The 72089-nt window shown below is 31.5% G+C and overlaps 7 protein-coding genes across 8 annotated transcripts; 5 read left to right on the forward strand and 2 right to left on the reverse strand.

Moving 5' to 3' along the window:
* The first annotated feature begins 2750 nt into the window (after positions 1-2750).
* LOC131605617 (uncharacterized) lies at positions 2751-3224 on the forward strand. Its single transcript, XM_058877953.1, has 2 exons — positions 2751-2894; positions 2979-3224. Exons 1-2 carry the CDS (start codon positions 2751-2753, stop codon positions 3222-3224), a joined length of 390 nt encoding a protein of 129 aa, XP_058733936.1.
* An 11212-nt stretch (positions 3225-14436) lies between these two features.
* LOC131607576 (ras-related protein Rab7-like) lies at positions 14437-16406 on the forward strand. Of its 2 annotated transcripts, none has more exons than XM_058879559.1 (7): positions 14437-14657; positions 14782-14808; positions 15199-15298; positions 15485-15631; positions 15714-15794; positions 15874-16019; positions 16129-16406. In XM_058879559.1, the coding sequence occupies exons 1-7, from the start codon at positions 14593-14595 to the stop codon at positions 16196-16198; spliced, it is 636 nt and encodes a 211-aa protein (XP_058735542.1). In that variant the 5' UTR covers positions 14437-14592; the 3' UTR covers positions 16199-16406. The 2 variants fall into 2 exon arrangements, with proteins under 2 accessions (XP_058735542.1, XP_058735543.1); XM_058879560.1 differs by having other exon boundaries at positions 14444-14657; positions 16132-16406.
* Positions 16407-20453: 4047 nt separating this feature from the next.
* On the forward strand, positions 20454-23645 carry LOC131602798 (iron-sulfur assembly protein IscA, chloroplastic-like). The gene is made up of 3 exons (XM_058874990.1): positions 20454-20731; positions 21949-22167; positions 23197-23645. Exons 1-3 carry the CDS (start codon positions 20563-20565, stop codon positions 23337-23339), a joined length of 531 nt encoding a protein of 176 aa, XP_058730973.1. The 5' UTR covers positions 20454-20562; the 3' UTR covers positions 23340-23645.
* A 4088-nt stretch (positions 23646-27733) lies between these two features.
* On the forward strand, positions 27734-30997 carry LOC131607577 (probable ATP synthase 24 kDa subunit, mitochondrial). The gene is made up of 7 exons (XM_058879561.1): positions 27734-27916; positions 28334-28427; positions 28698-28842; positions 28946-29056; positions 29471-29617; positions 30308-30430; positions 30723-30997. Exons 1-7 carry the CDS (start codon positions 27878-27880, stop codon positions 30787-30789), a joined length of 726 nt encoding a protein of 241 aa, XP_058735544.1. The 5' UTR covers positions 27734-27877; the 3' UTR covers positions 30790-30997.
* A 6573-nt stretch (positions 30998-37570) lies between these two features.
* Positions 37571-39624, forward strand: LOC131607579 (violaxanthin de-epoxidase, chloroplastic-like). Its single transcript, XM_058879562.1, has 2 exons — positions 37571-37968; positions 38257-39624. The coding sequence occupies exons 1-2, from the start codon at positions 37645-37647 to the stop codon at positions 39565-39567; spliced, it is 1635 nt and encodes a 544-aa protein (XP_058735545.1). The 5' UTR covers positions 37571-37644; the 3' UTR covers positions 39568-39624.
* Positions 39625-41293: 1669 nt separating this feature from the next.
* On the reverse strand, positions 41294-58984 carry LOC131602799 (RNA cytidine acetyltransferase 1-like). Its single transcript, XM_058874991.1, has 27 exons — positions 58826-58984; positions 58529-58637; positions 58330-58421; positions 58025-58196; positions 57804-57926; positions 55775-55948; positions 54665-54775; positions 54430-54563; positions 54248-54341; positions 53285-53383; positions 53004-53140; positions 52716-52807; positions 52158-52281; positions 51988-52075; positions 51796-51895; positions 51650-51702; positions 51279-51455; positions 51113-51150; positions 47588-47681; positions 45347-45526; positions 45143-45251; positions 44989-45058; positions 43554-43701; positions 42714-42842; positions 42197-42322; positions 41961-42026; positions 41294-41835 (listed from the first exon to the last, which is right to left on the reverse strand). The coding sequence occupies exons 2-27, from the start codon at positions 58631-58633 to the stop codon at positions 41572-41574; spliced, it is 3099 nt and encodes a 1032-aa protein (XP_058730974.1). The 5' UTR covers positions 58634-58637; positions 58826-58984; the 3' UTR covers positions 41294-41571.
* Positions 58985-64204: 5220 nt separating this feature from the next.
* Positions 64205-65104, reverse strand: LOC131605618 (actin-related protein 2/3 complex subunit 3-like). The gene is made up of 2 exons (XM_058877954.1): positions 64918-65104; positions 64205-64491 (listed from the first exon to the last, which is right to left on the reverse strand). The coding sequence occupies exons 1-2, from the start codon at positions 65102-65104 to the stop codon at positions 64205-64207; spliced, it is 474 nt and encodes a 157-aa protein (XP_058733937.1).
* Between the last annotated feature and the right edge of the window lie 6985 nt (positions 65105-72089).

Raw genomic sequence — 72089 nt, forward strand, 5'->3', positions numbered from 1 at the left:
TCTTTCTCTTTCATTTTCTCCAATTTTTCTTCCCTTAATATCTATTTTTATGTTTTATCTTCCCAAAGCTTTTGTATAAGCACACCATTTGTTTGATAAAATATTGTAAAGGATTCTCACCAACATTATCATGACTTATGAGGTTTGTCTTATGAAACCTTAGATTGACACGCATACTTTGAGACCTTAGAACCAGTTTATCTAATAAAAGAATCAGTTTATCTAATAAAAGAATCAGTTTTTTCGATTCCAAATGTATTTTCCTAATTCAATTTCCACATAGCCGTCATACTGATATAATTGTTAAGAGGCGTTAACCTCATTAACCACTTTTATGAATATCTCTATATTCAAGAATCTCCCAAAAACTTATCGATGTTGTTGTAGTTGTTGAATGGATTTTTGCTTATGTTGGAAATAAGTAGCATTTCATCCTATGTTGTTAATGTATATTTATTTTGGATTTTTACTTTTAACTTTTTAATTCTCTGCTTTTGAAAAACATATTTTTCAGAAAGAAAGTATCTTCGAATTTGGTTGCCTGCTTTAAATGTCAATTCTCTAATTTATCCCCGAACATAAATTTTACGACCATTATTTTTGTGTGAATGCAGTGTCATCTTGATGTTAGCAAGGATTCACATTCTTCTGAATTGTTCAAGGGTATATGCCATGCTTATGATGTAAGAAACTATTATTAAAGGATTCTCACCAACATTATCATGACTTATGAGGTTTGTCTTATGAAACCTTAGATTGACATGCATACTTTGAGACCTTAGAATCAGTTTATCTAATAAAAGAATCAGTTTTCTCGATTCCAAATGTATTTTCCTAATTCAATTTCCACATAGCCATCATACTGATATAATTGTTAAGAGGCGTTAACCTCATTAACCACTTTCATGAATATCTCTATATTCAAGAATCGCCCAAAAACTTATCGCTGTTGTTGTAGTTGTTGAATGGATTTTTGCTTATGTTGGAAATAAGTAGCATTTCATCCTATGTTGTTAATGTATATTTATTTTGGATTTTTACTTTTAACTTTTTAATTCTCTGCTTTTGAAAAACATATTTTTCAGAAAGAAAGTATCTTCGAATTTGGTTGTCTGCTTTAAATGTCAATTCTCTAATTTATCCCCGAACATAAATTTTACGACCATTATTTTTCTGTGAATGCGGTGTCATCTTGATGTTAGCAAGGATTCACATTCTTCTGAATTGTTCAAGGGTATATGCCATGCTTATGATGTAAGAAACTATTATTAAACTTTCCTTGCCTTATAGAAGTAATTGTCTCATAATAGTGATTGAATTTCGTCTATGTGGAGTAAGAGAAACGTTTTACATCCTTTTATATCTAGACATTACTTTTATACAATGAGGAGGTTTTCACCATGATGGTGCATACATAACATAGCCGGTATTGTTCTCTCAATTATAAATTTAACATGTAAATGTCTTGTTTGGGTGCAAGTTGTATATATAAAATTGGATGCTAAAGTGGGATGCTCAAGTGCATAAATGAAAAAAGAAGTTGGTGTTTTCATTGCATCAACAAATGATATTTTGAAGCCCTTAGGATGAGGGATTTTAAAACGTTTGTGGCATTGATAGAGACGATGACAGTGTTATACTATGCAATACCTGTGATGCTGAGTATCATAAATATTGGTATTGTCCATCTTGCATTGGTGGTATATAGTTTAGTATAATTTTTTATAGGTATTCTTTTAACTTTGTGAAGGAAAGTTTTGATTAGGATATGCTTCTATAGAATTTCTATAAATGTCATATTTGTGTTGTATTAGCAGTTAAAAACATATAACAGTATAGCAAAATTGCTTCGGCTACATATATATATATATATATATATATATATAGAGAGAGAGAGAGAGAGAGAGAGAGAGAGAGAGAGAGAGAGAGGGAGGGAGAGGGCATATCATATAAGAATGCCTTCTTTATATGAGAATTTGAGAATGAATCTGAACCATTAGATTTTAAAATAAATGGTGGAGATTATGTGTAAATCTTTTTTATCTTATTTTAATGATGGAGGAGAGAGAACAAAATATTCACACATAATCTCCACCATTTATTTTAAAATCCAATGGTTCAGATTCATTCTCACATTCTCATATAAACAAGGCATTCTCATATGATATGCCCTATATATATATATATATATATATATATATATATATATATATATATATATATATATATATATATATATATATATACTCCAAGAGTAAGTGTTGAACACTTACTCCAAATCTTAACCATTGATTTTTATTAATTTAACGATTTTAATTGATCATTTAATCTAATGGCTTAATTACACTTTTGGTCCCCCTATTTTCAACTTTCTGAAGTATTAGTCCCTCCATTTTAAAAGTCAGGTTTCTAGTCCCCAAATTTGCTCCACTTGGGATTTTCAAGGTCCCCCTCCACTTGGCTGCCTCATTTATGATGTGGCACATACCAAATGCAGCCAGGTCACCATTTTACTTTTTTTTTCCAGAATTCTATTTTTATTAAGTTTTAATTTTCTTATTTATTTACAATTCAATCAATTACATTATTAGTTGATTTGTTATTAATTAAAAAGCTATGGCACATGTTCATCCCCAATTCACCCAGTCTTCTTCAAATCTCTGAAGCTTCGTCCCAACTTCGTCTCACTTCACTCTCATTCTACTCATTCTTCTTCCAATGTCTCTGCAGCCTCATCTCCGCCTCTCAAAATGTCTCAAAATTCGGTGTCTCATGGAAGCTACAAGATCCGATCTTTGAGGGATAAGTGCCATTGTGGGCTCGATGCGCCGTTGATGACGTCGTGGACTGATACCAACCCGGGTCGTCGTTTCTATGGTTGTGGTATGTACAAGGTATGGAATTTATCAATTTTTAATCTCTGTAGTGCTCAATCTTGAATATTAGCAGTGAAGCTTATGTATTCTCCATTGATTCAGCTTCAAGGATTCAAAAAGTGCAGCAATTTTGTCTGGTTGGATGAAGAAATGAACACAGGAGCAAAGGAAGTGATTTCGTCATTAATTCACAATTTGGAGGAAGAGAAGCAGAGGGCCAAAAATGCAAGCATGAAGGAAGAAGAAATGAGGACGAAGATGAAATTAATGAAGAAACAATTGAAGTTCAATTGGTCAATAACCATTTTAGTTTTAGTTGCTTTAGTAATTGCAATAATAATGAAGTGATGTACTGTAACTTTATCTTCATGTTGTTGGTCTATGTTATGTTGTTGCTTCAGTTGTTGTTTAGAGTAAAAATGTAACTTTATCTTCATGTTGTTGATGTTATAATGTAATTGTAGTTGTTGTTGGAATGAAGTTGGTTTGAAATTATTCTCAATTTGAATCTTTGTAATTGGTTTGAAATTATTCTCAACAGCTGAATCTTTGTAATTGAACCAAAAGCATTTTAGAACTAAACATAATAGAAACCATAATATAACTGTATCACAGAATTTGTTACATAACTTGATCACAAAATTTGTTACAAAACCATAATATAACTGTTGGTGGTATTCTAGAGGTGGTATGTGATAAATTATGGTGTTGCAGGATTCTGCAGAGGAAAACTGGATTTAGTCACTTTTTGCACTACACTTCCACTGGTGGAAGATATGCTTTAAAACTGCACAGGACACTTTTCTCACTATACTTCCACTGGTGGAAGATATGTTTTAAAACTGCTATTTTATTGAATTCACCACCAACTGCTATATCTTTCTTAGCATTACAAAGCATTAATATAGGCTTGAATCAAAACTGACATAGAATGCAATAAGATGATAATTAAGACGAGGACTCTTGGTTCTCTCAATCTTAATGTTACAACTCTAACATAACTCTAAATAAAGACAATAATTAGAATTTGATGGTTGCAATTCTCTCATAATTCTTACTAAAGCCAGTGGTGGTTACAACACATTAATTTTAACAATAACTAGTTCACAGAATTTGTTACATAACTTGGTCATGACAGAAATTGTTCATAACTTGTTCATAATAGATCTAAACATACCAAACAGAACTTGTTCATAACCAGAAGCATTTTACACAATAGAACTTGATCATCACAGTACTTGTTCATAACCAGAAGCATTTTACATAATAGAACTTGTTCATAATGGTTCATAAGTTGACCAAACAAAATTAAACATACCAAAATAGTTATATGGTTCAAAAGTTGACCAAACATATCTAAACAGACCCAAATATCTAAACAGACCAAAATATAATGGTTCAAAAGATGACCATATTATAAAAAGTCATTCCAAAGTTAGTCTAATCTTGTGTTGCTTGTGGTGCCTGAGACCCCTGCCCAATTTCAACTGGAGTTTCCTTTGCCTTCTTGGTATTTTTTGCTTTCTTTGTAGTTTTTTTATTGCTTGGTAGTCTTTGCTTTCTTAGCCTTGTTACCTCCTTTTGGTATTGTCCTATCAGCTGCTCTTTTTCCCTTACATGTCCTCTTGTTGTGTCCAATTTGACCACATTTCTTACAAGTGATAGTTGCAAACTTCCTTGATAGGACACGGGGATTCTTTTGTTCATCAACTGCCTTGTTCCTCATCTTCTTAGGTCTCCCAATTGCTCTTCTCATCACAGGAGGGCATATGGGCACATGATCAACAATTGGCCATAGCTGTGGACCATTGGTGGGCAGCTCAATATTAGCATATATCTTCTCAAAAGTTGATTTACTGCACAAACAGAATAAAGCAAAAAATATATCAATATATATATGGCAGCATAAAATGACATCAATATATGAATTGTGGTCCTCAAATAGACAAAAATAAACCTTGTGGACCACACACAACACTCACAAACATGGTAAAATCATAAACAAACACATAAAAACATGGTGGACCATACACAACACTCATAATCATGGTAAAACCATAAACAAACACATAAAAACATGGTGGACCTGGACCATACACAACACTCGTAAACATGGTAAAACCCTAAACAGACAAATAGAAACATGATTGGAATGCATTAGCGTATTACAGAATAGGTTACGAACCTCAAACAATACTTGACTGTTCATCATCTTCAAACTCGTGTGAGGCGATTTCTTCAGTACAGCTTCGTCTTCGTCTTTGTGCCCTAGCAGTGGAGAAGAGAATGAACAAATTTGTGAAGAATGATTAGGGCTCGTAACCTATTCCCAATTTCTATTTTAATTAATAACAAATCAACCAATAATGTAATTAAATGAATTGTAAATAAATAAGAAAATTAAAACTTAATAAAAAATAGATTTCTGGAAAGAAAAAAAAAAGTAAAAAGGTGACCTGGCTGCATTTGGTATGTGCCACATCATTAATGAGGCAGCCAGGTGGAGGGGGACCTTTAAAATCCCAAGTGGAGCAAAGTTTGGGGACCAGAAACCTGGCTTTTAAAATGGAGGGACTAATACTTCAGAAAGTTGAAAATAGGGGACCAAAAGTGTAATTAAGCCTAATCTAATTATTTTTGGAAATATTTTTTATATAAAATTTTAAGGCTTAATTGCAATTTTGGTCCCCCTGTTATCATTTTTTTTTAGTTTTGGTCCCCCTATTTTAAAATCCGGAATTTTAGTCATTTTATTTTAGTTTTTTGAGGACTTTGGTCCCCTTGCAATGTCAAAGATAATTTTAAATGAAATGACGTTCATATTGATGATGTGTTAGTGTCAGTTCATCAGTGAAATATTAAAAAAAACTAATTTTATTTAAGATTTATGTTGAACATGTCATCAATGTGAGTTACATTTCATTAAACATTGCCTTCAGATTTGCAAGGGGACCAAAATCCTTAAAAAATTAAAATAAAAGGACTAAAATTCAGGATTTTAAAATAGGGGGATCAAAACTAAAAAAAATTGATAATAGAGGGACCAAAATTGCAATTAAGTCTAATTTTAATTAAAGTCGTTGGATTAATGATAATCAATGACTATGATTTGGAATATCTTTTATGAGAAATGAGAACTACTGATATCAGCCGTCAAATTTAATTAACGTTTAAGATTTATTGATTCCATATTAAGAACACCTTACTCAATTTTTATCAATTATGATCGATATTTAAAAATTCCATAAATAAAATATCCTTTTAAAAGAATATTTTTTTATTTTTTAATTATTAAAATATTATCAAAATATGAGAATCTTTTTTAGAATTATTATGCTTAATATTTAAATGTTGTCACAATTTTTTTTAATAATACTATTATTATTTGTGTGAAATTAATAAATCTTATGAATGATAAATAAGATTAAAATTTATGTGCTTTTTTTGATCAAATAAGATTAAAATATTGGTGATAAATAGATTTTAATCTTATGAATGAATAAACAATATTTTAATCATATTTATCACTCATAATATTTATTAGTATTGATTTTTATCTATTATGCTAAGAATTTAAATTTTTCATAAGAAAGATATTATTTCCGGAATTTTTTTCTTGCTTTAATTATTAAAATTTTAACACAATAATATAATTTATTTTAAATGATGATGATCGTTAAAATTTAAAAAAAATTTTACCGAGCTTGCAAACTAATAATTCAACCAAATCTATATATATCTAATAATTTTAGATTCTTAATACTTTTAATCAAATTAAAATATATTTGATTAATCAATAATGTGTTTTAATTTAAAATAATTGCAATAATAAATTACAAAAACAAAATATTCCAAACTTTCAAATAAAAAAATCAACCAAATTAAAATATAAGTAATAATTTCGTTTTCTTCAATGTTTTTTATCAAATAAAAATATTAAAAATAAATTTAAAATATAAGTAATAAATTTCATTTTCTCCCGTATAGAATTCAAAAAAAAAAAAAAAATTAAATCATCCGAATCAAAATATTAAGTAATAAATTTACTTTTTTAATTTTTTTTAATTAAAGGAAAATATAAGTGCCTAATTAATAATAAGTTATATTTATAATTTTGTAAGAATAAAATTAAATGAATTCTAAAGTATAAATTAAATTCTATATTCATAGAATTATTCAAAATGAAATAGTTAACAAATCAATATCAATTATGAAGAATAAGTTTTTTTAATTATAAATAAAATAATTTATTTCATTCAAAATAAATTATAGAATGGAGTTAGAATAATAGTGAAAATAAAAAATTATTGTGATAACATTTGAATATTAAGCATAATAATTCTTATAATGATCATCTCATTTTGAGAATATTATAATAATTAGAAAAATAAAAATATTTTTGAAAAGATTCTTTATTTATAGAATTTTTAAATATTGATCATAATGGATAAAAATTCAATAAGATATTCTTAATATGGAATCAATAAATCTTGAACGTTAATTAAATTTGACGGCTGATATTAACAGTTCTCATTTTTCATAATAGTATTAGTCCTCACTGGATATGCTCCATATATATATATATATATATATATATATATATATATATATATATATATATATATATATATATATATATATATATATATATATATATATATATATATATATATATATATATTTTGACATCTGAACTTTAGTTTTGCTAGTTAGAGAGATTTGGTTCAGGAGATATTTTTGGTTGGGCAATGATTGCTAAGGAAAGCATTTAGATTTCATTGCTAATATTTATCAAAAGTTTCAAAGCGACTTATTTTTTAGAATAAATTTGTTTATATTTGATAACAAACACATAGTCGATACAATTATTTTTATAAATGGGTATAAATTATAAATAATTTATAAACCAGTATAAGTTATAAATATAAGTATATTATTCATACAATTATTTTTATAAATGATAATAAGTTACTAATATATTTATAAATGGTAAAAACTTTATTGTTGATACAATTATTTTTTATAAACGGGAATAAATTACAAATACTTTTGTAAACAACAAAAACTCTACTATTGACATAATTATTTTTATAAACGAGAATAGATCTACGGGTAGAAGTGGACATATCTATGAGATACTTGCTGTAAACTAATCATTTTAATAATGTAAATTTTTTAAATCTTCCTTTTGTTGATGTTTTATATAATTGATGTTAGGGTTAAATATACAAATTCCCAAAAACCCCATCGTAATTTCCAGATTCCGTCATTATAGATCCTGTTTGAGTCCAGATTCCTTTTTTAAATGAGTTGGCAGTCAAGTGGATTTTTATTTTATATTTTATTTAATTTATAAGAGCCACGTGGAATTTATTTTATTTTCTATTTGATTTTTTTATATAGTATTTTTTTATTTTTACTTTATTAATTATTTTACTTTTTTTATTGATATTTTTTTTTATATTTTCTTAAAAAAAATTTATGAAATTATATTTATAAATTAATTATTAAAATTTAATTTATGATTTCTAGCCCAACATCTTTTCAAGAAGCCCATTATTTATTATTATATAACTTAGTGTGAAAAAAAGGTTTATAAACTCTCTTCTCTATGGATGAAAATTATCAATATGGGACTTTAAAAAATATAACCATTGCATGCCCCATATTTCTCAATGCTGGTTATTAACTACTGTTACTGGTCATTCTTTTTCATGCAACAATGTTGGTTCTTCCCCATTTTACGTGCATCCCATTCATATCAGCCACTGAAGTACAGTTGGGATTTATCTTAGTTGGGATTTATCTTGGCTGCAGTCCATCACATCCCCCCTCTTGTATCATAGACTCCAACTGACAGAACCATGCTCATTTTCTTCGGCTATAATCGAAACCTCGTAATGAGTTGGTTAATTACAATTAGAAATTCTCTTGTATTCTCTTAAACCTTACTCATCATTCTTAACAAAAGGTCAAAAGTTTTAAAAACAAAAAATAAATAAAAACTTTTAGTGAGAACCCACCATCATTCTAAACTAAGTTAAAATACTCCAACTTTTGTAGTGAGAACCCACCAACAGTTTACACGTAGGAGCACCTGCTTTAGTACAAAAATTTCTAGTTAGAAGAGCAAGAGTACCTGCGAGTAATCATTATCACAAGAATATTACCATGAGATGAAACCCAATGCATGCATGTAACAAGCATCACTAATATATACCTTCTAAGTTTTTAAATTTTTGGCGTTGGTATGGTATTGTTGTAATCAGGTGTTGTTATATTTGTCTACTTTTGTTTATCATGTATAGTTTTTGTTTCCATACAAATATTTACAGGGCACGGCAGTGGGAGGCACTGTGGAGAGAGTAAAAGAGAGGAACTGCATGTATACAACAACAAGTGGGTGTGGGAAAATGAAGAACCCAATAGTGCTATCCCCTTGCTTCTGGTATATGTTAAATAGAGAAAGAGAATAAGTGGGTGGGAGAATATACAACAACAATGCAAATCATTAAACTGGTTACAATAGAAACCATATGGAAAAAGTAGAGAAAGATTTGGTGACTCCAATAGAAAAAATAGAGTGCCAAATCGGATATATTAGAGAACTTTTTTTTTGTTTATATACCACAAAGTAATATAAATCTTTAAATTGATTACAAGCCCTTAATGGACCAAAAGTCCAATATAATTTTAATTAGATTTTAGTTTAAATAATTCTGGAAAAAAATTGAAAATTAAATTAATTTTAGTTTAAATAATTTTACCGGGACTTAAATACCTCATACACGTATCATTCAAAAGATGATAAAACTATAAACACATATAAAGATTTATCTTCATCTTCAGCCTCACATATATGCATACGCATAAACAAACTACACATAATCATTTTTTGTTTGGGTCTCATCTAGATTAAATTGATAACGTCCAATTTAGGTTTGTGTACTGATAAAGTGGGTTGAGAATCTTTGGGGGTTTCATTAGAAATACCGTGAGGGTTTATCCTTAAAGATCATGGTGTTGATTTGAGGGTTTTGACAAGATTTTTGTAATTCGGATTCGATCGAGTGAAAGCTTTGAAGGACGGGAGGTTCTTGCAAAGGAGTAGCGTGAGACAGTGAATTATTTGGAAATCTTGGGTGACAATAATTTGCAATTTAGATTCGACCGAGTGAAAGCCTTAAAGAATAGAGGTTTCTTGCAAAGGAAGCGCGAGACAGTGAATCATATTGGTATTGTTGGGTGACTTGATCAAACTCAGATCAACGGAAGAGAAAGTGGTATGATCGACATCAAACATAAGGTTTGTAGGGTTAGATTGCTACATTTATCTTGTAAACTGATTTTGCAAATTAAAATTGATTATCTCTGTTCCTTTGGAATTGAGGGCATGTGTAGCCATATCGAGGACGATTGGTGAACTGCCTAAACAAATTCACATGTCTCTATCTCTTTGTCATTTACTTTCAATAGCAAACTATCGAATTCTAAAATTATGCAAATGATATGATTAGGTTGGTCTGTTATTGTTTTATAAATTCTTTATTGTGTTGATTATAATATTTGTGATTGTAATTGAAATTCATATCAACAAAATCTTAAGAAAATTCTGGTCAAAATCAATAGCACAATATGTGTTCAATTAATTGCTTCACTTAGTTTTGTTTTAAATCATTTCATTGGAAATTGATTACTTGCGTGTTTTAATTCAAACGCACTATAGGGATCACTGAAATATATTGATTCAAATATCTTGTCATAATCAAAGCACGTTTAAGAGGTTTGTAACGCATATACGAGTTTTTCGATAACAGTTCAGATTAGACTATTTGATCAGGGCGTGTTCTGCTGTACATAGTTAAACACATTTTAAAACAATATTTTCACCAAAACTTTTAATTAGGGATGTATTCACCCCCTCTATATAAGTCTCCTTTGTCTAACAAGTGGTATCACAATTTCTGGTTCATTCCGTGCTTCAAAAACGCTTATTAAATTATGGCTTCCGAACCTAAAGGGGTGTACGATAGAGCGCCTATTTTCACTGGTGAAAACTATGGTTATTAGAAAACTCATATGTATATCCATATCAGCTCGATTGATAAGGGAGTATGAACGTTATTATCAATGGTCCTAGTGAAATTACAATGACCAATGATAATGGTGTTGTCATATCTAAACTGGAAGCACAATGGGATGATAATGATAAGAAAAAGTTGTCTTACGATTGGAAAGCACAAAATATCCTCATATCCGCACTTGGTGTTGATGAATATTACCGTGTTTCTCATTGTAAAACCGCAAAAGTTATGTGGTACGCATTACAAGTTGCCCATGAGGGAACTAATGAAGTCAAACAAGCTAAAGTCAATGCATAAAACCCAGAGTTTAAACAATTTCGCATGAAGCACGGCGAAACGATTACCGAAATGCAAAAGAGATTCACTCATCTCATAAACCATTTGAATGAACTTGGTAAGCCGGTTTCTAATGAAATTGCTACAAAGAAAGTTTTGAGATGTCTTAATAGGGAAGGGCAACCAAAGGTCACCGCAATCAAGAAAACTAATGATCTTAAGACATTTAACCTGACTACATTGTTTAGTAAGCTTGAAGAACATGAGCAAGAACTCACTTGCTTAAAGAAACATGAGAAAAAGCTTGAGAAGAAGCTAAAGAAGGAGAGGGGCAAGGATAAGGAGGTAGAAAAGAAGTATATTGCTCTAAAGGCTTCTAGTTCAAGGTCCTCAACAATTGAGCAAAGTGATGATAGTGATACTAGTGACGACGAGAATTCAAATGATGAAGAAATGAGGTTGTTTGTGAAGAGGTACAATATGCACATAAAAAAGAATGGTGTAAGGCACTCTGTCAAAAACCTCATCAAATTCAGAAGACAATCAATATCTTCAAAGGAATATGATCATAAAAAAGGAAAATCGAAAAGTTCATGTTACAATTGTGGCAAAACCGGCATTTATAAGTCTGGGAAAATGGTCAACACAAGAAATCTAGAAAGTCTAGAAGAGATTATATTGCTTGGAAAAGTGATAGTGACTCCTTAAGTGATGAAAACTCAAGTGTCAGTGAAGTAGCGAATGTATGTCTCTCAGCCCGTCAGTGTCAAAAGAAGAAAAATAATGTAAGTAACTCTAAATATGAACTTGTTGATAAACTGTCTTATTCCAAATTGCAAATAGCTTTTAAAAATCTACATAGAGAAGTCATAGACGCTTTTAAAAAGTTAGCTTCAAGCAAAATAATCTTTTCAATTTTAGAAGCTAAGGTCTTTGTGGACATTGTGGTAAATATTTGATCCACATGTAATGAGTGTCATAATAAAAATTAAAAAACAAAAACTATGTCAACAACGTTAGCTACATAGAATTTTTTTTTTTAACAAAATTTTGACGTCAGGGACCAACATCAACAAGAAAGTGTATAAACTTGGACAAAGAAAATGTAGGGACTAAAATAAAGAATTAGTCAAATTATAAGGATTAAAAGACTAGTTAAACATTTTTAATATTTAAAATTCCATGAACATTTTTATATCAGGACTAATATTGTTATATAAATAACATGTCACTTAAAAAGGATGCATAGTCAGATTTAAGTAAAAAAAAGAAAAGAGAAAATCAAAATTATTTGAATTTAGAAAAGAGGATTAATTGTATGAATCTGCTAAAATAGATATACTAAAATTATAGGTAAGTAAAAAAAAAATAAAGAGTATAAAAGTAATTTATTCAAAAGTCAACCAAAATAACTAAATTAATAAATTACAAATATTATTTTATAAATAAGTCATTTTTATAAATAAATAATAAATTTAGAAATATATTTATATATGTACATATTATGAATAAACAATTAATACTCTATTTTTTCACAGTAAAATGTTTTTTAAATGAAGAATAACATTTACAAAATTACATATTCACTACTACTTTTTATTTTTTATTCTTTTCTAAGGATTAATGTTTTCAAGCATGATATTAAATAGGTGAAAAGTGAGGAGATTTTTTTTTTAATAAGATTGAAATAAAATCAAAAGAAGTTGTTACAAAGAAGAGGGGAAAACCAAAATCCTCTCAATGAGAAATGAACCTAAAAAAACAAACAAAATTTATTTTTTATAAAATCTGTCCGCAAAACAACTCTTTTTTTTTAAGAGTTAAAAATTATTTTAATATTTTTCTTAAACTTAATTGGATCTCACCATTTTTTAAGTTAAAAATATTTATTCTAAAAAGTAATCATTTTAAGTTGGAAATAAAACATAAAACTACATAAAAAACAATAAAAAAGATAATAATAACTTATATTTAATAATTAATATTAGTCATATAATATTTAATTAGTATATTTCATCTTATTTTTATACATTAAGTTTTTATTCATAGTATGTAAATTTTTCTAAAAAAAGTTATATATTTTACTTCTTTCTTTTTCTCTTAGTAAAAATATTATAATTTATTAAAATAATTTCTAATTGATTAATTGTCAGAAATATAATTTTATTTTATTTTTCATATATATATTTTTATAATTTTTTTGATCAAGTAGCTAAAATTCGCATTTTAAAGATGAATAAAAGAGTGTTGCAGTTTCGAGCCTCCACCAATACATTTGATGTCCTTATATAACTATTAACTGAACTAACTTAACAAGATGTATTTTCATAATTTTTATTGATGATAATAAAATATTAATTTTTTGTTAAAATATTAATAAAATATTTTATTAATATTTTCATAATAAAATATTAATTTTTAGACTAAATTACAATTTTAGTTCCTCTATTTTAAATTTAAATAGTTTTAATCCTCCTCTCATATTTTTTCAAAGAAAAATGAGATTTTAAAATATTAATAAAATATTTTATTAATATTTTCATAATAAAATATTAATTTTTAGGCTAAATTACAGTTTTAGTCTCTCTATTTTAAATTTAAACAGTTTTAGTCCTCCTCTCATATTTTTTCAAAGAAAAATGAGATTTTTTACCACCAGTCAAGCGTTGTTTCTGCCAGAAATCGAACTTGGTATTCCCTAAATATCGTCCTATGCAGAGACTCATTTGTCACTCGAGCCCAAGTACTTGGTTACATATATTTATTTCTTTTGTAACATCGTATTTCTTTCATTTTTCTCTTAATAGTGATAACTTTACATTAATGGTAGGCATGCATCAAGCAACAATCATCCTAATTTCTTCCAAAAGTATATCAAAATAAATAACATCACATTTCACAGCTAAAACAGAAAGACATTTCTCAACTGTCACAAAAAAAACACCTAAACTTTTTTCTTTTTTTATTTAGATCGAACAAATAAGGCAAGCACGTATATTATATAATTCAAATTTATTTATTCAAAACATTAATATTAAACTTGTAAAGTCAGCAAAAAAAAAACTTTATAAAATATTTTTCCAACATTAAAAATAACAACGCTTTGCTGTCACTAGAACGTTGAGTTTGGTTGTCAAAATTCACATGATTCTCATCACCACCATCATTCAAAATCAGAAAAAGAAGAATCACACGGGTTTCCCTTTTCTCTTTGCAACCATTTTATTATTTTACCTTCTTCTTTTCAACTACTACTTCACTACTATTCATTGCAAGAAAATTGAAACTGAAATAAGTTGTTCTTTCTGCTTCTTATAAGTGATTCTGATAAGTGCTTCTGAGTTTGAATCTTCAACATGGATCTTTCCATTTCACACAAAAAGAGAACTTTGCTTAAGGTCATCGTCCTTGGAGATAGCGGGTACGTAAATATTTTATAAAATTTTATTTATTTATTTATTTTCGAATTTTCTGAGATTATTATTATTACTTAATGGAAATGTTATTATTGATAAATGTGAGTTGAATTTTATTTTTCTTTGCAGAGTTGGGAAGACATCTCTGATGAACCAGTATCCATTTGTCATTTTCAATAAAAGCAAAAAACAAAAAAAGAAGTGAAAACTTGTTATTTTTCTGATACTATTGTTGATTCATTATAGATGCATTAATCATTAATTTTTTTTTAGCTTTTCACTATTTCATTTTTTGTTGTGTTATGTTTTTTTAACTGTCAAAACTGATGCATGAGTTGGCATTTTTTGAATGTGGGGAAGATAGTTCAGTCCAGCTGGCAAATAATAATGGGTGCCTAATATATTTCTGTCGAATTTAATGTTCATCTAAGATGCATTAAAATAGGTGATGTGAACAATGAAATTTTAACATAAAATTATATAGTATGGTTTCAATTATTTAATTAATATTACTCCTATATTGTGGAACATTAACTTTCAATTTAGATATGTTTATAAAAAATTCAGCCAACAGTATAAAGCTACAATTGGAGCTGATTTTGTTACAAAGGAGCTACTGGTTGATGACAAACTAGTAACATTGCAGGCGAGTGATTCAAATTTTCCTAATTTTTTTTTGTCTAATAGCCTAATTGTTAGATAAGTGGGATGTCACAAGTTTAAACTTGCGACCCTGCAATTAGATGTTTATGAATAGCTATTAACTGAGTTAATTTAATTGGATATTTTTGAATAAAATTTTAATGCTATAAATGATAAAATGTTGTGGCAGATTTGGGATACTGCAGGACAAGAGAGGTTCCATAGTCTTGGAGCTGCATTTTATAGAGGTGCAGATTGTTGTGTTTTGGTATATGATGTAAATATACACAAAACATTTGATACATTAAGCAATTGGCATGCTGATTTTCTTAAACAGGTGTGTAGTTTAATTAAATTATGTGATTATTGTTGCTACTTTCTCACTTAAGTTTAATTATGTGATGTGAAATTGATTTTAGGCTGATACAGAAAATCCTGATGCATTTCCCTTTGTATTACTTGGGAACAAGATTGATGTAGATGGTGGAAACAGTAGAAGGGTATGTAGATAATTAAACTTTATGATTAGTATACTATTTTTTTTTAATGATTGAACCTTTTTCATGTTAATTGTTTAAGGTTACTGAGAAAAAAGCTAGAGACTGGTGCGCTTCTAGGGGTAACATACCATATTTTGAGACCTCTGCGAAAGAGAGTTACAATGTTGATGATGCATTTTTATGTGTTGCTAAAGTTGCATCAGAAAATGAACATGAATTGGATATGTAAGAATCTAACTTCTGTTTTTCTTCAACATTTTTAGAAGATTTTTAAAAAATATTATGAATAAGGTATACATTTTTAATGAAACAACAAAACATTGTTATTTCGTAGCAGTTATTTTCGAGGAATTTCTGAAGCTCCTTCAGAAGCAGTAGAACAAGGAAGTCGTTGTGCATGTTGAAGTTGTTGTTAAGGATAAATAAATTTTTAAGGAACGTGGTTTTGTTCTTTACTATGATATATATAGTTGATCAAATTATGTTTGGTTCAGGTTGTATGGCATGGGTTACTATTATTCTTAAGCTTGGAAATTTCTTCTCTGTATTTTCTTTAGGTGAACTTATATTTTTTAACTTTCATGGTTTAATCAAATATTTTTTGTCGGAACATATTTTTGTATATTATATTTCTACATTTTTTTTGCATTATATTTCTATATTATAAAAGAAAAGATAAAATAAAAGTGAAGGCGGAAGAAAAAAATTTCAAAAAAATCAACATGATAAAATCTAAAAGCGTATAAACTTTATATAAGTTGGAATGAGACCTGTTCCTATCCCATATTTCTGATTCTTTCACTATCACATCTCTATTGATGGCGACCCTGTTGGTGACTGGGCAATAGATTTTATAGGCACCTGTACAGTGATAACCTATAAGCAACATAACATTGCTTCTGTCGTCCAATTTCCTTCTAGCATCTTGAACATGTTTGTAACATACAGAACCAAACACATTGAAATGACTCACACTTTTCTTTCTTCTAATCCATTTTTCAGTAGGAACTACTTCCTTTAACTTCTTTGTTGGACATATGTTGAGCATATATGTTGCAATGGCAACAACTTCACCCCAAAATGAGTGAGACAAATTATTTTCTTTCAACATGCTTTTTGTCATGTCAAGCAGAGTGTTGCTCCTTCTCTCAGCAAGACCATTGTGTTGTGGAGTGCATGGAGTAGTCACCTCATGCTTAATACCATTCTCCTCACATAACTTCTTGAACTCTCCAGAGTTGAACTCACCTCTACCATCGGTTATGAGGATCTTCAACCTTTGTCCACTCTGATTTTCAGCCCTTCACTTTGAAGAACTTGAACTTCGCAATCGCCCAATGTTTGAACTTTATGCATGCTACCCATGTCATTCTTGTGAACTCATCCACAAATGACATGAAGTACTTGTTCCCTCCAAGTGAAGGTACTAAAAATGGCCCACACACATAATAAATCACCATATCCAAAGCATGAGGTGCTCTTGGAGGCATTTTATGAGAATGACAATCTTGGTTGATTTCATCTCATGTATATATCTCATGATTTCTCTGGTGTCGCAATCTTTGGAATTCCATGTACCAAATTCTTTGAACCCAAATGCCCCAAGCTTATGCAGTTCAAATGTCTCAATCTCTTGTGCCACAACTTACTTTCTCTTTCAACACTTGTTGCACTAAGGCATTGAGTGTTTGTTGTTTCAACATTCAGCTTGAATATCCTATTTATTCTCAATTCAGACTGCATAATCAACTTCTGATCACAATCATACAACCTTAAGAGTGTGTTTGGATGAAGCATTTTAATGAGGTAATGTAATGTTTTGAGGGAATTCAAAATGGTTTGCACAAAATTTATTGTTTGGATACAAAAATGAAGAATTGTTAAAATGATGGAAATTTATGGAGTATTTTATCTAAGTTAAATTTAATCATTTTGAAATGACACCAAAAACCAAAGAATTTGAAATTCCTTCTTACTCCATAAAATGTATTTGTTACTATTATTTCTTCAAATTTTGCAAATTGGTCCTCATATTTTCCTAAATTACAAAATTGACCCTAAAATTTTCCTAAAAATTGTAAATTGGTCCTTAATAACTTTTAAAATTTACAATTTGGTCCTTCAAATTTTAAAAAATTACAATTTGGTCCCTACTTTTCAATTTTTTTAATTTGGTCCAAAAAATTTATATTTTATAAAAAATGACCAAAAAAATTTAACAATGAATTACCTTAATACTCCATCCAAACAAAATAATTTAAAATGAATGGATTTCAATTGAATCATTTGAATTGCTTTGAATTTTAAATTTCTTTAAAATTTCCAATTACCTCATCCAAACACACTCTAAAAGATTGTCCTTCATGGTTAGTGAAAAACCTTTTTCAAGCAGCTGACCTACATTCATCAGATTGCTATCCATGTCAGAAACATATCATACATCCTTAATCAATATAGTTTTGCCATTTTTCAATTTTACTTTGACATTTCTCATTCCTTTAACATTTATATACTTATCATCAACACATCTGATCTTGGTCTTTCTACTAGAGTCAAAATTAACCAGCCATTGCTTGTTTCCAATTAGGTGGTTTGAGCAACCAATGTCCATATACCACCAATCTACCATTTTTCCACCTTCATTCTCATATGCCATAAATTACACAGGTTCATCTTCAAAATCTGCTATAGCTATATTGGCTTATTCATCCTTTTTTTCTTTGTTTGACTAGTAATCAGCATCAAAATGGCCAAACCTACAATTGCAGCACTGAACATTTCTCTTATCAAACTTCTCCTTTTCCTTTTGAACATTCTTATGTTTCTTCTCATCTGGATTGAAGACTTCTGACTTATAAGCACCACCCCAATTCTTTTTCTTGTTCTCTGACCATGCTTGCTTCTTGTTCATCTTAACAAAAGTAGCTTTCAAAGCATGTTATGTTTCCCTTTCAGAGTTCCTTTCAGTCAAACACAATTCTGATGGCTTTAAACTACTCTAAAGTTATTCAATTCTCATAGTGAATGTTCTATGACTACAACTATATAATCAAAATAAGGAGTAAGAGATTTTAGTACCTTTTCAATGGTTACTTGTTCAGAGAGATTTTCTCCACAAGCTTTCATCTCATTCGTGATCGCATTCACTCTAGAAATATAATCAAGCACCTTCTCATTGTTCTTCATGCTGAGATTCTTGTATTGCTTGCATAGGGACTGAAACTTTACTTTCTTCACAGATGCGTCACCACCATAGCACCGCGCAAGTGTATCCCACACAACTTTCACCATCGCCATGTCAGCAATCTTCTCAAACACTTCCGTGTCCACACACTGACAAATATAGAACAATGCTTCTGATCCTTCTTCCTCGTATCACGTTATGCATTTCTTAGTGCTTATATTGCATTTTCTGCAACCAACGTGTAACTGTTATTGACGATATCAATAGCATCTTAAGCTTCAAATAACACACGCATTTGAATCAACCACCGATTCCAATTCTTTCTATCAAATACTAGAAGCTTTGTGTTCAAGCTACTGTTTTCGTCATTCATCTTCTTCTTGTGCAAATCACTCAATTCTCGCCCACGCTCGTGTTTCACAAACCCTGAGAATCAAGAAATGTGAATCTCTTCGATTTTGATCTTCAATTCAGTGTGAATTTCAGGAACGATATCAATCACACACCTCACTATACTCGTGTTTTCTTGTTAATCGAACCGAACCTCCGGATACCAATTTGTTGGAGTTAGCAGCGAAATTCCATTGAAACACAAAAATATAAAGAAGGTAAAGTTGAAAGAATTGTAGAGAGAGAGAGAGAGAAAAGTAACTCATTTGTAACTAAATTTTCTCTAATCTCAAATTATAAAATATGTTCCAAATAAAATTCACTTTGAATTTATATACTAACATCCAAATAAAATGACACTCAAATACAAAACCAAATTAAAATTAAATACAAAATACTTGAATAGAATTATATTTCACCCGTATACTCTACTTTCTACAAAATTTGCACCCAACAACAAATTAGACTCTCTATTTCATCAAAATATCTATAATTTTTTTAAAAAATTTCAAATGTATCACTCATATTAGAAGATACTTTCCTTCAAGTGATACTTTTAAATATATAAAAGAGAAACAATAAAAACAACTTCTAAACAATTTTCCCTTCTATAAGAAAAACAGAAAAAAATTTAAATAACAATGTTTTAAAAAAAAATTACCAAAAAAACAAGTTTTTTAAAAAATTTATCAAAGTGTCTAGGTTTTGCAGACCCTTTGGAGTATGCGCCAAACCATTTGACGCATTGATATAACATTTTCTTGAATTAGCCACTTCATTTGGCTTATTAGTGTAAAAAGTCAAAAAAAAAAGAAAAAAAACACCCACATAGGCGCCAAACCATTTGACTTACCTAATGTGGGTGACACATTGGCGCCAAACCATTTGACGTATACACCTAATTTTTGTACCAATGCGCCAATTCATTTGGCGCATATTCTAAGGTCCTGCGAAACTTAGACACTTTGATAAATTTTCTGAAAAACTTGTTTTTTTGGTAATTTTTTTTTTAAACAAAAACCTATTACTCACCTATTTTAGTTTGGTGTTTTCTTTTTTTCTTTTTTCTCGATAACAGTTGACTGAAAAACCAAGGCCCCTAATAATTGCATCAAATTGAGACAAAACAAAACCACCTAAAAGACGTAGCTAATCGGTGTTTGGCGTTGTTCTCCTTCTCTTCTCTACCCAAAAATGGCTTTCTCTGCAATCACTATGCCCTACTCTCCTCAATTTGTTCGCGTTCCCATCTCTGTTCCTCAAACTCACGCATCTCTCTCTTTCCGATTTTCATCACCAATTCTCAATCGCCGTCATAGTCCCAAACCTCTCTCAATCCGAGCCGTTTCCGTTCCTGCCACCGGTACGCCTTTTTCCCCTTCCGATTATATTCTGTGCCTCTGTTAATTATCAGCGCAAACAACATCATAATTATTAGGTTTTACAGATATTTATTCATTTTTAATAGGAAAGAGCGATGCGCTTTCTTCTAATTGATGAAATTGTGGATGCTGTTGCAATTAAATTCATTTCCATGTAATTAGAAAGCTGATTACTTGATTTGATCTTAGAATTATCCCTAATTAGGTGCTACTTAGGTGATTTCTTATCACTCTTTGTTAACAATAGTTTCTTTCTTAACAATTAACTATAGCCAATCATAACTACATATTAAGATTTATATGGTGGATAATGGAAACTTAGTTTTCATAATATTTTTACTATCACTCCAAGTTCTTTGGAATGGCTCAAGAAAATTTAGGAAAAAGTGGAATGTTTTGTTATTGTTGTTCACTTTTGTTTTAATATTATCAAGGTATGTTTGGTTCTGCGTTGGAAAAAAATTGATTCTTAAAAGTGAGTTGAATGTAAAGTGATTTATGTTTGGATAATTTTATATAAAATTGAGTTGAACAGTAAATTTCAAGGTAAAAAACACGTTTAAATTCAAAAGTTAAAAATTATAGCTTCAAGTAGAATCAATTTTGAAGGCATAATCAATTCTACCTTAGAAGAACCAAACACCTTAAAATCGTTTCAAATTCAATATTATACTTCTAGAATTGCTTTTGTCTCTTCCAAAAGCTAAACCAAACATATATTTAATATGTGTTTGGATTCATGTTAGAAACCACACCATGGTGGGAAATCGCATCCCACTGCAACAAAACATATAAATAATGAAGTAGCTATTTGGAGCTTTTGGATTGATGTGGTTTTTTTGACGTGATTTTGATCAAATTGATGGGCATTCAAACTCAATTTTAATAGCCTTGTTGGTCTTACCGGTGATGCGTTACATGTTTTCCCTTAAGTAAGGTTTCAAACTTGAGTTTTGCGGATGAGAAACATAGATGCTAGGATAGGAGAGTTTTGCCCACTTGTATGAGCTTATTCGGCTTGACACTTCGCCGGAATTTACTGTGACTTTTGGATGCCGAGAGTCGAAAACAAAAAATAACCGGAGTGTAACAAAAGACTCTGGTTTTTGTTATATATACTAGTGTGCACATACTGTGATATTTTCCCCTGCCTTCACGGTGTACTAATTCGGTCTTTGCTTGAATTTCCATGTTTCAGCTGCGCCTGCATCTGAGGCCGTGGCGCCTGCAATTTCGCTTTCAGATAATGCACTGAATCACTTGAATAAGATGAGGTCTGAACGAAATCAAGATTTGTGCTTAAGAATAGGTGTCAAACAGGGTGGATGCTCTGGTATGTCATATGCAATGGAGTTTGAGGACAGGGCTAATACAAGGCCAGATGACTCCATCATTGAATACAAAGGTTTTGTAATTGGTATGACTTCTTATTCTATTTCTTATAGCATTTTTTATTCATAGGGCTTTTTCTCTCTCTTTTATTTCTCATGCTTTAGCTACATCTAATATCTTCAAATACAATACGGGTTCTAGTTTTGATGAAAATCTTAATTATAGATTTATGCAGTGCGGGGGTTTTGTTTTAATACGGGCATATATATCTGGTTTAAGGCTTTTAGTATGCATTGACGTAACTTTGTACAACAAATACGTGTGTGTATATATATATATATATATATATATATATATATATATATATATATATATATATATATATATATATATATATATATATATATATATATATATACAACTGTTATCAAACTAGTACTTCAATGGTAATAGAAACATTAGAAAGTGAGTGGTTCTATTTAGGCCTTGTTTGGATAAACAACTTATTTGCAGCTTATAATACAGACGCTTATCATGATAAGTGCTCTATGTATAAACTATTTTTATAGCAAAAGATAAAATAAAAGTTGGAGTATTTCTATTTTCATTAGTTATCTTCGAAAACTTATGAAAATAAGCCGAAAACAGCTGGCGAACAATGTTATAAGTTCTCTAAAATAGTCTCACAAAATTTATCAGTAAATAAGCTCAAATAAGCCAAATCCAAATAGGTTCATAGGATTTAACATTTTCTCTAATATGAATTAACTACTCTTTCAAGAGATAGATTTATGTATCAACTAAGTGTAATCTGTGATAGTATTGTTTTAAAGAAATGCAAGCTAGCTGCTAGCTCTTTATATGTTCAGCAGTAAAAAGTTCAACTCTTAAGACTTGGTTGAAAGCATGGTCCTTTTCACATTGCAAAATGTATCACACATTGTGCTGAAACAAAACTTATGCATATACATAGTCACTTTTATAGAGGAAATTTTTTCTGTGTATTTCTACTATTAATGTGCCAGCTGCAGCACTCCATGTTTCAATTCTTGACAAGTCATAAACTTTTTAGGTCAATGCATCAGATATTTGACTTCTCCATTTGTTTTTGCAGTTTGTGATCCTAAGAGCCTACTCTTCGTATTTGGGATGCAATTAGACTACAGCGACGCTCTGATTGGGGGAGGCTTCAATTTCAAAAATCCTAATGCAACACAGACCTGTGGATGTGGTAAATCCTTTAATGCAGAAATGTAAAATCATGTTTATAGACATTAGTAATAGTAACAATATTACGATGACTGTTTCAAGCAATACTTTGGAATATTTATAGGACTCTATACTAACAAATACATTATAGGAATTGTCTGGATAAAAATCTACTGCATTTGTTTGTTATTCCTATTTCTGTTTGCTTTGCTGTATCAGTTTCTTGTTAAGGTCTGTATAAACAAACACTCATAGGATCTGTTGTATTTGTCGTCCGAAATCTGTTTGTTCTAATATGAATACTATCAGAAACAATTACTAACTACTGAATCTTGAACCTCTGTTCTCTGTTGATGCTTCGGTTAAGGTATTAGCGATGCACTGAAAAATCAAAACTAGAAAGTATCTGCTGAAATTTGAGAGATTTTAAGTATTAATATTTCAAAACAGGTCTTTTATCCATCTCATTTGATGTCTAAATGCTAAAGGTAAGACATTTTATTGCATCATTGGGGGCTTTTGGACTTTTTTTTTTTTTTTTGGCTTTATAGCACCGGTTTAGTCCGGTTCGGGGGCGAGTTCTGGCATCAAGTGGTTCCATCCCCCTCCCGATCGCAGTTGCGGGGGATCGAACCGTGGTTCTCCCTACCAAGTCCAGCGCCAATCACCACTGGACCAACTAACGATTGGTGGGGCTTTTGGACTTTGAACTTCTGATTTTGTGCACTTGGGAATGAACTTTTTTTTTTTTTTTTTTTAAACCACTTAAGAATTGAAAAGTGTTTATTTGTAAAGTCTTTTACATTTATTAGATCAAAAGGGAAGCATGAACATTATGATTGATCAAACACTTCGAAGTTAGTATATGCGAAGAAAATTAAGAGAGTGGTAATTACTTTATTTATTGATTTAAAATTATATTCAATCATTTTTCAAGTATTGTAAATATAATATTGACATAAGTTGGTTTTTAAAGTTTTTCTTATTGTTACCTGCCAATAAGTTTCTAACATTTCATAACTTTAAAATTTAATATTTAAATTGGTTAAGTGATTAAAATACAACATTTATTCAAAAAAATAAAATTGTGAGAACATCTATAAATCTACTGGAAAACTGAAAATTCTTTTATTGAATACTAAAAGCTCAAAATTATAATTATGGAGGATTGCTATCAAAACTTTTAAATAAAAATATTGAATTTGATTTTTTTCAAAAAAATTGCTTTATAATTCTTTTTTACTTGAAAATAAAAATATTTGTCCGGAATGATCGATCTTTGGAATTAAATATCAATTGTATTTCTTACAAATTCTTGAATTGTATTATTAGGAAATTGTCCCAATGTACTTTTGTTAGAAAATATTGTTTTCTGTATTTTCTTTTCTTCTTCTTAGTGATTTGGTTTCTTCTTGAATATAAGTACTATTATTTATGTTCTTTTATCAATACATTATTTATTATTTTAAAAATATATTTAATTACTCTCGAGTTTACTAAACCACAAAGTTTATAATCAAATTTCAAAAGTTATTAATAAGTTTTTTTATTAGATCTTCAAACTAAAAGATTTTTAATCAAGCCTTCAAACTTTTAAATAATTTATAATATACCTTTCTTAAAATTTCAAATAATTAATATTTTTTTAATTATGTGAATTTAGAGTCTGCAAATTTTATCTCAACTGATAAAAATCGATATTAATCGGTTAGACACCAACATCAATGCTCAAACCTTGGACCTAATGGTTGTGTAAATTTTTAATAATTATTACAACCAATAAAAACAATAAAAACAAGTATGTAAATTGGTGGACAGTATGGTGGCAATGAATGAGAGTATTAGGTTGGATAAGAAGTTTAAAAAATTTATTCAATCAAATCAAATATAACTTAAGTTAGATGAATTTGTTATTGATCAAAATTATTATAAAAAATATACTAACACAAATATTATAACATTACAATAAAGTAACATGTTTCAAATTAAAAAAAAACATGTTTGATGCAAAATATCACATATAATGAAAAAATTGACATAATGATTTATTATCTTTTAAACAAATCAAATAGTAAAAAAAAAAACTTTTGTGTGTGTTTTCTTTAACAAACTTTTGTTGTTATCATGATACACATACCAAGTTTTTATCATACTAAATTATAATCCTATAACTTCTTCCCACCAAAATTTTCCCTCCAAAACTCCCTCCAAAATTAATTCACTTATTAATTAATTAATAATTAAAATAAAATTTATAGTAATCTTAAATTAATATTAATAATAATAGAATTTATTTACCCACTAACTATTAATCAAAATAACCCACTACCCACTTCCTAATTTTAAAATTTCCTAAATTTATTGAAAAAATTAATAATAATAATAATAATAATAATAATAATAATAATAATAATAATAATAATAAAGATGTTAAATTAAAATTAATAATAATAATAATAATCTTAAATTAATGTTAATAATAATAAAATTCATTTACCCACTAACTATTAACCAAAATAACCCACTAACCACTTTCTAATTTTAAATTTTCCTAAATTTATTAAAAAATTAATAATAATAATAATAATAATAATAATAATAATAATAATAATAATAATAAAAACAGTGTTATTTCAATTGTATCTTTATTTTTTAACTCTTTGACATTTTTGTTTGTAGATACATATATCTTTGATATGTTTTTTTTAGATATTGATATGTTTTTTTTAGATATTGATATTGTTGAAGATATTCTATATAATCATACTTAATTATAATTCTAGAAGGTCTCTATCAAAGATTTTCCCCCAAAACCTTTTTCTTTAATAAACTAATTATTAATTAATAATAAATATAATAATAGTAAATAGTAGCCACGTATAGTGTTTTAAGTTATTATTAAATTGCAAATTAAAAATAATAATATCCACATATCATTTTAATAGATCCCACATAAATAGGACACCTAATGAGAATTTCATTACATTTTTTTCAATTTTCTTTTACAAATTAATAATTAAATAAATTTTCTACCATAATCTTTTTTCTTTAATTAATTAATTAATAATATAATAATTATTAATTCCATTATTTAAAACTTCCCACTACCTCAAATTTCTATATCCAACTTCTCGTCCCACTTCATTACATCTCCAATTTCTCTCTCCATTTTCTTTCTATTTAGTTAAAATTTATCCACTAACTCACTTTTATAAATTCTCCATTAACTCAATGATATAAATTCTCAACTATTTTACTCACTTTTAAAACAACATCTCATTTTCTTCTTGAAAATGGAACTGTCATCATCAAACTCTTACTATCCAGCAAGTTTTCTCAACCTCAATTGAAAGTTAGGATGTATGCGATGAAGCTTGGAGGGTACGTGCAGCCGGAGAGCCTTTTTGTGATCAAGGTTTGTAAGATTGTTGATCTTTCATCTTCCCCTTATCGAAAAACTATGTGGTATATTCTGAAGTTAAACATGCATACAAATTGTATTATTAGCCTCTTATGGATGAATTTATATAATGGAGTACACAATTAGACAGAGATTTTGAATTTAAGATTGACATCTCCTACATTAAAACTCAATCCCAGAATTGTATTCAATTCACATTCATTTCTTTATTTTGTGGGAAATAAAAGTGCATCATAAAATAAAATAAAAAATTTAGTTTTTGTATTATTATTAATTTTATTCTTTTATTGATTGTTTCTATTGTTCTAAGTTATTTTTTTTATTGTGTGTCCATATATTAGCATGCCCTGACTTTTTTGCATGTATTATTATTATTATATATTATTATTATTATTATTATTATTATTATTATTATTATTATTATTATTATTTATTTCCATTTTTCATACTTTTAATTTCTTTATATTTTTTTGCATGTCCATATATTAGCATTAGCATGCCATGAATGTTTTGTATGTGTAGCTATAAACATGTCATGGATTGAAAATTAGACATTAAATTAAGACATTATGTCTCTAATTTTCCATTTAATTAATTAATTATATTGTTATATATATTTTTTCTTTTATTTCGCATGTTAAGAGTATAATCAAGTGGTGCAAACTAAGTTATATCATTTAACTCATCTTTCTTCTATCAACAATCATCTCAACTCTCTAAATTAATTCATATATTTTTAGAAAATTTATTAATAATAATTAGAAAATAATTTAATGCATACCTATATAATCAATATTACATGTCCGTGCATCGCACGGGTAGACGGCTAGTTATCTCTTAATCGACTAATTTTGGTAGGAGAATATGTGAAATCTATTACCACTTGACCAATTCATTGTTAATAAAAAAATTATAAAAAAATCAACAAATAAAATATAATATTTCGAACTAATAAAAAATTTTAAAGAGATGAAAATTTAGAATAAGCATCAACAAAAAATCGAACGGCTGAGATAAGGTAAAACCTATTCCATCGGGAATAGAGTGCACCTTACCTTGTTAATCTCTTCTCAATTTCAATACACGCTAAGAGAGAACAACGGCATCAAAGTGAAACACAGAGAAAGCCCTAATCGCATTTCAGAGAGAGAAAAGCTCATCGGCCATGGCACTCGCTTCTCGCATCGCATCCAAATCCAGATTGGTTCGTCCTCATTTCTTCTCTTCCTTCTATCAACAGTTTCTAGCTATCGATTGCATTCATATTTCATATTCCGATTTCCGATTTCGCCGTTGTAAACTGTAATCTCCGGATCTCAACAGATTTTGTTTTTTCAGAAATTCATATCTGATGATTTTGAATTCGATTACGAGTGTTAAGATCTAAGTTGTTAATTCCTTTTGGAAAATTAGGTTATTGTATTTCACTATCATGTGCATCTAGCTAGAACTGATCGATAATTTCTCACCAGTAATTGCCATGCATAAATTGATTTTTTTCGCTGATTATTTTTCAGTTATATTGAGTTTCATTGCACTCATCGAAAACGAATGAAATGTAATTATTGTTTGATATGAATTACTTGAATTGTGAATAATTTCTACTTTTTTTTTTATATAGCTGTATGGTAGTCAAATTCTTCTGCAAAGGGAGTTTGCTGTTCCGGTTCGTCACTATGCTAAAGGCTCTGAACTTCCTGCTCTTAAGGGAGATGGTGAGTTCTCCTATGGTTTAGAGTTGTATTTTTATTTAATTACCTTTAATGTGTGTACTCACATGGATTTTGGGACTGAGATAGCCATAATGATGTTAGTGTTTGATTCAATAGTTTGATTTTAAAGTAGTTTTTTTCTGCGCTTTTGTGTAACTAGAGCTAGCTTAGTGCAAAAGATGGAAAGAAATTAGAACTCTGATTTTCAGTAGAATTTTTTTGTGCTTTTTCATGCGTGTTACTGACAGTATACTCTTGTTTGAATGCTAAAAGAGATGCTGAAGAATATTTTTCTGGAGGTGAAGAACAAATTTGAGACAGCCATCGGAATATTAAAAAAGGAGAAGATCACTCTAGCTCCAGAGGATCCAGCTGCTGTTTCTCATTATGCCAAGGTCATGAAAACGATCAGAGAGAAGTGAGTTTCTCCTTTACCTTGTTTTTATCAGTCTTTCTTTTTATTTTGGTTTTTTACAATACTTCAATAATGTTTTGCCGACATTGTGCTATGCATTTTGCAGGGCAAACCTCTTGACAGAATCCCAAGACATCTTAGAAACCATTGATCTAGCGACACACGATATTCCTGATGCTCGAACTTATCTTTTGACCTTGAAGGAAATAAGAACCAAGTATGCAATGTTCTATTCTACTCTCTCCATTTTGTAACTAGATGTTGTGCATACCTATATGTAACATGTGGTGTTCTTGTTATCATCATCATCATGATTATTTTTTTATTTTTAACAAAAAATCTTTATCCTGTCAATGTTGTCAATTGCAGACCGCTGATATGTAATATGATATTCCTATTTAGTTTACCTTTTTATTCATTGTCTAAGTGCTTTTTTAAAACCTGTAGCTCTTAGTCAAAAGTTGTTATTATTTGCACGATTAGTTGTCATGTTTAAACTTTTGTGTATGCTTATGTTATACACACACAAATGAGAGAAAAGGTGGCACGATACAGACACCCCTCGCTCGCTAGGGGTGCATTAGGCTCTAGTCACATCGACTCATATATGTTGGTACACTCTTTTTTTCAGGAGAGGTCTTATAGATAATCTTGGAGCTGAGGGTTTGATGATTGATGCATTGGACAAAATCGAAAAGGATTTAAAGAAACCCCTCTTGAGAAATGATAAGAAAGGAATGGACCTTCTTTTGGCAGAGTTTGATAAGATTAATAAGAAGTAAGTTTATATTCCTATATTATATCTATTAAAGCTTTGGTATGTAACTATTTTATTTTGTTTATATTTTCATGCCATTTAACAAGCTTTTTGCTAACTATTGATTTTTAAATATTACTTTCTGATGTAGTTGGATATTAGTATCTTCATTCTATTGAACAATGCTCATTTCATCTTATGTTGTAGAGGTGGAAGTTTTGTAATAAAAATATTTGAGTAGAAGGGAGGTGTCAGTTGACTCTTACAATTTACGAACATTTGTACTTTTGTTCATTTCTTTCCAAGTATTGCATTTTGTGGCAGCTTGTTTGAGAATTTCGTGGTTTATCCTTTGTGTGTTGTATGGTCAATTGTCCTCTCTTGTGTTTTGTTTGGGATTCCTTTTGGGCTTTTGGTTGTTTGGATGCCTTATTTTCTGGGTAAAATAATGCCTACTTCACTAGTGAGGAATCTAGAATGCTTAATAATTATATCTTCATTTGAGCAGAATGAGTTATTGAGTTATAATTACTATACTTAATTTTGGTTTTCCTCTTGTTGATTTTTTGGGTAAGATAAATGCCTTCTTCACTAGTGAGGAATCTAAAATGTTTAATAATTATCTTCATTTGAGCAGAACGAATTACTGGTTTATAATTACTTATTTTGGTTTTCCTCTTGATTTTTCACCCTTTGGTGTTGCCATCTTAGACTTGGAATTCAAAAGCAAGAATTGCCAAAGTTAGAAGAGGAGCTGGAGCTTAAAATAGCCAAAGCACAGCTGGAGGAGTTGAAAAAGGATGTTGTTGAGGCAATAGAAACTCAACAGAAAAAGTAAGTTACAGTCACATCACCATTTATTTATTTTTTTAACAGGCAAACTAACTAATCACAGCACCATTTCAAACTACTGCAGTTTTTCCCTTCTCCCCCATTCACCTGCTTTTGTAACAAAAACTCCCTTGTTAAGCACGCGATACTATTTCTATTTTCTGCTTGATTTTAACTTCAAAGATAGGCAAAATGTTCTTATGACTTTTGCATTTTGGAATATGTGCATTTGACATGTTACCCTTCTTAAAAATTTAAACCTTGTATGATTTATTTTTCCTGTTTGAAATTTCAGGGAGGAATTCAAGGATGAGGCTGGGGCAGTTGATGTCAAATCTTTGGACATCCGGAATTTCCTTTAAAATGTCTTCAACATATTTTTATACATTATAAAATATTGTACTTGGATAATGGTGAGGCCATGTTTCTTCAATAAGTAAGACACCAATGATTTTGAGATGCAACATTGAAGTCAGTTCGAAGATTCTTGAGTTTTCAAGGTCGTTTTTATTCAAATTCCAAGTTAAATCTGGAAATTGAAGTAATCAAATGTTTAATTTTTTTTGTGAAGTTGTTTCCCAGGTTATTCTTATTAATTTCATGGATGTACTCAATTTTGGTATCTCCTCACATTCTGGCATTTAAAATGAAGTATTTCATATCCGAAAAGTGAAAACTGGGATGATTAGATTTTGATTAATAACTTGTAGATATGGTCACATCTAGATTGAGATCATCTAGAGTTACCACCTTTTTAAATCAAATTGAAACCGTGTTCTTTTAGATGTTATAATCTAAGTTTGCTGCTGTTGGAAAGGGACCTCACAAACTATTGCAGGAAATTATTGCTTATACTGTTAAACAACTATTATGATGCTGTTAGCAGTAGAAATTATTGCTTAATCTGAGAGAGTATTGCCTTGAATTGAACCTCTTGATCCAGCAATCAAACTTTATCAAGATTCAGGACAACTCAATTAAGTGTTTTTTTCAGACATGTTGGAAGATTAATTTACCTCACTACTGCTAGGTCAGACATTGCTCTCACGGAGACTCATAAACACCTTTTATCTATATATTTAGAAAATTAAGAGCATAAATTAATTGAATATTTTGTTTTACTGTTGAAGAATAAATTTGCAATGAAAAAATAGACACTTCCACTGAAGAGCACTTCCACTGTCTTAAGGATAAATATTAAAAATCAAAAAGTCTAAGTTAAATAAAATAAATTTTAAAAGGTTAAACTATGAAATTGATCCCTACAAATATAACATTTCTTGATTGTAGCTTCATTAATAATTTTTGTTTAATTTGTTCCTTATAAATATTTTTTATATTACTTTTGATTTTTGTTCTTTTGTTATAACTCGTCCCTGCCCCAAGGGATAACTTGATTCGAGGTTGTCCTTATTAAGGAGGTTAAATTACTCCCAAGGTTCTTTAAATTATTTAATTGTAACAATTTGGTCCTTCGTATTATTTTTGTTACAACTAGGTCCTTTATATTATCAAATGTGTGCACCATTATCCTTTTTTTAACCGAGAAAATGTGCTAATTGTGGATGCAATTATTTTAAGGGATGTAAAATTGATGAAGTGTTTCCAAAAACACAACAATCAACATTTCTAAATGATTAAAACGCGAGAAAAAAGAGGCAGATATCACCCAAAAGGATTAAGTTGTTACAAAAAAAACTTGAAAGACCAAATTGTTACAATTAAATAACTTAAAGGATCTTAGGAGTAATTTAACCTATTAAGGACATCACCTTCTTCCTATGTAGTGGCTAGTTGACATAAGGGGTTATCCGTTTCGAGTGTACATTCCCTGTGTGTTCGAGGTTAGATGTCTTCGATTGTGAACTACTTACGTATTTGTGGTTTGATGTCTTTGTGTATCCATGTTTTTTTTTGTGAACCACCTACTCGTTTGAGGTTTGATGTTTTTGTTTGTGCACCACCTACACATTCTAGGTTCAATGTGTTTGTGCACCATTTATGCTTTCGAGGTTTGATGTCTTTGACTTTTTCCTTTATTGTGCCACAACTTTAACATTCAAGGATTAGTGGTAGCGTGGAGAGTGTAACCTCTACCCTATAATTTAATGCAATAATAAATAGATGACATGGTGAAAATTTGGTTTATTGAGAATATCATGTTAGAAATATCAGAAAGATCAAAAAGATTCAGGCTGGAATCGTGAATGAAACCACTTTCCTTATGTCTTAGAGTTGGAACGCAGGAATACCTAGGATAATTCAGCCTTTTGTCGAGTTTGCGTAAGACCTGTTGAGAATCAAGTGTGAGGAAGAAGTCCCACATTGGTTAAAAAAGGAAAGAATGAACACTTTATAAGTGAGAGAACTCACACACCTATCACCTTAAGATTTTAGGTGGAGATGTGGTGTGTCTCTCACAAAGGTGTATCCCAAGTAAAGTGCTCCCTCGTTGACACCCCCGAGTTGCCTCCAACAGTGGTATCAGAGCCTGGTTTCGAGATAGGGACCGACTCACTTGTATCGAAACACTTCCCGCAGGTGGTGGGTAGAAGGTACTCACACTTGAGGGGGAGTGTTGAGAATCAAGTGTGAGGAAGAAGTCCCACATTGGTTAAAAAAAGGAAAGAATGAACACTTTATAAGTGAGAGAACTCACACACCTATTGTGTCTCTCACAAAGGTGTGTCCCAAGTAAAGTGCTCCCTCGTTGACCCCCTCGAGTTGCCTCCAACAAGACCGACGAAAAACTCGAATGCAAGGAAGAGTGTCTGAAAGAGAATCTATGATTTTTGTGTGTTTCATTTTGGATTCATATATGTGTATTTATAGGCCATGCATGTGTTGTTTCATATATGTTGTAAATTTGAATTCCAAAAACAAATTTATGCAACAACCAAAAATTTATTCCCATTTTTGTCACATTAGAACACACTATGGTAATTATTATTTTATAATTTCCAATATATCATAGGAAGAAAAAAACTTAGTTGTGGTACTGTTTAAGCTTGACACCGTTCCATGTCCTTGGAATGAGGTTCATGTGGTGGGCTTCTCTTGAGTATGCTCACTTGTTAGTGTGTTGGTTCAGAATCTACAAGGTCCGTACCAATTTGGTGCTAGCTTACTTTCCCCACTGTTCTTTCTACTGACGTCATCTTTTTTTGTTGTATATGGCAGTTAAGGTTTGCTTGATAGCGACATCAATAAGGGTCACTTACGAGTTCTCCCCATTCTGAAGGGGATATTTCTCTAGCCGAGCTCATAAACTTAAAAAAATTGACAATATCAATTGAGATTAAACTATTGATTAACTTAACTCACAAAAAGCAAGAGTCGTCACCGAATTTTATTGTTTCCAAAAGAAAGGGAAAAGAACAAATAAAACCCACAGAAGTTTTAAAACAAAACTAATAAAACAAAGAGAAAAGAATATAGTGGTTGGTTATATAGAGAGAAAGTATTAGCACCTCTCACATTCATGGTAGTCCATGAAAATCTTTTGAAAATCTGTGTTTTAAAATAAAAGAAAAGTGTGCAGAAAAAAGATTGATGGGATAGGAAAAGAACATTTATTTATTATGCTCGACAAGACATCTCATTTTGTGCCTACATACCCCTTTTGGGCAATAGGATAGTCGGGACATTAGTAGTTCCGCTTAAAAAGAAAACAACAAATGTTTGTTGATTAATTTTAATGAAGAGATATGTTGTCTTACTTGAATGGAAAACACAACATACTCTCTACAATTATGGGAAAATGAGCATTTGCATCATCTTGAGTATGGATGGTTTGCAAGCACTTCTAAAACAAGACTAATATCTAATCTTTTGAGAAGAGATTTTAAAATGAAAAGCCAAGTGACAAGATTTGAATGAGATTTTGTGTTTTTTATGGTTTTTTGAAAGGGTTTTGATATGCTTAACTGTCTTGAAGCATTTATTAAGAAAAAGATTTGACGATCACTTGACAAAGTCAAAGTTTATTATAAAAAAAAGTTTTAAATTTGAAAACAAGAATATTTTAGAAAAGGGGGAAGATTTTGAAAATTTAAGAAGATTGGCAAAAGATGAAGGGACTATCCTAAAGTATAAAGTAAAAGCTAAGGAATAAATATATCTAAACAACAAGAAGCAAACATCTAACAACCTGTCAAAATGAGCATTTCCTTTCCTTTGGATTAAGCATTAAAGAAAACCAAATAATAAGCAGATGAAATTCCAATTGCACAAATAAACCCACAACATCATATGAATCTTGGAGCATCAAATAAGTTCAAAGTATCAAGTTAGGCCACATGCATAAGATAAAGTTTAAGAATACAAATGGAATTCTCATGCATCAGATGAAAGTTCAAAGTCACAGTTAATAATCCCTGCATCAGATAAAAACACAAAACAGACAGATAAAACCCACGATATCAGATGAATCTCCTAGGGTCTCAACTAAAAGTCTCAGGTTCATATGGATGGTCCAGATGAATCTTAGGTCTCAGATGAAAGTCCAAAGCAAAGAGTCTATCCTAAGTCCAAAAGTCCATATTTCCATAGCAAATGATAGTAACCATAGTCCAGTTGAGAAGTTTTTTTAGAATTTTGCCTTTATTAATGTCTTGATGAAAAGAAAATGCCCAAGGAGTAAAAGGAAAATGACAATAAAAAATAAATGGCAAAAAGATAAATGACATAAAATAAAATGACATGAATGATAAAAATGCTAAAAGTAACTTGCAAGAATTTAAATGGCAAGAAATTAAATGACATTAAAGTAAAGTTAGTACAATATTAATGTTAGTGTTAGTAATGATGATTAATCAACTCTTTCAGGACAATTTAGCGTTATGTTAAGCAATCGTAAATATACTTCTATAGAAGTAGCATCTATGAGGCCGGTAAATAACAATTTATGTACCTTACTTGTTAGAGAAATGATATAAACTTTTCTCCTAAAAGTAAAAAAAAAAAAAAAAACAAGAGGAATCAAGCACAAAGGCAAGAAGATAGGTCCAATACTTCAATCATTCTTCATGATAACTTAGGACAAACTTATCATCAATCCAAAATATCTCAAATGATCCCTGATCAAATGGAAAATAGATTTGAAGCGATAAAAGTTCATCAATCATCAATCCAAACTTTATGAACAAGATGGACTACTAATCATCCAATTGATCAAAAGAAGAAAAAAAAAGAAGGAGATGAAGATGGAAAGAGATGACCAAATTGGATCAAGATATTGATCAAGTCGTTATCAAAATCAATCACCTTTCTTGGTAGATTAAGATCATAAACCAAATCAACACTCAAACTCCATTGATATTGAGGAGACGTATGATCAAAGAAGTAACAATCCAAGGCAAACAACAATCAACCAAATTACAATGCATGAAAACAGATTTTTAAATTGAAAATAAAAGAGAAAATAGCAAAGTAAAATCAAGCTATTAAATAAATGACAAATAAAATCATAGGAAAATCAGCAATGCTGTAAAATATTTTTAGAGTCAAAAAACTATTTTTTTAACCAATTAAAACAAATCAAATAAGATAAAATTAATAGAAAATAGAAAAAATAAAAATAAAAACCTCAAAAAATGACACAAGGTGTAAAATGAGATAAAATATTTTTGTGATTTTTTTCAGAATTGTTGGAGTTAAAACTGAATTAAAATCAATTTTCTAAAATAAAATCAAATTAAAACAAAATAAAGAAAAAGAAAATAAATCAGAAAAAACCAGATGTGTTGGATCAAGGCCTCATTAATTGACGTGGCAAATCCAAGGGATCTAAGGCTAACGCGCACCATGGAATTTAATTCAAAAAATAAATTGGATCCAATTTAAATCAAACCAATAAAATTAAAATAAATGGCCTCATCTCATTGGCCAACACATTTAAAACAAACTCATAATCTTCATTGTTGTACGGTTATTTAATACAATTGAATTTATATGATCATTTTACAATTAAGTAATTTATTTTAAATTTACATGTGTATCTATATACATTTTATATCGTATCAAATTAAATAATAATCAATTGTGATGCACACAACTAATTTTTCATCTCACGAGTCACTATTTGGACAATATCTATTTTATTTTAATCAATAATTATCTTTATTTGAGACACAAATGTCAATTTTTTTTATTTCTTCATCTCACAGGTCCCTTTTTTATTTTTCAATAAATATTTAATACAATAAATTTTATAAAATTATTGTTATTTTACAATTAAATAATTTATTTCTAATTTATACGTATATCTTAATATATTTTATCTGATATCAAACAAATTTATCCGTGGGGACTTATTGAAAGATTAAAAATCTATCTTTAGAAATATGTTCATCAATGAAGGTAGAGACATCAATCATTTCTAAATTTGTATGTTAGATTTGTAAAGTGTCAAACCTACATTGCCCATTATAGGATTATCTTATTAAGATAACCATTCTTTTTAATTAAATGTCACATCTTTTTAATTAAATGTCACAGTCCATTTTCAGTCAAGTAAAGTTCGTGTATTTAAACTTGGGTGAGATGGCAAGGATCTCTTCCAGCTTAACCAGAGGTCCTGGGTTCGATCCCGGCCCTGGGTACGCAGCAGTGTTAAATCTCTTGAGGGAGAGCTTTACCGCCTATATGGTCCTACCCGGCTCGAGGGATTAGTCTCTGCAGTTGCGCGCAGAGGATACCCCGGTTTATACCAAAAAAAAAAAAAAAAGTTCGTGTATTTAATTTTAAAATATTTTAAATATTACACTTTCTCTGTGGACCTCTTTTCTATTTTTATTTGTTTCAAATTATTTGTCCATTTTGAATATTAATGTAATATTTTTTATTTTTTTCCATTAACTTATCCTTGTTTATTGTATCATAATTCATTTAATTACTCCACTATCTATTATTATTATTAATAAGATTATTTTAATAAATGAGACTCATTTTATCATTGAAATCAACATAATTAATGATTTTCTTAAAAAAAATATGAAAATCTCAAAGAAGACACCTATTGTGAAACAGAGAGGGTATTATTTTATAAGAAAATAACTATATTACTAAATTCTTTAATACATGTTCATAAATAATTATGTCTAAGATTAAATAAAGAATGCAGTTAGTAGTAGTAGTAGCAGTGTGTGGTTGTGAATCTCTTTTGTTTTGCTAACACATAATAACTCTTACCATTTAGTTTGTACTTCTATTCTACAATGTTCTTACAACTTCAACTGCATCATCATCATCATCATCTTCCCACACCACTGATTCATAGAAACAATCGATTCTCTCCTCAACATTCCTTTCTCTCTTCCAACCTTTTTCTTCCCTTTTCCTATTCTTCTCCATCTCCATGCTCATTCTCAACCACTCTCTCTACTTCACACACTTCTCATCTTTGCCTTCGTCCATCATCAACTTCTGTGGACTCCGCCGTGATAACGGATGAGCCTCCGGTGAGGTTGGTGGCTATAGTTGGCCATGGAGCTGTCAGCCCTCTCAACTCTGCTTCTTGGGAACAAGTCATGCTTCACACAGTTAAGTATTTTCATTTCCATGTTGTGTGTGATTTTTGATTTAGTATTTATTAGACTAGAAGTATTTATTATCTTTAAGCTATTTCTATATTATGAGATAATATTGTTGAATAATTTGTATATGATTATTCGTTGTTGTAAGCTATTCTTATACCTAATACTTGAAGGTTTTGGATAGAGATGTTGCGTTGAGGTCTCTTATGGGTTGATTAATTTTGAGAAGCTTATCTAAAAAGGCTCATACTAACAAAGTGATTAATTTTTCTATTTGTTCTTTGCGTTTACCAGGCAAAAAGATTGAAATGGGTTGATGAAGGATATGAACTTCTTGTATTTACCGACGAATGCATTCGATCGAATGAACAAATTGCCACAAGGCTCCAGAGCGAGTTACTGAAGGCGGATATATTAGTGATTGTCGCTGTTACAAACAAAGAGGCAGTTAACTGGATTAAAATCAACACCAAAACTATTGAAAATGTAATATGCTTCGACTCTTCACCGGATTTGAAGAACAAATTAGGAGGCTATGATATTCATAATGAAGTGAAAGGAAGTATATTTGGAAATTTTTTGGGGAGTTCCGAGTTAGATAAAACGAAAGACTCATACGAAGTAGTACAAACTGTATCCGAAGCATGGGATCGACGTAGTTCTGATGATATACGATTCTGTTTACTATTGTTAATCAATGCTTATATAAGGCCAGTTCCAATATTGAAGAACTTAAGAGCAAAGGGTTTTTCAACTTTGAACTGTATGTTAAAGAACTGTGGCAAGCAAGTGCTTAACTGCTTGTTGGATCCTAATTGTAGAAAAGCTCTTCAATGCTTGAATAAGTGTAGTCCTGTTGATCAGGTTTGTAATTACCGATGTATCGCTTCGTACGAAAGTGAAAATCTAGAAGCCTTTTCGCTTTGCGTGTTGCAGAAAAACAACTGTCTTGAATTGGAAGCAGAAGTCCCTACCAAGCCATACGTGCCTCCGATGGTTCAGTTTCGCGGGCAGAATTTAAGCCATGAAACCGCGGAAGATTTGTTTGTCGGTTGGTTAGGAAGTTTGCAATGGAGCTGGCGCGTTGTGGCGGGGCAGAATCCAGCGTATGATCAGTTCCCTTGCCAATATCAGCTATTCTATAGAGGAAAAGCAAAAGGGTCGTTCTGGTATGAACCGGTGTTTCAGGTAAAAACATTTGAAGGCGAAATGGTATGGAGGAGGAGAAGATATAGGGTTAAGAGAGGTAAGATTCAAGGAACATTCTATTTCAGTGTATTGGATAATGGAGTTGTTTCGAATGAGTTTTGGACGATTGTTGATGTAGCCGATGATCTTAGTTGGGGTTTGTTTCACTATCATGGAGCTGCGAGAGCTGCAGGGCAGTCCTATACTGGGGCAGTACTTGTTAGTCCTGATGGAGCATTTCCAGATGAAAGTGAAAGGACAAAAGTAATTGCTGCATTAGATAAATGTGAAATCAAAGAGTGGGAGCTTTTTTTTGTGGACAATTGTTCATGCATTGATCCTCCATTGGGAACTCCAGAGGGTTCAAGTTTACATGCTGTAGTACAAATTGATGATCCAAAATGGAAGCATGTATGAAACTCTTGTTTACATGTTCTGAATCTAGTTGAAGACTTTATATTATATCTTCTTAAATTCTTTAAAAAACTATTTCTTATTCAATTACTTTATAGTCTTCTACTCTTTTTTGCTATGTAGTACTTGTACAAAAGATATCTTTTAAATCTTTTAAATTTCTTTGGGATGATAACTTCCATTCTTGTGTAATGGTTGTTTGAATCTGTTTACTTTCAATAAAGATAAACTAAAAGTAGTATAATTGGTCATCCAAAAATCTCGCAGTCTGCATGACATAGTGAAATCACTGCCTATCAAGTTGCTGCAAGGTCGCAATCTTTCGATCATGATTGATTGATGCATGTTAAAGAATAAATACGGGTAAATTTTACATCTCTGTCTCTCACATCCTTGGTAGCATGGTTTGCATAAGAGGCGGCAATGATAAGTCATACGGGCCTCCTCCAAACACCTCAGGAACATCAGCACAACCTAGAGATGTGGGACTTCGGGGGCAGCAGTAGGTGACACATGCCTCCTTCGAAAAGACAAAATCAGAGATGCTTTAACCTCAGAAGTTGACGCATCCGCATCAAATTAATTGGCGTCCATCGGTGGTTGCGTGGGTCGGGCTTTTTCCCTATGAAACGATGCATGATGCGACACTCTGTCGAGCCTCAATCGATCTAAGTTATCGACCATGTTACATATAATTAAACTAGACAACCTATACAAAACATTAAAAAAAAAATCAAACCCGATGACATTGAAAATCAAACCAAACAATGCAGACAGACAAAATACGGAAATGCATTTCTATATTATTTAAAAATTAATTTCTGAAAAAATGTGGAAATGCATTTCTGTATTTGTCGAAAATCAATTTATGAACAAATCCAGAAGTGCACTTTCCTATTAACTTGTAACTCAGAACAAATCCAGAAGTGCACTTTCCTATTAACTTGCAACTCAGAAAAACAAAAAATGATAGAAATACATGTTGAGAAAAATAAGTGTGAGTTGAAAGTATAGAGAAAGAGTGTGGGGAAGTCCTACATTGATTAAAAAAATGGAGATATAATCATTTATAAGTGATAGAACTCACATATCACTTTAAAATTTTTGATGAATACGTGGTGTCTCTCACAAAATGTCCTCATAAGAAAGACCCCTAAGATTAGAAATTTGAAGTCTAGTATGCCCCGCTCCTAAGAATTGTTAATACAAAATTATTGAAATTGTCAAACTCCACAATTTAATTCATATTTTTTATTAAAGATGATTTATTAAATAAAAAAGAAAAGAAAAAAGAATAATTTAGTTTATATAAAAAAATATCTCTCCAATATTATTATAAATAAATAAATAATTCAAAATTTTGACTTATTCAACGATATAAATATAGGAAATAGCCCTAATAAATGACATTTTAAATTTATATCAAACTACATAATTATTCTACTAATCCAAAAAAAACTTGATAAGTTTCATCAAAATTGAAAAAGATTTAATTTTACAAGCATTTCAATTTAAAATGCATAACTAAAAACATAAGATTGAGCAATTTTATAATTTAAACTTGATTTTCTCAATTTTAATAAACTTGCATATGACACGAATTTTGCACCATCTGCATTTTCTTTAAGTGTGCACTTCTCTTTTAATAAATATGCATATCTTCTAATTTTGTACCATCTGCATTTTCTTTAAGTGTGCACTTCTCTCCAGCTATGGTGAGTACCAGATATGTGAGTAATTAGAACTCTACTCATAACCATAAAACTTTGAATAAATCATTCACATCAAAATTGTTTCCTAAAACACTTTCTTGGAAATAAGGCATAAAATATTAATACATAGTTCCTCCACAAGAGGGAGAGAAAATAACTTGGAATTGCCTCAAAATTAGCAGTTACTTCAATTTGGCCATATACTTTTGTCACTATTACTTCTGTTCTGACTACTACCCAGGACCAACAATGCCTGAAACCTTCATGGTTTGTTCTGCAACAATTCTTCTCTAAGTCAAGAAGACCTATTCTTCTTTTCCTTTTTACTAGATTTATGGCTGTGGCTGTCTATACGCCTCTTTTTATCACTCTTATGACTTCCATTCTCCTTTTCAGATTTGTTTATTTTCCTGTTGGATTTCACACTGATAAGACCACCTGTGGGTATTTTTCCACCAGTACTTTGTAAAACATTGTCAAAGGATTCTCCGTCTTCAATGGCATATCGCTGGAGTAACTCGGGAGTAAAGAGAGACTCTGATTTTGACTTCATATCGTCCTATTCAGTAATCCAGTAATAATATTAAAGATAAGAGCTACAAACAATTGGATGTGGAAACAAACAAGTGTGGGGATTTTCATAGGATCTTCAAAAGAATAAAAGCAAAAGTTGGAAGTACATACCTCAACTTGTTTAGCCCCATCGTTGAGGTCTTCGTCCACAGAAACATTATGAGGTTCCATAACAATCTAAGGAAAGAATAAAAGAAAACCAAGAAAAAATACTCGAGATTAGTAAAAGATAAAAAGAGAAGCCGCAAAATTTGTGTCCCTACATACTGCAGCACAGGCATGTGAGGGTTTCATTAACCAAACTTTTTATGAATTTCAGTCACAATGTTCAACTATTATTAACTTACTTCCTTCAGTCGTGGCATGGTTGATTCAATCTCTTTGGATGCAAGGCCATATAGATATTTGTAGAATTTCTTCATAACCTTAATAAATAGAGACAATATTTGTTGCCTTTCCAGCTTCATTTGTCCCTATTAAACGAAAGTGCACAAAATAGAATGTGATTTCATGTTTTTTTAAAGGCGCCAACAGGGAAGAAATCAAACAGGATAAATACTTATACTTAATGACAAAAAAGGTGGTATATTCAAACCTCTTACAATATTAAGCAAAGAATTTTATAGTGACTTATTGATTTAATAGATAATTTGTAATTGTATCAATGATGAATTGCCCAATGTACAATAACAAATTTCAAAAGAGTGAGGATAAAATGTTCTATAACTTATGTAAAGGCAGACAGCATTTGGCTTCCCTTTGTTGCTGCCTGTATAAAACATTAGATAGGTAGGTGCCTACTGCTAAATATGATCACATGATTGTGTTATTTAAACGAAAAATGATGTAAGTTAACGAACAGACCTCAATGTGCGAAATGTTCTGATTCTGCAGACCTGTGCAGAGTAACACACAAGCTTGAGCATGTGATAATGTAACTGGAATCTTTTCTTGGAAGTACAGGTGTGACAGTCTAGAAACTAAATCTAAAATCTGTCAAATAATTAAAAATAAAAGTTAAGATCATGCTTAAAAGCACACAACATTAATGGCCTAAACTTCGATACAACAATTACATTGCAAATTCGGCTATATATATATATATATATATATATATATATATATATATATATATATATATATATATATATATATATATATATATATATATATATATATATACATACATATATATATATATATATATGTGTGTGTGTGTGTGTGTGTGTGTGTGTGTGTGTGTGTGTGTGTGTGTGTGTGTGTGTGTGTGTGTGTGCGCGCGCGCGCTTTATGTCCGATGCTACATAAGGCCGCCATCCTGTACCACTTTTTTGGTCATTTAAATTAAGGCAGATATCATTCCATTTTCTGACTTTGGTTCATCACAATTCTCACATATTCAAGTTCATGCACTATAAGCAAACTCAGGGGAATGCTAATTTAATTTGTCTGGTCATTGCAGTTTATCCAACCAAATTTACAATACAAAATTAAGATATCTACATCAATGAGTGAACAATAAAGCAGAATTAGGGTGTTTGGGATTCTATAAATTTTAAATGGAATCATATTTAATTAAGAGTGAGAACTGATAGGACTTTAGAGTGGAGTACACACAGCTCAAGTTTTTATGACCAAAAATGTATCAGTTGGGTGATTATCATGAAGTAAAAATAAATTAGCATCCATCAAATGAGAACTTACCAGGTGAAAGTCAGCAAGATTGTCAACATAAGCCTCTAGTCGCTTCATATCATGTGGTGATAAATATTCTTTAACTGATCCCAATGATTTGTCAGCAGTTGTCTTGATAGGCTCTTGCTCGGTAAAGTTGATTTTTGGGTCTATGATGCTGGATAATTATCAAAATAAAAGGCACTCATGAATAAATGAAGGATGTAGATCTTACAGAATTTCATATTTGAATTCTATTCGATGAATATTGGATTAGAGTATGCAATAACTGTAGAATTTTAGGCAATGGTAAAAGCATTAATATAACTTTCTTTTAATTTCTTAGAACAAACGAAATTTTCGTTCCTAGAGTAACAAAAAAATAAAAATAAAAAGGGCAGATGCAATCTTCCTATTAAGTGGGTCAGCTATTTGGATCAAACAACGTTACAATGTTCTATAAAAAATCATACTTTAATCCAACTCATTAATCTATAAAAAATCATACTTTAATCCAACTCATTAATGTCGAAATCTTTCTTTAAAACTCCCTCATATATATCTTGGATAGCTCGAATATTTAGTGGGACCCATTTCAATTAATGAATCCTACTAATAAGTCTCACTAGTGTATCCCTTGTGTCTTTCTCTCTCATAATTTGAGAGTAAATAGAGAGTAGATAAATTTAACAAATCCTGACTCTCAACAGATATTTGTAACACATTATTTAATAATTGAAAATAAAAAATAAAATAAAAACCTCAGTTGCTTATTTCCATTTCTTGCACAATTTTTTTATTAATAATATATTATTTTGTAAGACATTGAAAAGGAAAATGTTCTTTAGTCAAAATCACGTGTCGGGTCCATGCATGCCCACTTACTCAAATTTCACTCTAATGAGAGTTTCTCACAAAGTTGCTTAATTCCCATCCCCAAAGTCCTCAACGTCTCTTATTCTCTTTTCCACTTATACACTATCATACGTGCACAAAAAAAAACTTTTAAATACTATGGAAGTCTCTTTCAAGGTTGCTTAAATATGCAACTCTAACTAAATATATGAAACACAAATCACATGGGGCATTCCAAAAAAATATTATATTTTTATTATCAATTAATATCTAAGCAAGTCCCATTACTCTCATTGGAGATGCACTTTGCTAATGAATATTCTAAACGGGGTTCATTAATAAACATGCAAAAAAAAAAGACTGGTAAACTTTGTTTGTGATTTGTCTTTGTAGTTTGTTCTGGCTTTCTATGTTTTGTACGTTCTGTTTTTTTTTAGGAGCATATTTTATCCACAGCTTATGTACTATTCTCATCTAACTATACTTCTTATATTTAAAAAGATAAAATGAGGTAGAAAATCTTACTCATCAACATGATCTAATTGTTAATAACTGTAGCCCCTAGATTTAAAATATTTCGTAATATTCATATCAAATTCCAAATACTAACCTCATAGCAAGCTTATATTCCATGTTACGGAAAGTGGAAGCCAGAAGGTACGCAAATCTTTGCCTAAAATCTACAGATAGCAAGCTAAGTAATCAGAATTTAAGATGAATCACAAATATGGAACATAGAATCATAATGGCAGAGATACACCTACCCTGGTAAAATGGACCATAAAAGCCCCACTGATTTGATTCATCAACTTCAACTTCATCATTATTCAAAGATTTTAGGACCATGCATGAATGCTCACCAGTCACATTATTCTATCAGGTCAAGAAAACAATATGTTAATTAAGTATTGATCCGAAAAAACACATTGGCAGCTCTACTGGTTAAGAAAAAAAAAACAAAGCTTAACTGGAATCTGGCCAATGTAGAAAGGAGCAAATCTATGCTTCTTCCAAAAGCGAAAAAGCTCCAAGGTTAGGCCGAAGGAGACACCAATATAATGGAGCTTCTCCGGGCGCCTTTCACGTAGATGTACTAACAAATGAGGAAGATCTGTTCTGGGTTTTACATTTTCTTCAAGTAGTGAAACCTGAATTCATAGTTGTGTCATAAAAAGGGTAAGCGTTTGTTGGAAGAAAATCATAAAGTGATATATATATATATATATATATATATATATATATATATATATATATATATATATATATATATATATATATATATATATATATATATATATATATATATATATATATATATATATATATATATATATATATATATATATATATATATATATATATATATATATATATAATCCCAGACAATTACAAATCAACATAACCTATCAATTTAGTTTGAATTGCAAACTTCAGACATGATTGAACTCACATATTGAAATTGAAATAAAATACATACATAGGCCTCTAATAAGAGTAATAATTTCCTGTATTTATGAAATTTGATCGAAGCGAGAAGAAGAAACAAACAGTGAATATTATAACAATCTTGTTTGAAAAATATTAATAGAATATACTTCCTCTGGCCTACAATACCGGTAACATTTCCTTGTTCCACACATATTAAAGAGAGGTTTCAAATTTATGAAAAATAGTAACAATTTTACCAAATTAACCTTGTTAACCAATTGTGTATTCATATTATCATAAATGTGAAGTGAAAAATAATAATTTGGGAGTGATGCATATAGCATTAATGAGAGGAAATTATTGGGAAAAAAATCAATTACAACTAAATGGAAATTAAAAGTGACAGTCTTTTTGGGACACCACCTAGCCCCCACAAAACCTCTAAGGCATTCATCAGTATGCCCTCCTTTGCCCCCACCTGCAACTACCATTGTTCTTGTGGCACTAAAAAGGACAACTCCAGTCTACATGTCATTGTGACTGTTTGTCGAGAACCATTGAAAACACTTCATACCTCTACATCTCCAAGCCACTTATGCCGGCAAGCAGTGACAATAACTCAGTTTCAGAACTGTTTTGTCTTACCAGCTCTGTGTTATACCTTCCCTGCAACTAATCTAAAGGATGACAAGCCACCAACCTATCACAGACACTATGAGACGAGCCAGGCTGCAAACAACCAACCCATAACTTTAACAACTCACAACTGTCCTCCGTGAGCAGCAAAATATACCAGTGAGCTTCATGGTCATATTACAAAAGAAGAAACTATATGAAATCTAGCTGAATGGTAAGTTTTTTATCCTACTCCAGCCATACATTGTGACACTCAACACGGCCCAAATGCTTTTGCTTCACGCCCACATCAAGCATAATGTGTTGAATATTGTTGTCCATGATATAGTTTTGAACAATATCATAACTAGTAACTATTGATAATGTTTCTTCTAGTGAACAAGTTGCAGATGCTCTAACAAAGGCTCTAACTAAGATCAGGTTATGTTTTCTTAGAGACAAACTCAAGGTGATCAACAAAGTTAGCCCACCCTGAATTTGAAAAGAGAATGATAAAAACTGTCTATTTTCAGATACTGCAGTTAGCTGTTGCTTAGTCTCTGTTATTTAAATATAATTAGAAATATTCCAGAACTATATATATAGTCTTTGTGAAGTCATTAAACTCATAATAACAGAATACACACTTTAGTGACACCTCTCTTTCTCACCCTCCTTATGATTTGTAATCTTCTTTTTCTTTTATTTAATCTCTTCTTTGATAAATAATAAAAAGAAAAAAATCAGGGACGGAAAAAGAACAGAGCAAAAGTTATCCTTTTTACTGAAACAAGAAAGAGAACACAATAAATCATCACGAAAGAAATGTCCTGCTGCATCACCTACAAAGAAGCTCGTCTAAAAAACCTGTTAGTTGAACACAACAACCCAAAACAAACTTTTCCATTTAAAGGGCTGCAGCATACATCCTAAAAAAGCTCTTCTATTTGTCTCTAACTATAGACAATGGATAACTGCTATAAAGCATCCCTACACAACATTATCTTAAGATTATGAAATTCTTTCTTTACAAAGTGAATCTTGTTCTCAAGAGTGCTGAGATGCTAATCAACTAGACTACTACTAGATAACTACCATACATTATACACAACTTGCAGAGACAGAACAATATTAGCCAATAAAAAAGGATTTTAGCATTATTATACCTTCTCTGCAGCTTCTGTAATTCTAATTTGTGGAGTGTGCACTTTATCATCAACATCATTCTCAGAGATAGGCGTAAGTTGTCCTTCATAATAACTGCAGATGGTATGTAGAAATTGATCAATAGTGTGCTGCTTAACATGTTAACATATTTAAAGACTAAAAGAAGACCAAGCTGAAGCGTTTGTTATATAAACAAAAGCTAAACCATGTTAGTTAAAATCGCCCGCAGGCGTGTAGAATCGCATAATTCTGCAATATCATTCAACCGCGATGCAATTTTGCGTGTTGCTGGTTTTGTTTGTGTCCCTCGTAGTTCGGGGTTCGCGGGTTGAATATGAGAGTATGTGACCCGAATCCTTAAAACGAAGATTAATAATGTTCGGAAACCCTTAATGGCACGCTTTATTTGTGTTGTTACCTGCAACGGTTAGCTTCTCACCCACTAAGCCTATTATTTTGTGGAAATCTTCCGAGTACACACACATATTCATTGCACTCCCTCTCTCATGCAAGACAACAACCCTCAAACACATAAGGAAAGGCTCAAACGATGTGAAAAAACCATATCAACACATTCAACATTTTATAAGTACTCACATATTTTTAGCGAACTCTATCGCATTGTCACAGGTCCACTCTATAAGGGAATAAAAGAAACAAAAACCAACCACCGTAGAATTAAGAGAAATAGTTGGTTATTATATGATACTTTCAGTTTTTGATTTCGGTTTTCAATTTCACTAGACTGAGTCTTCCCACAAATTTCCATGTTCTAACGGAAAGCGCGTCGATTTTTCTTTTAGATTTTCCGTTTGGGAAATTTCTATACAAGTGATGTTGATATTCCCTTAATTGAAGAGGAACTTGATCAACTCGGACAAAGATTCAGAGAGGTACTTTTTTTATTAAACCTAATCGAACTAAAATATCTCTTGATTGCATCATCAATTTATTAGTTTCTTTCACAAAATTCAGAATTTATTAGCAGAAGTAGCTTTCATGCGAATCATTTTATATGTATTTTAGATTGTTTTGTAATCTAATCTTCCTCAATTGTGTGACTTTATAGATTTAACATCTTTAGTTCAAAAAATTGAGTGGTGGAATCGACATTTATGGGTCAAAGGTGTGCAAAGTCAAAAGATGGGAAAGTTGTGGCTTTGGATATCAAGTTTTGGAAGATTTCCAAAGATTTGACATTCGTGTATTGTAATTGACAAGCAGTTCCTAAGGGTGTGAGTGTAATTGGAATGCCTTTAAGGTGAGAACAATTAAAAAAATTAGAATTAAATTGTAAAATACATCCATTTTGTTTATCTTAATTTGTATTCGTTTATTGTTTAAGGTACATGCAAAAAGAAGAAATTGTTTATGCAAAAAAAACAATGAATGATGTTATATTTGTCATCGATAATTCAAGATGGGCCAAAAAAGAAAGACATGAGAACACCTGAGATGGAGTTTGTTGACATTGGATTTGATGATGATTGGGTTATTATGGATGAAGATGCAGACAATGAAACATTGGATGAAGACTTGGTTCAAGAGAATCAAGACCAAGCTCGAGTGAAGATGGAAAAGAAGATCCCTCGAGTGATTATGACTTTATACAACAAGAATTGTTTGAAATTTTATGGATTTGCTTATTTGGAGTTTTAAGTTGTTTTTGGAATTTAAGATTATATGTTATGAATCTTATGACTCTAAATTTGAGTTTCCTGAAGGATTTTCGGTGTGATTTTGGGTAGTATTTTGACTCTGACTACCTTGAGCTACATATTTTTATGATGCATGTCGTGTATCAGACTCCCACTATGTTGGGATCAAAGAACATTAGTATGTGACTATAATTGTAACCATGAGGTCCCAAGGCTACTTACTTGAACTTGGAAATGGAGTATGCAGGGATTATGTGTGACCAGACCAAACAGGAATATATAATACTAATACCCCAACATTTTGTAATTAAAATCCTAACTAAATAATAACTCAGCTTCTTCATTAGACCACTAATTGATTGCAGAAAAATGCCAGAGGAGTTATTGACAAACAATTAAACCAGGGCTAATCCAGACAAAAAAACAACAGCAACAACAACCAAACTTTATCTATCTGGGCAGAGTTCGCAACATGGATCAAATGACAACATAATGTTCTATCATTAGTCATATCTCTGGCCAAACTAGTGACCTAAGTTATAAGATTTTTTCTTGGTCTTCTCTGCTTCTAAACATCAGTGTAGTCAATCACGGATAACAGAAATTAGTGGTTCGCTAAAATAATGCCATGCATCAATGCTGTTGCGCATTTATAGTCATTTGACAACATTGGGCCTTTATTCAAATTCTTTTGCGATATAGCCTCTATATAACAACATTGCTAGCATTTTGACTACTCCCCCTCTAATCTAACTCTCCTTACTATGAAATTTATAGGTGTTCTCCACACTTCAAAACCACCTGTGTCAAGATCCAACCATATTTTCTAAAATAGCTGATACCCCAACTATCTCTATCTCTAATGGTATTATTCATAATTCTACCATTTTAGCATTTCCACGCATCCAACGTGACATTCTCAACTCACCTAAACTAAGTTTATTCTCATGTTGGCATTTAATCACCCACCACTATATCTCATTCAACACTGCATGTTGTTTCCTCATCGTAACATAAAATTTTATCTTAAGCTTCGGCAGTATCTTTTTATGATTTTATCACATAAAACGCATGTGACCTTCCTCCATTTCTGTCATGCCGTAGACTGGACCCAAGATATTTAAATTATAACCTGTGGTATGATAATGTTTCCAACTTTAACCTTGAATCTAGAGCTACTTCGCTGTTTGTTAAAACAATAGTCCACATAGTCAGTCTTACCTCTACTCTAATAGAAATAATATGCTTCTAAGGCTTGTCTCTAGGCCTCTAACCTCTTATTTATTTTCTCTTTCAACTCTCTGTGTAGGATTATATCATGTGTAAAAGGCATACATTTCCTTCACTCCAAACCCTTTTCTTTTTTAGGGTTTTCCACAAAAACCTTTCTAGGCACCCCATCAAATGCTTTGTCCAAACAATGAAAACCATGTGTAACTGTTTTTATCCCTCTGATACCGATATTACCCCAATACTCTCGTAGCATGAAAACTTCTCCCATGGTCGACCTCTTAGGCATAAAACCAAATTAATGATGAACAATTTTGGTTTATTTTCTTAGCCTCCCCTCAGTCACACTTTCTATTAACATAACTTATGATATGGCTAGTAAGTTTGATACCTCTATAATTGTGCAATTTTAAATTATTTCACTAGTTCTTATAAATCAGATCTAAAATGTTTCTCTCCATTTGTCAGTGATTTTTTTTGATATCGTGATTTGTGAGCCAACTAATATTGACCCCAAAACAAATCAATATTAAATTAAAAGTTTTGAAGAACACTCAATACTCTTGCAACATCTTGAGTAACACACAAGCTAAAATGAGCATCACTCAGTTAGAAGTAAACCAGGCATGCACTCACCGTGTTAACAGCTCAACTGCTTGAGAACCATATCCAAGCTGAAATTGAAAAGAAAAAAATGAATAATAATCATAATAATAATAATAATAAGGTAGAAGATAAGAGGTGCGGTGCAACTTTGGAAGAATTGGGTTAAACAAAATCATATGTCGTATATAGAAGTTACCCTCATTGCATTAGGGTGCGTAGCAATGCGTACAATGCGAGCGCCAGAGAGTGAAGGAAAGGTTGTATCTCGGAATTGCTCACAGAATTTCCATGGTATTTGATCTCCAAAAGGTTGATGACCATGGCTTAAACTTTGAATGGCTGACTGACGAGATATCTGCCCTTCAAGGCTAACCTGTGAATAAAGTTATGGACCGCAGGAAGTCAGAACAAAAAGACAGGCATGATAAACAGAAAGTGGTGTTGCTGTAACCAATGATAACAAAAAATAACATTTTCTTAAACCAAACAAACCCTTGGGTTCAATCTAGAGAGATTAAAGCAACCCAATGCCGTGAGGGTTATTGATGCCTAATGTGGAATGCAAACCTGGATGACACACAAAATATCAGGAAGTTGATTCTTTGATTCATCCACAGGCCCTGTCATACAAATACTCTTCGGTTTAAATCAAGTCCCGTAAATTTAAACCTATGAACAAAAAAAAGAATATCTAGAAAGAAAACCAAGTATACCAAGTAACACAAACAAGTGGTGTGCTGGAGCATCTGCCATCAATTGCAGATCATTTGGAGAATTCTTGTAATGTGATGCAACATATAAGGCCATCATTCGCTGCAAGAATACAAATATTTTATCATGGCATTTGAACATGTGAAAGGATAAATCACAACCCACCCAACATCATTCAATGAATCTGGTTTTACCTGCAAAAATAGTTCACTATCCTTGTGATAGGAAAAAAGAGTATCCCGATTAACATAGTAAAGATCACACTCATTGGCTGGAGGTAACCTGATTTCAGACCAAAAGAACCATAAATGGGGATTGAAAAAATGGACTCGTATTTCAAATATGAAATGAGCTTTAGTAGAACCTGCTAATATTAGGTATGGCATTTGAAACATCTAAGCAAAGTAATGTGTTAAGCCAGCTTTCAATGGGATCCGCAGAAGCATATCTGATGGATTCACTCAGTTCTACTTTCTTAAACAGGCGACCTGAAAGTTCATAAAAAAAGCTAAAAATAATATATGCATATAACTCTGTTAAAAATGGTTACAAATTCGGTATAAAAACTTTATTTAGTTGAGTATTTTTAGATTTTAATTATCTGATTCAAATAAGATTTACTCTCTATTTTATTTTCTATTCTTTGTATTTGTATCTGTTTCCAAGTTAGTAGATTGGTGGTTATTTTCCAAACCATCTCTGCTTATATAGTTCAGTATATTGTATAACCTCAAATGAACTAGAAATAAAACTAACACATTATAAAAAAAACAGCAACTTTAAACAAAACTTATTACAATCATATAATGGGTCATTGAAAACCAAAGAAATTAATGTATAATTCACTTGGACTGTTTTAAAATTTTGAACAGTGTATAACACTATTATTTAAATTGAGTTCTAAAGACCATAAGCATCGTACCAGTGCCCTCCGTGCTCTTAGCAGACACATGGCTTTGCTCTTGCAGTTGCTGTACAAGTTTTAGTGACAAAGAGCGTCCAGTTCCTTCATAACTTCACATGAGCAAAAGGAACACAGTTTTTTCAGTAATCAAGTCATAATCAGAAGTTAGCCCCTTCAAATGAGTTTGACACAATACTTGACAAGAGGAATGTAAGGGCTAATAATTCAAAAGGAAAGACAACTCATCACTAAAAAAAATGATTATGATATATGGAAGGTTTTCCCAAAAACAAAAATTAGCCATACCCATTAACAGTGGAAGACAGGAAGACCATATATGGACCAAGTAAAGACTTCACCATTGGCAGCGGAATAGCAGCTGCTTCATCAACAACCAATAATTCAACTTGTGAAAGCTTTTCATGTTCGTGTGGCAGTATATACTGAAAGAAATTAGGATGAAAAGCAAGGACAGAATTACATTTTTTTTGTATTACTAGTAACATCAGAGTAATAAGTTTCCTTAACATTACAAGACACTTTTTGAATCATATTCATCAATGACAAAATATCACCGATGAACTTACCTGAATGGTCTGCCTGTGGTGCTTGTAAATATTGACTCTTGTAGTGACAATCTTGTGCTCGGAAATCTGACTTTTTACCAAGTCAAAATGTTCATGCTCCTATTCACATTAGAAATGCAGCTTTCTTAAACAAACACTCTCATTCCTCGATAAATTAAGCAAAAAGGAGACTGTAAAATACCCAAAACCAATAACACTAACTCATTAACCATCATCTAATGGTTGTTAGAGTAAAAAGATACCAAACTTAATACTCATGAGACAGTATCCTATGTCTAGAATCTTGTCATTTAGTTTCCTAACACACGACAATGAATTGTTGAAGGAGGTAAGCTTACTATATACTTAGTGTTGGCAATATTTAAATTTAAAGGTCAGAGCTACAACACTGTCTAAAAGTTATGATTTACCGGTTGCATAAATTGTGTTAATAACTTTCACCACAACTTACGAGGCCTTTGAAATTTGAATTGATTAAATATTCCTATGATTTTTGTGGCTTCTATTACTAGTCAGACACATGTGTATGTGATTCGGTTTGCAAACTTGCTCTTCTTTTCTTCTCTTCGATGGCTTGTTTATGGGAAGAAGATATCTTTGATCACAAGGGGAGTATAACAATGTGTTATCTATTTCAAACTTGGTCTGGAAAACCATTACAACTGAGAATATTTAATAAATCAAATTTTCATCATTTGTATAAAAAAATATGATATAAAAAAAAAAAACAATTTGTAACCTTAGGCATAATAAAAAAGTCCAAATTTGCACCATATTATGATCTAAATAGGAATGAACCATTTGGCAATCAAATATAAATGTCAGAGGTTACTTAGAACTCCCATCCATTGCCAAAGTTACATTGCTCAATCGACATCCTTAGATCTATTGCATGTTTGCAACTAAATACATCTTAATTACAGACCAATGATAATAGCTGTCAACAAGTAAAAGAACCTGTACCTTGTAGTCAAGAACACCCAAACCTTTGCATATGAACTCGAACAAGGTTCTCAGATTCTCAGGGCTGGGTGCAGTAACAAAGATATTTGAGTACCTACACCAGATAATTTTCAAATGAGGTCCTAAAAATTGTTGGTGTATCCATCATGTATGAAGATATTTATGTCAGAAAAGCCTAGTACCCCACGGCAATAGCTCCAGCAATTGATAAACCAAGAGCAGCTGATTTCCCACGGCCCCGTGCAGCAAAAGTAGCAACGGTACCACAAAGCTTCTTGTCCAAAATTGCATCCAGGAATGTTATGACAGCTTTTCCCTATAAACAGAAAACATAAATATTCAGACAAGCACCACTTCAAAAAACCAATTTGACTGGCCATAGTAGACAATGAAAAGTTTAAAGGTACGTAATCGTACCTGGTCCAACGTGCAACACTTCCGGATCAGTGGTCCAACGGGAAAATCTTCATTTAGTTCTTCTTTAAGTTTCTTCAATCCCTGATCTACTTCTGAGAGTCCCTCTGAGTCCTACAGCATCAATTCAGTAACAAATTTTCATTCCATCAGAACTCAACAAACAAGCATCCAGCTTGGCTGCCAGAAAGGAAATGGAGAGGGAAAAAACTCCTACAATATTGAATAACAGTTTTTTGGCAATCTGATTTATTTAAGAAATAGCAAACCCATGCCCTACAGTTAGCCGTAGGTTAGGTTAGAGTGAATATGTGACACGAGCCGTATACCTCAATTTACAAAAATAAATAAATGTGTTATGTACAAAATTGCAACACAAGAAAACAGAAGATACTTCCAAAATTCATTCTAATAATATTTGTCAATACTCCCACTGTTGCAACACAGGAAAACAGGAGATGATACTTCCAAAATTCATTCTAATATTGTTTTACAATACTCCCTCTGTCCCAACAACGAGTGATCTATTTGACCATTTCACACAAATTAACAAATTCAAAAATATGTAAAAGTGAGTGAGAGAATAATATTTCTACTCAATTATCTTTTATCATGTATTACCATTACAATAAATGCATAGTAAAATATATTGTCATGAGAGTGATGAAAGTAGTATTAATTAGAGGGTAAAATTGGAAAACAAGTAATTAATATTGCCTTGAAAATCAAAAGGGTCATTCATTTTGAGTCAATTTTTTTTATAAATAGGTCACTTATTGGGGGACGGAGGAAGCAATAAGAAAATGTGTAACATTTACAATGAGGAATTTCACACCACAAAAAGACTATTAGAGTTTGGCCTAACTCATTCTTACAAAACCGGCTTGTAGGATGAGAATTGCCCCCCACGTATAAGCACATGTTCCAAAAAAACATAGCATTTTTTGTTTCAATTTAAAAGTAGGTTTTCTATCCCCCCTATATCATGAAAGAGTAAATAACAAATATGGCTTCAAGATACATGCAGTAAAGCCCAGCATCAAATGTAACCAGAAAGAAAGGGTAAAAGATAGACAGGGAAGGAAGAAATAGTTAAAGATGTAACAAGGATACCTCTTTAACGGGAACTGGGGTAATAGACCTTATGTGAGACGAAATTGGTAATACATTTAGCTCATCGTCCATTACCACACATGCCTTACAGGAGGCAAGTGATAGTAAGAAACGTTCATTAAAACGCCCAGTAGCCTCAGAATGGGATTCAGTTCGATATCTGTCATGGACATCCTGCAATAAGTGAACCATATGTAAGTTGATAGGAATGAGACTTTTAAGAAAAGAGTAGAATGGTAGGTAATGGTTTTATAAGCTACTTAACCATATAAACATAAATTTATGGCACTAAGGGAATGTGAACAGTGCATCCATTTCTGTTGGAGCGCGCATATCTATACAGTACAGCTATTTTACAGAATCCTTGACCAAACAGTGTTATTAATAGCGGATTGCAGAAAATAGCATATTGCCAAAAATCCGATATGATAATTAGCAGGTAAATAGCGGAAGCCGCAAAACAGTGGAAATATAAATAATTGTATATAAAATAAAGCTTGTGGCACACAAATAAAAGTTGCATGAACATAAGTTAAACATAAAATAAAAATCTGACATAAAACTTAAAATCTCTATGAATATGAATAATTTTATGTATGTCTTTCATATGCACTACAGATCTATTTCTGCATGTGATTATGTGATTTCAAAGGTTTAAAGAAATAAAAAAGGAGGGGAGGAGTATAGAGAGAAATATACAAAGGTATTGTACAACATTGCTGTTATCCGGCACTTGAATGGATGTGAAAGTAATAATTTTCATGGATTACGTTTTCATTGTTAGCAAGAATAAGTGATCTTCATAAAGCTCACTGGATAAGGTAGAGCCTAATTAGAGGGATTTTTGTATAGGTGCCAGTAACATACACATAGTAGATGTGCCTTTCTTATTCTACGTTTTGCATTTATCATATTCTTTTAAAAGATTTCTTACCCTTACCCTCTTTTTGTGCTTTCATTTGATTGCCCAATAATTTTATTTGTCCTATTTTTAGGTTTAGGACTTTAGGTGGTTGAAACTGCATAAGATGCTAAGTTATTGTTGTATATAAAAAGATTTATAAGGAGATAGGAAAGAAATACCTCTGACAAGGAAAAGAAATCCTCCTAAGTATAACAGCTAAAACAACAAAATGAAAGGAATGGCTGAATTGTGATATGAAAATAAAGAACATAACCCAAAAATTCCGAGAGTTGTCCAGTCCAATGACAATACAACAAATTTTTTTTAAGTGAACTCGTATGAGTTATCAATCTGTGATCACCTCCTCTCCTCCACCATAAAGTTAACTCAAACAGTTAAACACGAGAACTTCGCAGGCATGCAAATGAGATGAATTTCCCAGGTATTTGTGATTATTTCCTCCCCTACACCCCATGACTACACTCAAATAGTTAACACAAGAACTTCACAGGCATGCACATGAGAGATGAATTTAATATCAAAATAGTATCCTAACCTTAACAATTCTGATAAACGCTTGCAGTTAATTATTACCCCTTTCTACAAAGAATAATATCTCAAATAAGACCACCATTACCACCTGGTCACTAGAGAGAAGTTCAAAGTTACTGAGCTAATAGGAGAATGCTCCAAACCCCGCATAAACTTCTCAATCTTGTCCACGGCCCTATAGATTTACCAGATCAAAACTTCCATATATTTTCCTTCTATTAAATGATGTATGTTTATTTGGTTCATTAAATATTTTATGATAATTGTGGAGGCTTAAAATCATTACTTATCAGATAGAAGAGCTATACCTCGTGCAATTACCAGCATTCCCTTTTATAAACAATAAATTTTGGGAAAGGAATGACTGTCTATTATAGTGAGCGTTATGAACTTCAATAAATACAACGCAAAAAAAGTTCCTAAATCAAATTACTGGTGGCAGATGCCCAGAGATAAACAGAAGAGGGCTATATAATTCTAGTCTATAAGAACTCTAATAATTAACCAAATGAGCTATTATTGTTTTGCAAAAAATAAGGACTAAAAATAAGAATAGTGAATCTGCTTCCTTACCATCACCATCGTGTACAAACTGGTTAGTGAGGATAGAGAGCGTAAAAGCAAAATAACCAACCCTCCTCCCTCCACTGTCTCTATTGTTCTGGCCAATAGATTAGGTTGCAATGCCTCAAAATCCTAAAATGAAAGATAATGGCAAAATCTATCAATTTATGTTGGGGGGAAATACATTCTGGAAAAGACAAGCTATTGAATTAGTAAGAAGTGTAAGATACCTGAAGAATGCACATCCCAAAAGTGTTTCCGAGAACTTTTTCAGAATCCTTATATAAACAATAAGTTATTTCCCCACCTTCCGCAAACAATGAAAATGCATCAGCTTTCTCGGGATCCCAAAGTCCCTGTTGCATCATTTTTTTAACCTGCTTGGCACGTTTTTTTATATGACTGCATGAATTCAAAACCATTTTAATCAAGTTCAACGAAACTTCAACAAAAAAATACTACAGTTTAATATAACAGATTTTATTAACACAAAACCGATTCGTCGTCAATTATTACATATAAAAATAAAATAAACCTGCTAAGTTCAAGCTTGTGCTTGTAACACCATAAAACACTTGGCCTGGATTTGATTTGAGCCTTGCTAAGCATATAGTGAAGATTAACAATCTGCATACAACAGAGTTTGCATTAACCACTCAAATTCGCAGCACTCGAAGTTTCAATAATAGTTGAAATTGTATATAAAAGCAAATCACTATGCTAAAAAATGATACCTGGTCACGAGATTTGTCACCAATAATGACAAACATTGACCTATGCCTTGATTTGACACCATTTTCAATAAGAGTTCTGATTCGCTCGTCTACTTTCTTCCTCATTACTCTGCAACGAAAATTAAGCAAATATATAAGCTACTATCATGTTTGAAATTGAAACTATTTCAGTTCGAGTATTTCAAATTCGTTATTTTGTAACTGAATCATGAACTATGAGGAATCAATTCAATTTCTTGGCGTTTCAACGAAACTTTGAAATTAAAGAGAGATAAATAAAGGAATCGATAATGGAACCTGGGGAAGATGGAGGTTTACGGCAGAAGGAGAGGGTTTGAAGAATGAAAGAAAGGAAGAAAAGAGGTTATAGCTTAGGGTTTATGGAGGGGTTAACGGAACGATATATGTATATATACCTGCCCTTGCTCTCTTTCAGTATTCAACTAACTAGGTAAATTAGTATTGTTATTTGTTAGGTTATCTTGCAAATATTTATTTAGGAGATTACAATAGGCTCCCCTTTAATTCTAACAAAATTACAAAGACACCCCTCTGGTTTTAAAATAGACAACCACATCTCTTTTTAAATAGAGATTAAGCACGATTTAACATGCCACCCCTTTTAATATACACAGTATTTTAAAAATCGGACTGAACCGGTTGGTCGGACCGATTAGATCGGGAACTGGAGAGGTCATCAGTCTGCTTCGATTGTTAGACCAGGTATGCTATTGAACCGGTGAGAACCGACCAAAATCGGTCAAAATCGAAAAAAATCGGAAAAAATTGGTGAACCGGCTGTTTTAGAAAACTAGTGGTTCAAATGCATGTTCTTTTTTTTCCGCACAAAACGAGTCGTTTTCATGATTTTTTTTTAAAAATATATTTAATTAGACTTTATTCAAATCTTATTGGGAACAACTTTTCCCCTATTTGCAGTTATACCTGATTTAAATTTTATTTAAATTTATATTTTGTATTATTTTATTGTGAGTGATGATTATATTTAAAATTTGAATATAAAGAATAAACATGTAAAATTATGATATTTTGAAATTTTGTGGGTGTTGTGATATTGTTTAGAGACTAAGTCATCTGATTCGATCAATTTAATAAATATGTAGTATTGCAATAGACACCGGTTTATTCAAACGAGTTATCCGGTTTAATCCGATTTAGTCATGCAGTTCGACCAGTGACTCAGTGATTCAACCAATGAACCAGTGACCCAGTACCCTCAACGATTTAATGATCGATCCGATTTTTAAAACACTTATTATACATGTCACTAGGGGTGGCAAAACGGGTCGTGGCCCGCCGGGCCGCCCGCGCACCCGCCAAAAAATGGCGGGTTGGGTTGGGAATTTAGGCCCGTCACTCGCCAAAGCCCGCCCCGCCAAAACCCGCCGCCCGCAAAAGCCCGCCCCTCCTCCAAAATTCCATCTTTTTTAGTTAATTCTAGTAATTTCAATTCTTAATGGTTTATTTTATATATTTATTTGTAAATATATGTAATATTATTTTAAGTAAAATTTGTTAAAAAGTTGCTTTTATAAAAAATTGTTTTAAAAAATAAGTGAAAAATTTAATTAAAAGGTAAAAAAAACTTATTAATTTATTAAAAAAATGAAAAAATATATAAATTAAAATAGGCGGGCAAGCCCGCCGCCCGCCAACCCGCCATCTTGGCGGGGCGGACATGATTTCTATGCCCATTTCACTTGGCGGGCATGCCCGCCCCGCTCCTTTTTTGGCGGGCTTAAGGCGGGGCGGGTGGCGGGCGGGGCGGGCGGCCCGTTTTGCCACCCCTACATGTCACCTCCCACATTTGTTTATTCCAAAATTACCCTTGAATAAGTTAGTGTGGTGAAGCATGAAATTTTCAGTAAAATTTTTGAAATTTTTGGGCACTCCCTAAAATTTTCGGTATATTTTTTGAAAAAAAAAATTGTACTACCGAAAATTTCAAATTTCCGGTAGCACAATTTTTTTTTTTGAAAAAGATATACCGGAAATTTCAAAAAATCCTATAATTTTTTTTAAAATTTACGGTATATTTTTGAATTTTTCGGTAAAAATTCACGGAAATTTCTAAAAATCCGGTGTACCCCAAATTTCTGATAGAAACGCATATTTTTTAAAAATTAGTGACTTTTTTTTTATGGGTTAAAAATTAGTAACTTTACACAAGAGTATAATGGTAAAAGTATGCCCCAAGGGGATGGCATGTTAAATCGTCGAGATTAAAGAAAGTATTTTCTTGGGAAGATTGGAAAGTGGATCCGAAAAAGATTCTCGTTTGTAAATCGTTGTTGTAGGGGTAAGGGTTTTAGACCTTTCTTTGTTTTTTTTATCTTTGTTTTCTTATTTTAAATAGAAGTTTACATGGGTTGGTTTGAGTTGAATTTAGTCAAAATTATGACCCAATCCATACAGGGCACACTGGTTTGGGTGAGTTAAAATAAGATCATTTTTCTTGTACCCTCCAAAATCCCTCCCTCATTTTTCATTATTCCATAAATGCCTTTGGTGAATGGGGGATAATTTTTCCGAACGAAATTTCTGGTAGAGAAAACAAAATTTCAGGTACAAACTGAATTTCGGGTACAGACTAAAATTTTCAATTTGTTAAAATTTTCGGTAATGCATTTGAAATTTCCGGTATTGGTAAATTTTTACTTGAAATTTCAAATTTACCACTGAGTACCGAAAATGTAGTGGTATACTGAAATTTTCGATAGTGTACTCATTTGGAATTTTTCAACGATCAAGATTTTGTCGACATATTTGGAGGGTTCTGATTGCACCGACAAATTTATGTGATCTAGAATGAATCGTAATTTGTATAAATAGGGGCATATGTTATAGAAAATACATCTCAAAAATGTATTTTTCTCAATTTTTGATTAAGGCGGAAGTGTATTTCAACAGAAACAACCCTCCGGTTGAATTCAAGCTTCCAGATGGGATCACATATCTCGCCAATTTGACAGATATGTTGAATGAATTAGTGTCTGATATTGATAACATAAGGGTGAGGAAGATCGAGTTTCGTAAAGATTGGATTGATAGTAATGGAATGTTGAAATACAACTCGATTGAGTTGAAGACCGACGAAGATATCAAGACCGTGTGGAAATCATTTCGTCGTAGGATAACTAAAGGTCTGATCGAGTTGCATGCGCAAATAACAAGATCTACCGACGATGTATTGAAGATGTTGAAACGTCCATAATTATCTAGCAGTACCTAGGTTTTCATGTTTAGTGTTTTTTAATTTATGTTTGTTGTACTATTTTATGATGTGTTCATATTTGAATCATGTAATCTCTAAAATATTATGCAATAAATAAGTACGGTGATAAGAAGTTTGTATCGAAAATTTTGAAATACACGTCCTTTATTAGTTTACAGTATACATTTTTTTTTTGTTTTTACCGCCAATATCTAGTCTATTTGACTGACTATTTCGGTTCAGGAGTCAATTTTGATATCAAGTGGTTACAGTCCCCTCCCAATCGCAGTTGTGAAGGATCGAATAGTGGTCCTTCCTACCAAATCCAACATCATTCACCACTATCAATGCATGGTATTTTTTATTAATATACTACAATAAAGTCGACACATATGTAAATGTCATTATATCTACGATTTTTCGCTATCACTAAAAAATTATGTTGATATATGTCATGTTTCTTGGAGTGAAGGAAGATGTTTGTCTATTTAATAAAAATTTAAGAGAAGTACTATATCTTTTAAAATTAAATGAGTGTCATTGTCATTTTAATAGATTTTATGAAAGGTGAGTGTAATTTCATCTTATTCTTATAATGAACTCGATAATTAAATTATTATTAGATTATTTTTATTAGGGAAAACCTAATATTAATTTATTAGATTGAATTTTAAAAAAATGGATTTTAAAGTTATTTAAAAATATTTTTGGTGTGTAATTAAATAGTTTTTATTCTAAATATTATGACCGATGAAGTAAATTGAAGTGAGTTTGAAGTTATGGACATATGAGAAACTATTTCAAATTCTCAAGCTCTTAGATTGATCATCCAAAATTCCTAAATCAAGGTTAACATATATGGGACTCCGCCTCTTTTTGAAACACGAACTTGAATTATATTGCAATTAATCTTATATCTTAAAATGAATAAATTTTTAGTAGTATTTTATGCATAAAACATATAATTATCAAATGGTTTAAGGGAATTGAGATCACGTTGTTGAAAAATTAAAATGATCATTTCATCTCTTTTAATATAGGGTAGGGTCCGTTTGTTTTGTTTTTTTTTTTAAATGATTTTTATATTACATAATTTTGTCTAAAAAAATTTAAAAAAAAAACTTTTTTTACAAGCTTCAAATGAAAATTTGGTTTGAACAGTTAATCTTAAAATATGATTTTAGGTATTTCATCTATTTATGAAAAAAAAAATTTAGATATCAAAATTTCAAAAAATCACTTAATTTTGAAGCTATTTCAAATAGATTTTCATAAAAATCATTTTTGAAATAGCACTTTTTTAAAAAATTGAGATTTCGACTAAGTTTTGGTCTTCAATAATATATATTTATATTATAGGATGTCAAAGTTAGTGTTTCATTTTTAAAAAAACGAATATAAAAAAAATTGTAATATTTTAAAAAACGGTTTTAGAAAATCTATTTTCAAAAATACAAAGAAAAAATTAATTTTTTTAAAGCTGAAACAAAGAGACCCATAATGTTATCATTCGTTAGACCCATAATGTTATCATTCGTTAGAAAGAAAATTATTTATTCCAACAATCTCGTAGTAAATAGACTCATCTCTTGGGATTAAACTTTCCACCTCTTTCACCAATATACAAGGTTGTAGTAAAATGTTGCCTGCCTTAACACTTTGCCATTCATAATGTTATCATTCGTTAGACCCATAATGTTAGCATTCGTTAGAAAGAAAATTATTTATTCCAATAATCTCGTAGTAAATAGACTCATCTCTTGGGATTAAACTTTCCACCTCTTTCACCAATATACAAGGTTGTAGTAAAATGTTGCCTGCCTTAACACTTTGCAATTTTAGTTACAATGGTTGTAACCAGTGGCGAAGCCAAAAAAAGTTATACAGCCTGGGCAAAAAATTTAAATACCGGTATATCATTACAATAAAATCATTAACAAAAAGTCATTACTACCATAACTTAATACCTTCTCATTAACAAACACAACAAAACCAATTCAACTTTTCAATTCAAATATACAAAATAACCATCTTTTTCTAACCATTATTCAAATACAAACCAAATCCACAAACACAAACACCATTGTATAAACATGCAAAATTTACAACATCCTGATTGTGTAGCCCAATTAGAAGTTGAAAATTATTTAAGAAGAGCCTCTCTCTTTCCAAAGAAAAGTTTCCAAACTTGAATACTTATTTAGGTGTCTCATGACCATTAGTGCCAACCCAACAACATTTTGTATTAACACCATTTCATGCCTTTTATCTCAAGCTTATGAAATTCCTACCTAACTTCATTCTCAGTTCCTATGCCTCGTATCCTTAGTAAACTACTGATAATCCAATATAGCATAACATCATCACAACATTAGATGATTAAATAAAGTAAGCATATGGATATGTATATCTAACCATGAAAGTAGCAAGGTAAAGAAATATTAACCTGCTTCTTTATTTGACGGAGGAATGACAAAAAGACCCGGAAAATGAAAACCAGGCTCTCCAGGTACAGGAACATTTTCAAGACCCAAGTTAATAACCGCTTTGGTTCCTTCAGCCAAAGTTCTACAACCTTCAAGTCTCTTGAGAGCAACATTAATGTAAAAAGTCAAGTATATTAGAAGCTTATCAGTAGGACTCTTGATGTCAAAGTTTCTGAAGAATACATTGGCTCTGAAGAATGTGATAGCATCATCCATAATATCAATAACATTTATAATCAATTCTAAAACATAAACCACTAATTTATAACCAATTCTAAAACATAAACCACTAATTTATAACCAATTCAAACTCACCAACCATAATAACTCAATTAACAGTAACATTTTATTTTCCTTTTTTTCATGACAGTAACAAAACTAATTGATTTTTCAACCAATGATTTGATTTATTTCCCTCTGTCTCAACCAATTTGGACTTCTCAACATTAACAAATTGATTTGAATTGAACTTCTCAATTTCTCATTCTCAACATTAACATTAACAACTCATTCAACTTTTTAATTCAACATCTCAACTTTTCAACTTTTCAATTGAACTTCTCAATCCACTATTCAAATCTATTCAAATTTAGGGAAAATAAGAAGCAAATTCAAATTAGAAGCATAAATCACAAAAACAAGAAGCAACAATAGTCAATCGGGAGTACCAGAATCGAAGACGGAAGACTCGTGGACTCGTGGTGGTGGTGGTGTCGTCTGTTCGCATGATTGTGATGGTGGTTGGCAGACTTCGTGGAGGTATGAAATGGAGGGAGTAAGAGACGGAGTCGGAGGGAGTAAGCGTCGCGCCGTTTTTGGTTTCAATGGTGTGGGTGTTTTTCGCTGCTCCTTCATTTTTCTTTCTACCGCAACCCTTTTCCTTTTTTTTGTTTTTTTAACAGGTGGGCCTCAAAAAACTATTGGGCCCGAGCCTGGGCAAGTGCCCACCCTGGCCGGGTCCTAGCGTCGCCCCTGGTTGTAACAAAGGTCATTTTGCAAAGGATTCAAACTTCTTTTCCTTACGTGGTGTATAATACTTAATGGTTTTATTCCATGCAGGTCCTATATTGATAATATATTGATCTTGTATGAAACCATACATTCTCTAAGTCGGCTAAAAGGTAGCAAATGTTGTATGTTCATGAAGATGGATTTAGAAAAGTCGCATCACATATTGGAGTAGAAATTCATTAATGAAACTTTTAATTTCTTGTAACTCTTTATTCAAATGCACCAAAAGAAGATCAATTGCAAAGACAAATGAAGACTCCTAGTTTATTTGTAAGGAAAAAGTGTTCATAATTTTCTGTATGTACTTTGAACATAGGTCTACAAAGGAATTTGTAGTGTTATATTTGGTAAAATTCTAGACTAGGATGCCTCCGCCCAACAGTTGATCCGTCCAAAGGGGATATAAGGGAATCGCCCGAGAGGTAGAAAAAGTCCCCACTAATTTCAAGAAGATATGTAATCAATAACCTCCCGCAATAGGAGGGGAGTAGTTAAGATCATATCTTCCCTCAGATAGATAAATGGGAAACTTTAAGTCATATAGATTCTCCACTACCAAAAAGAGATTCACGCTCTCTGTAACCGATCTAACCGTCCGCCTATAAACAAGCAGCACCAATCACCTACAAGATCTCTCACTTCACGTGAGTGGGTCCCTCACGATCTAAACATGTAATATACCTATAAGAGCCTCTGAGTCTCACTGCCCTTGTAGGAGAAACACGCGCACCCTGTAATTTTTTACCAGTACAGTGGCGTCCCCCGCAGGATCCGATAAAACTAACTTAGGACGCACCTCTTTTAACAACCATCACCTTCCTTGTCGTACCCTTAACTCCTACATCTTGCCATTATCGACCATGTTGAACAGAAGAGTTCCACCCCTGCTCTTAATGGTACTAGAAGTATAGGCGATGTCGATGCCATAACGAATATGCAAGCCGCCATAGACGAATTATGACACTACAACCGGATGTTAGAAGATGACGCCCAAAACATCAGACAACGTCAATAGGAGGTCCCCCCCCCCACACACACAAAAGAGGTGGAACAAATGGATTCCCAACCACTCTCAAACGCAATATGGAGAGCCCATGTCCCTGAAGGTTTCAAAGCTTAATCCTTGGCCAAGTTTGATGGACGCAACGATCAATACGAACACATAGCCTCCATTAACACACGAGTGGCCATCATATGAGCGCCATACTCTATAAAATGTAAGTTGTTATTGGGCGTCCTTATGGAGGTTGCCCTCAGATTGTACATAGGTTTTCCTCGTGCCTCTATTAACAACTATTAGGAATTGGTAAGGAAGCTGGTACACCAGTTCCCCGCCAATCGCCACATGAAGATGTCCACAACTAGCCTTTTTAATATCCGCCAAGGTCCGTCAAAATCACTGAGGGACTATCTTGTCCGTTTCAATGAAGCCACCATAAAGGTCGTCCCTTTAAACCAATAAATATTTTTGAGGGCGTTCCAAAATGGGCTTAAGGAGAGACACTTCAATGAATACCTTGCCTAAAAGGTGACACTCACGCTAGTTGAAGTAGTCACCAGGGTGGAAAGAAGGCTTGTGGTGTCAAGGAGCATGTCCATGGTGCCGAAAGCTCTCATCCTTACGGAAAAACAATTAAACCTCGTTTGTGAAGGACAAGTCCTCATTCAAGAGAGTGAGGAAGGAAACCAAGAGTTTCATGCCTTTGAATACCCGCCGAGAATATATTTGACGCAAGGTACTCCACCTACGCAATATCTCGACACCCTTAGCCCTCAAGGTCGGGGTAATGGGATATGAACTTGGAAGAGGTGTAAGTTCTATAAGGTACAAGGATGTCATATTGATGACTGCTACGAGTTGAAGAAGGAAATAGAAAAACTGATACAGGAGGGACACCTCAAGAAATATTTAAAGGATGATCCTTCAAACCCGATAAAGAGACATAATTCATGCGTCCAGGAAGGTAACATTGACTGTAACTGGTTCATCGTGAATATTGTGAAATATAAGCTTAAGGTGAACCAATGATGCTACAGAGTCTAGTGCCTCCATAAAAAGTCTGTTGAGTTTGCAATTGTAAATGCTATTGCATGGAACAATAGGGAATTGCAACCTGATAGTCCTAGCATATTTCCATTCTCCCGTATATATCATCAATTCAATGTATCCCCATGGAAGCATCTTCATGTTGTTGAAAGTATGCAAGTCTAATCCTTAACATGGCCACGAGTTTTCTTTCTTTCGGTCCCTCTTTTCAAACAACTCTGAATAAATTATGTCGCAATAGTCTCCTCCATCAATTAGTATCCAGGATGAAAGTGAGAAAAACAAAAGAAGATGTTGAATTGTGTTGACCTTTTCTTATTTTTCTCTTTAAGATCTGTTATCAAATTCTTATTATAATATTTAGAATATGATTCAGAGTCTAGTGAATAACAACAGAATAAAGTTAAACAGAAATAAAGAAAAGAGCAAGACAATGCATTAGCAATTATCCTGGTTCCTCCTATAAATCAGGAGTAGTCTAGTCTCATTGCACTTCAAAGAGATTTCCACTATAACCAAATCTTATTACAAGTTACTCAAGCATACAAGAAAGATACTTCCAATATCCAGACATACAAGTAAGGGACTTCACTACTCAAGCACACAAGCAAAACACTTATGATTGCTCAATCACACGGGCAAGAGACTTCCAAATGCTCAAGCATGCAGGCAAGAGACTTCTAATTATTAAAGCACACAAGAAAGAGACTTCACTTCTCAAGCACACAAGCAAGAGATTTCTAACAATCTATCTAACTGATAAATGTAGTGATAAAGTGATAATTACAATTGACATACAATCATAGATGTAAACAAAATTATAACACATAAAACTCTAAGACACGATGCAGTGTTGTATGTTTCTATTTTCTTGTCAAGATGCAATGTTGTATGTTTCTCCAAATCTATCGCTCATTTTATAGAGTTTCATTAAGGAGTCGTTGGAGATAAATTCAAGCATAAGAGAGTCATTGAAGAGAATAAAAAATATATTTGTTACAAAGTTTCCTGAAATGGTTAACATCATTGCAAACTCATTTGAAACTCCTTTGATACCAAAGAAATTATCAGTTGTAAAACATCATGCTTCTATAACTTTCTGTTAAGTCTTTACGTGAGCAGAACATGACAAATTTACCTTAGAGTCTGATAGTGACCTGTCAGAAAATCCTCGATAATTGAGCTTTGAATGGGTTCAGGTTCTGGTCCTTCCGAGTTTGAGTCTTAGCTTTTGATCCTTTAGACTCTGACTCTTTAGAGGCTGGCTTAATCTTCATAAGCTAGCATGATTAGAGTTTGAAGACTTCAGGTTTTGATCATCAGAAGATAACTTAATCCAAAGTTGATTCTTCAGAATCTGATATTCAAAATTTGTATCTTAAGATCTTTTCTTTCAATGCCCAGTGCGGTTTCAGAACTGGCTTTTAATCAGTATGTTGATCTTTGCATATGCACACTTGAACACATATTAGTCTACCCAATTGTTCTTTAAATATTTTTTATCATCAAAACCTAATGGATATGGTATAAACCTATTTTATTTCAATAATCTCCTCTTTTTTTATGATGACAAACACAAGTGTTAAGGAGCAATGTTGTTAATTTAATTAACATTCTGACTTCAGGGTCTGAGGCTTGTAAGCTCCCCTGAGTCTGATAGTCATAAGGGCGAGGTCTGTAAGCTACCCATAAGTCATAAAGTCCTAAGGGTGAGGTATGTAAGCTACATATAAGTCCTAGCCAAGTAAATTAAATTTATCATTGAAGCACAATAACCAAATCTTCAGATTTTAAGCATAAACAAAAAACAATATCAAATAGTCAAATTTATATGCTTAAATAGACATCATTCTTCTCCCCCTTTTGTAATCAACACAAATATACAAAATAGAGGACATAAAAGATACTGAAGAATAAAAACCATGTATGGGATTAAGTAATTATGAATAAAAATAAGTTAAAATAAGTTTTTGCAATCCAAAAAAAAAATTCATTTTCAAAGATTTTGAGAAATGGCTTGATTGGTTGAGAATATTTCTTCACTTCTCGAGGCGGTCAAACATTATCCTTTAACCTGCCATGTGTTGGAAACATCAGAAGACAATATTGGAAATAAGAGATAGTAAACCTTGAGTATAGCACACGTTAATTGTCATAGGCGATTAAACATCCAAAAAAACAGTTTACGTTATACTCAAGTTCCACTATATGAGCATGGTATAAATACAATTGAATTCACAGTATTTCATTAAACTCTTTTCCAAGAAAAATGAACACCGCAACCGAGTCTTCCAAGATTAACATCTCTTCATAAACCATCAATTAAGAGAGCAAATATTCCAAGAAAGGTTTTCCCTAGAAGCAGGAAGGAATCAAGTCCTCTCACAGAGCAAGCACATCCCAGAGATTACCAAAGGCAAGAAAGGCTTTAGTGTCATCTAGAAAAGGCCCAAGAAAAAGAAGACTCAAGTTGAAGTAATCTACTTTGATTCAAATACTGAAGAGGAGTGGGACTATGACTGGAAAAACGTTATTATGGTCCAAGGTTAGAGAGATGATCAAGACTAAATAAGCAAAAGTTATAACTCATATGTAGAATTCAGATGATAATTCAAAGTCTTGTAATCGATCCAAATTAAGGAGACCTTATTTCCCATTGCATAAAACATTATTTTCACTTATTTCCTTAAATAAATCGCTGAAGGAGAATTCTCATAATTTTTCAACCATTTAAGCCAAAAACTTAATAAATTAAAGTAAAACAGAGGGATACCAATACAATATTTTATTGTATCAAATTGCATAATAAATACCAATAATTAACATAGCTTTGAGTATGAACAAAAATCAACAGAATATGAGGGATATAGGAATCCAACAGATAAAGCACCAAAACAGTTCAAAGAACTTTTCCGATAAGTGACACATAAGTGGATTAAAAATACTCCAACTAAAGAATAATTTCCACTTATATGCTATCAGAAACAATTGATCAAGTTCCAAGTTTCAGAGGTTGAGATGCTCCAGAGTCTACTGTTCATCGGAAGTTGTTTTAGAGCTTTTGATCATAGTATCTATTGATCATCATCAGACTCGGATGCTTCATTAAGAAACCAACATTAATATTCAACAAAATGTATGTTCAGATTATTTTTAATAAAATCAAATCTTTCAATAGCAATGGGCTTGGTAAATATACCAGTCCATTGATGATCAGTATCAATAAACTGTATATCTATTACATCCTTCTGAACATAATCTATAATAAGTTTGGCCCCCCTATTTTCCTTTTTTATAGTTTTGGTCCCTCCATTTTAAATACCATGATTTTGGTCACTTTTTAATGTTTCTTGGTTGAATTTTACTCCATGATAAGGACTAAATTCCAACCAAAAAACTTAGAAAAAGGACCAAAATCCAAGTTTTTAAAATGGAGGGACCAAAACAAAAAACAAAAAAATAGAGAGACCAAAATTGCAATTAAGCCTAAGTTCTTCTTCTAGATTAATAAAAGGATGTGCCCTATTTAGCAACTATTTTTGATCATGGGCTTCCTTGTGTAACATCCCGATTTTTATTAATATTTTTATTAATTATATTAGTAATTGTATTATTTGGTGCTTTTAATAATTACTTATTTATTTAGTTATTATGTGATATAATAATTATTTAAGTATTTAATTTTGTGAGTGTTTGTGTTGTTTGACTTAATTGAGTTATTAGAGAGATATAAATAAATGGGCCTAAGTGATAGAAACATAATGGATGGATTGGTGGGTTAAGCCCAGTTGACATAAGTGAGATAGTAAGAGAAGGTTAGGGTTTTAGAGGTTACTATTTTCATTTGGGGAAAAAATATAGGAAGAAGAGAAAAGAGGCAAAAGGGAAGAGAACAATGGTGGAAGAGAAAAGCTAGAAGAAACCTCGTTTTCGCAGCTATGTTTCAGCAAAGAGTCACCTTAGAAAAACAAACGTATCTCTCAATCCAACCGTTGGATCATTGCGGTACTTGGACACAATGTTCCTGACCCATAGAGGTAAGTTCTGACCGGAGCGATTTTGATTTTGAGGGTTTTAAGTTTGTCTGATAAGCTGATTCCCGAACTGGTTTTTAGGTGTGTCTCCAAATAATGTTAGAAAGGATTTCTTTTGGAGAAAAGCTTAGAGCTATGGTGAAAGAGTCCATATTTACCAAGGTAAGGGTGGGGTTCTTTCATGCTAAAGGGTTGTATGATAGTATGTTATAGTGGGTTTAATTCTATACTTTGATATCCATGTTCTTCTATGTTGCAATTTTGGGTATTTGATGATTTGTTGGAATGTGATGATATAAATGTGATAAGTTGTGTGCAATTGATAATCTATGTGTATTAGATTGTTGTGTTTGTTGTGGGTAAACTATTGATAGTGAAATAATGGGTTTTGTTGTAGAATTGGAAAATAATGGAATAGAAATATAATAGTTGAATTGAAATTAATATAGTTGTTTTATTAATTGGATAATTAAATTATTAGTTGAATTGATTCCAATAAGTCTATGTGATTGGAATATACTTGGACTTGGACCAATTATTCGGTTTATCGGTAAATTACGGTATTTTGAGAAATTGACCGTATTTGTGTTTTGGTTGAATATTCAAGTTGAGAATAATATATTGTTATCCCAATGATGTTGTTTTGATAATTAACATTATTTCTAATTGATTTAGTTGATGATTGAAAGTCGATTTGATTTACTTGATATATTGGCATATTGAGATTATTTTGAGAATTGACCAAAAA

Source organism: Vicia villosa, linkage group LG5, assembly GCF_029867415.1.
Source record: "Vicia villosa cultivar HV-30 ecotype Madison, WI linkage group LG5, Vvil1.0, whole genome shotgun sequence".
NCBI classification, from domain to species: Eukaryota; Viridiplantae; Streptophyta; class Magnoliopsida; order Fabales; family Fabaceae; genus Vicia; species Vicia villosa.

Coding starts and splice junctions, on each gene's coding strand:
- LOC131605617 (XM_058877953.1), top strand. CDS start 2,751: ATGTCTCAAAATTCGGTGTCTCATGGAAGCTACAAGATCCGATCTTTG. Junction 2,895..2,978: donor ATGGTTGTGGTATGTACAAG/GTATGGAATTTA, acceptor CCATTGATTCAG/CTTCAAGGATTCAAAAAGTG.
- LOC131607576 (XM_058879559.1), top strand. CDS start 14,593: ATGGATCTTTCCATTTCACACAAAAAGAGAACTTTGCTTAAGGTCATC. Junction 14,809..15,198: donor AAGACATCTCTGATGAACCA/GTATCCATTTGT, acceptor CTTTCAATTTAG/ATATGTTTATAAAAAATTCA. Junction 16,020..16,128: donor AATGAACATGAATTGGATAT/GTAAGAATCTAA, acceptor GTTATTTCGTAG/CAGTTATTTTCGAGGAATTT.
- LOC131602798 (XM_058874990.1), top strand. CDS start 20,563: ATGGCTTTCTCTGCAATCACTATGCCCTACTCTCCTCAATTTGTTCGC. Junction 20,732..21,948: donor CGTTTCCGTTCCTGCCACCG/GTACGCCTTTTT, acceptor TCCATGTTTCAG/CTGCGCCTGCATCTGAGGCC. Junction 22,168..23,196: donor ATACAAAGGTTTTGTAATTG/GTATGACTTCTT, acceptor TTGTTTTTGCAG/TTTGTGATCCTAAGAGCCTA.
- LOC131607577 (XM_058879561.1), top strand. CDS start 27,878: ATGGCACTCGCTTCTCGCATCGCATCCAAATCCAGATTG. Junction 28,428..28,697: donor TCCTGCTCTTAAGGGAGATG/GTGAGTTCTCCT, acceptor GAATGCTAAAAG/AGATGCTGAAGAATATTTTT. Junction 29,618..30,307: donor TTTGATAAGATTAATAAGAA/GTAAGTTTATAT, acceptor TTGCCATCTTAG/ACTTGGAATTCAAAAGCAAG.
- LOC131607579 (XM_058879562.1), top strand. CDS start 37,645: ATGTTCTTACAACTTCAACTGCATCATCATCATCATCATCTTCCCACA. Junction 37,969..38,256: donor AACAAGTCATGCTTCACACA/GTTAAGTATTTT, acceptor TGCGTTTACCAG/GCAAAAAGATTGAAATGGGT.
- LOC131602799 (XM_058874991.1), bottom strand. CDS start 58,633: ATGAGGAAGAAAGTAGACGAGCGAATCAGAACTCTTATTGAAAATGGT. Junction 43,702..44,988: donor GAATATAAGCTTGCTATGAG/GTTAGTATTTGG, acceptor ATAATTATCCAG/CATCATAGACCCAAAAATCA. Junction 42,027..42,196: donor CCATGCCACGACTGAAGGAA/GTAAGTTAATAA, acceptor TTCTTTCCTTAG/ATTGTTATGGAACCTCATAA.
- LOC131605618 (XM_058877954.1), bottom strand. CDS start 65,104: ATGAAGGAGCAGCGAAAAACACCCACACCATTGAAACCAAAAACGGCG. Junction 64,492..64,917: donor GTCTTCCGTCTTCGATTCTG/GTACTCCCGATT, acceptor TTTATGTTTTAG/AATTGATTATAAATGTTATT.